General features: G+C 47.3%; 2 protein-coding genes across 2 annotated transcripts in view; one reads left to right on the top strand and one right to left on the bottom strand.

The window, feature by feature from the left end:
• The window catches only part of LOC142471234 (uncharacterized), a 17,045-nt gene extending 10,396 nt beyond the window's left edge, over positions 1-6,649 (top strand). The window contains exons 6-7 of the mRNA XM_075578039.1: positions 2,876-2,983; positions 4,086-6,649. Of these exons, the coding sequence (XP_075434154.1) occupies positions 2,876-2,983; positions 4,086-5,110 (1,133 nt within the window). The 3' untranslated portion in view covers positions 5,111-6,649. The remainder of the gene's footprint in view (positions 1-2,875; positions 2,984-4,085) is intronic.
• Positions 6,650-23,333: 16,684 nt separating this feature from the next.
• On the bottom strand, positions 23,334-54,284 carry LOC142471204 (uncharacterized). Its single transcript, XM_075577997.1, has 7 exons — positions 54,175-54,284; positions 53,469-53,585; positions 48,308-48,367; positions 43,497-43,644; positions 42,299-42,406; positions 28,093-28,200; positions 23,334-26,084 (listed from the first exon to the last, which is right to left on the bottom strand). Exons 1-7 carry the CDS (start codon positions 54,271-54,273, stop codon positions 24,559-24,561), a joined length of 2,166 nt encoding a protein of 721 aa, XP_075434112.1. The 5' UTR covers positions 54,274-54,284; the 3' UTR covers positions 23,334-24,558.
• Positions 54,285-72,089: the final 17,805 nt, after the last annotated feature.

Raw genomic sequence — 72,089 nt, 5'->3', positions numbered from 1 at the left:
TGTCTGCTCTTCAACCTGTGTATTGTGCCTGCAATGAATGTAGTTGTATGACAATAAAGATTTTATGTGTGTTTTACCTTTCCAGGAGTGCTAACCAGTGGAGATTCTCAGGCTACGAGTTTCAGGGGGAACTTTGCGGTAAAAGTGTTGTCAGAATGTGTCTAGGTAGCAGGGGGCCAGAGTTGCTGGTTACCCCAATAAATGTATCTGGGAATCAGGTCAGAGTCCTGGGGACATATGTTGAAAACAGTTACGCGACTCCACGCCAGGTCTCCCTGCTTCAGTACAGACCAGAAAGGTAAATGACGGCATAGGGATTTATGTATCCTGGGTACTGTCAAGGTTCCCTAAGTTAGTGAGGGTTCCCCAGTATATGCCCAGGTACCCCAGAATCAGTATAGAGGTTCTGGGGGCTTTCTCCAACTGTATATTAAGTTGCGAGGGGTTTTATGAAACCTAAGTCCTAGTTTCAGTAAAGGAAAGAGATACAGCCCTGCGAGTGTACCTAAGCGTTTTTTGATTCTAAAGAAAATTCTTCTTTTTTTTTTGTTAAAGGGAAGGAGCCACAGCTCTGAGATTGAAGCTAAGCATCTTTTCATTTCACTGTGGGACGTATGAGAAATATTTCCCATTTTTCTTCTGTTTCATAAAATGTTTAATAGCCAATGTGGCTATAAGGTTTTACAGTCTGTCAGGTTTACAGTGTTTGGGGGATATGGCTAGTGGATATAAAAGTATATAGTCCCCTTCTACCCCTCAAAGCCCAAAAGACATAGCCAAGGTAAAAGTGTAAAAGTATATTTTTATTAAACTGTGATGTTTGTAAATGTATTATACTTATAAGCTGGGACTTTTAAAGACGGTACTCTGAGGGGTGCTAGTGGGCTACCAATTTGTGGGGCCACTGAGTCTGCCTGTCTGTACTTGAAAGCTACAGATGCTGCCAGAGGTGTTACAGCAATTTGGGCAGGATGGTTGAGTGGAGTACCCACGTCCGGGAAGCAATGCAAGCCATCGCGGCTAGCATTAGCCTTCCCAGGCTTGGAGGCACCTAACCCAGCGGGTGGCTTCTGAATAACAAGTGGCTAAGGTGGCAAACTCGCCCATGCCATTGTTACAGTCAGAAGAACCGCTTGCCCGGCTTTAGAAGACTGGCAGCCCTCTGATTGGATGGTTGTAATGTTTCCAGGCTCGGATTGGTTGTAGTATTTCATGAATGAATATGAAATACTATAAGAAGTCCAGCAGCCAATCCGGACCGCAGATTCTAAGCGCCAAAACAGCAGCGGCAAGTTTGAACTCACCAAAAGATGCTCTTGGAGAAATAGCAGTGACCGGCTTCAGAGATTTTCGAGCCAAGAAATTTTCTAAGTCCCACTTTCGGGGCCAAATTCTGAGAAGAGAACGTAGCGGTCGCGGCTGGAACTACACGCCGAAAAGAGTACCAAGACATTTTCTACTATCTCATGGTCAAGGGATTTTGGCATCTCCGGAAGAGATACAGCGGTGGCGTCTGGAAACTCATGCCGATTTGAGTTCCAGGACTTTTCGAGCTGAGTCCCGGTCAACCTAAAGACTTTGTTTTATGGACTATTTCAACTAGGAAAGTTTAGTTTTGTAGCCCAGACCCCCAGTAAGTGTGTTTTCTCCTGTATATTGTAATCCATTGTGTGTATGTCTGTTTCTAAGGAATAAATCGCAATTTGTTTTACTACTTGGTTTTGCTCAGTGATATGATAAAGGTGTAAATCCCTGGTCTCCCGTGACACTAGTGAGGACGAATTCCCACGCTCTAGTCGCTACTCCTTTCTCCATGCTGAAGATAGCTTAGCGGAGGGTATGTAGGAGAAGCACCAGTCAGAGAATCAGACGATTTTGTGGCGTGAGTCGATGAAGCTAGGGTGGGCTTTTCAAAGTTGCTCTGTTAAAAATAGCAGAGCAACCGGTTTCATTTTGAAGCTAGGAAAGTCTGTCCTGCAGAGAATAAGTCAGATGCGAGGACCAAGTTCTCATTTTAGAAAGTAGCGGTCGCTGCCAAGGTTTTTAGCCGAAAAGAGGACCAGGAGAGCTGGGTTGATTTCCTGGTCAGGGTAAGTCTACCAAAGAAGGGGCCCTGCACCTAGTTTAGCCCAGATTTCAACCCCAGCACCCAGTAAATGTGTATATTTCCTGTATCTTTGTATTTCACTGTGTGTACGCGGGTTTACCTGAATCAACCTCATTTTATTCCTTGACTGTGTTTTGCCTAGTGAATGATCCCGGTATAAATTTGTTAAAAGTCCTGGTCTCCCGTGATAATGACTGTGTCCTTTTGGGAGACTTCTTGCTTGCATGCTCAAATTGCACTTTATTTCCCTGACTTTCTAAGTGCCTCCGCATACCACAAGCATAATAGAGGCATTCCGTCGCTGTCGCGACTATGACGTCATCGCACATGCCGCTTAAAGACATGGTGACCACTTCCGATCCTCAGCAATCACGTGGGAAGCCATTACCAGCCCTATAAGGCCTACCCTGGCCTTGTGTTTCACTGATTGTGTTCAAGAACACAGACACCGGCAGGTGCTTCAGGGGGGAGAGGCTGATGACTCCTGAATTGAACTGCACGGTGAGTCCTATTTCAAAATAACAAAACCTACTGCTACGCTGTAGGAAATAGAAAATACTGTTCTTGCATGTAAGGTGAGGGCCTTATATACAGTACTAGTACCTACAGAAGAGTCTTCTGTCCAACAGCGGCTACAGGTGAGGAGCTATCCAATTTGGTACCCACTGCCATGTGGAAAACAGTAAAACACATTAAGTAGAATATGTATTAAATATGAGAAAGTCAATGATATAAGAAAATCTAATTGGTATTGAATGATTTGAGCAGGTGAAGTTAAAGATGAAATTGTACCACGGGCTGAGCAAATAGAGGATCCGAGTGTGAAGAGTCACCTGGAAGCTCAGGAGATGGAAAGCCTTGAAGGTACCAGCACAGGTGAGTAGAACATGTGTGAAGAAAGTAGATCAGGGCCCATATTTCCCCCATGTGCAGAGAAAAATGATTACAATTCAAATTTATGTGTAGGTATGTTCTCAAGGAAATTATGTCGTGCATCAGTATTAAAAGTAATTAGAAAAAAATCCTTAGGATTCCTTATTTTAACCTTTAGAATACTCTAATAATATATCTGCTACGGCATACCTGTTATGCCATACTTTTGGTCCTCGTGTCATTCCAGGTAAATTATCCTTAAAATGCTAGTTTTCTCTGGGTTGATCAGAGCCCCTCTGCTTCTGTTTGTCACTCTGGTCTGAGATCCCCGGACATGTGATTGCTACCAATGGGGAACGTGACACCGGGACGTCCTGTGGCCCATCTTAGGAGCATCACCTTTCCCTTACAGGGTGGTGACATTATACAGCAGCATGGAGATGAGCCTTTTTTTCTATTTATTTTGTTTCCATATTTAAGTTCTGAATTGTCTTTGTAATGATTACATATAGAGAGAGGACAGCCAATACATAGAGTGGCATAGAACATATAACCAAACTCGAAAGTGTTGCAACCATAAAGCCAACACCCCTCATTGTCAATTGATGCTCATAGTGAATGAAATGTTAGATTTTACGGGCAGTCCTTGGTTATCCGACACAATTCGTTACTCAAAATGGCGTTGGATAGCGAAAAGTTGTAAAGCGAAACACGTTTTCCCATAGGAACACTGTTTAAATGAAAGGTTCCGTTCCTGAAGGCATTTTTAATGCTAAAATACACAAAATATTTTTTGCAGACAATAAGATATGCAGCATACACATAAATTATATAGTGTATATACTGTATTATATATATATATATAATATAACCTAATATAAAAATATAATATATTATATAATATAAATATATATATATATATTATATACACATAAACAACTTTGCAAAGCGTCGTAAGAGCGTTGGATAAGCCGTTTTGGCGTTGTAAAAATGAACATAGGTATACATTGCAAAACGTTGGATAAGCCATTCGTAAAGTGAAGCGGTGTAAAACGAGGACTGCCTGTACTGTTATGATACACTCACTGTGCATTTCCTTCCACAGATGGATCCACGAGCTGGATCCACACTGCAGCGTGTTCAACAGATAGGACAATGGAACATATCAATTTCCCCTCAGAGGGGAAGTGTCGTAAATGCAATGAATGTGGGAGACACTTTGCTAACAAATCTCATCTTATTGTACATCAGAAAACACACACAGGAGAGAAGCCTCATAAATACAATGAATGTGGGAAACAGTTTACTTTAAAATCTAATCTTCTTCATCATCAGAAATCACACACAGGAGAGAAGCCTCATAAATGCAATGAATGTGAGAAACAATTCAATCTCAAAACTAATCTTGTTAGACATCAGACAACACACACAGGAGAGAATGCTCACAATTGCAATGAATGTGGGAAACAGTTTACTTTCAAATCTGATCTTATATTACATCAGAAAACACACACAGGAAAGAAGCCTCATAAATGCAATGAATGTGGGAAAAACTTCAATCTCAAATGTAATCTTGTTGCGCATCAGAAAACACACACAGGAGAGAAGCCTCATAAATGCAATGAATGTGGGAAACAGTTTACTTTAAAATCTAATCTTGTTCATCATCAGAAAATGCACACAGGAGAGAAGCCTCATAAATGCAATGAATGTGAGAAACAGTTCAATCTCAAATCTAATCTTGTTAGACATCAGACAACACACACAGGAGAGAATGCTCACAATTGCAATGAATGTGGGAAACAGTTTACTTTCAAATCTGATCTTATTGTACATCAGAAAACACACACAGGAGAGAAGCCTCATAAATGCAATGAATGTGGGAAACTGTTTGCTTACAAATCCAATCTTCTTGTACATCAGAAAACACACACAGGAGAGAAGCCTCATAAATGCAATGAATGTGGGAAAAACTACAATCTCAAATATAATCTTGTTGCGCATCAGAAAACACACACAGGAGAGAAGCCTCATAAATGCAATGAATGTGGGAAACACTTCACTCGCAAATCTCATCTTATTGTACATCAGAAAACACACACAGGAGAGAAGCCTCACAAATGCAATTAATGTGGTAAAGACTTCGCTTTCAAATGTAGTCTTATTGTGCATCAGAAAATACACACAAGAGAGAGTGTGTACTGACTGAAGCAAACGGTTTACTCACAAATATACAATTGTGTGAAAAAGAAAGTACACCCTCTTTGAATTCTATGGTTTTACATATCAGGACATAACAATCATCTGTTACTTAGCAGGTCTTAAAATTAGGTAAATATAACCTCAGATGAACAACAGCACATGACATATTACACCGTGTCATGATTTATTTAACCAAAATAAAGCCAAAATGGAGAAGCCATGTGTGAAAAACTAAGTACACCCTTACTGCTTCCATAGAAATTAAGATGCTAAGTAGCAGGCAGGTGCTGCTAATCAAATGTCCTTGAATAATTGACAAAAATGCCCAAAGCTACTTCCAATGTGACAAAAATACACAGTGCAATAACTATATATTCCCTTGAAAAAGGGCAATTTAGTTTAACCCTTTGGCCAAAGCATTGTAAGCCTGCGAGCCACATCAAGGCAGACCCTGTTCGCAGGTCCTAACACTCCCTGGGTTAAAATTCTTGTAAACCTGTATAATTACAGTAAGAATGATCTACATTGGATCTGTCATAACCTGGCAAAATGAAACTGACCTGCCAACTTGGAAAATGGGGAGGGGCAAGCTTAAATATTGGGGGGGGGGGGCATCACCCTCCCAAAAGCAGCTGAGACCAGCTGCACATAGTTAATATACACACAAATACCCAACAAGCTCGGAGAAGCCCCCAACCATTACTACATAATATATATATGCAGTGTTCGACAAACCTATTCATTTGCAGGCCCTGGGCGAGTGGATTTAACATCGTGGCAAGCTCCTATTGGCCCAAGCTGCACACATGTGGTACTAGGTGGTGAGTAGATTTTTTTGTTCGGCGAGTAGATTTTTTTGGTGATTTGTCGACCACTGTATATATATATATATACAAGTGTCAAAAGGAGTGCTAGTGGGCGTGGCAAAATGAATACAAAAACAAAAATGCCCAAAGCTACTTCCGATGTGACAACAATACACAGTGCAATTCCTATATATTCTCTTGTATACATTTAGCCACGCCCACTAGCACTCCTTTTGACACACACACACACACACACACATAAAGGCGGGCAGTGACTGGGGGGGTGGGGTTGGGGGCGCGGGAAGGAGCCAGCATCACAATCTCCCACTGGCGCCCTGATCCCGAGGAGGCATACTCCCCAGCTCGCCCATATATCCCTCTCTCCCCCTGCGGTTCCTCACCTCGCACCCGTCCGCGCTCCTCCTCGGGCTGCCCCCGGGTCTCTCCTCCCTCCTGGCCTCCGCCGGCTACCAGGCTGATACAGAGGAGCTAGGACGCGGCCCAACCTCTCCCCTCCGGGTACCGGCTGCACTCCACATCGGCGGTGTGTGGCCCCCCCCCCGCGAGGCAGAGCTGTACGCGCACGCTTCTCACTTCCCTCTGGCTGCAGATAGGAGCCGGTGAAGGGAGAGGCGGAGAGAGCCTGGTGGCATGCTCTGGGGGGGGGGGGGGGCGGGCTCAGGGGTGGGGGGGGGGAGGGAGAGCGCCGAGGAGCGGGCTCAAAGGCGTGGTGTATGAGGCTGGCGGGCATGTGGTGTGTGAGTGTGGGAAGGGCGTATGCGTTGGCAAGTGCGGAGGGGTGTTAGAGGGGGGGGGTCAAGGCCGGAGGGGTTAGAGGGGGGAGTGTTGTACTTACTTTGTTCTGTGTTGTGGTCAGCATCTCCAGGGGTGAGTGGTTGAGGCTGTGTCCTTGTGGTGTGTGCTACGAATGGAATCCGCAGGGTAGGCTCACACAGTATGAGGAAGCTCGGGGGGTGAGAGTCTGAAGCTGTATGAGTGGTGTGTGAGTGGAACAGTGGGTTATAGCACACCGGCCAATGAGAGCCGTTGGGGGGGGGGGGCGGGACACAGGGGGGGCAGAAACACCGGCCAATGAGAGCCGTGGGAGTGCGGGCGAACCGACAGACCAAGCAAATGGTCTCCAGACACTCACAAACAAGATTTTGAGAAATATATATATAGATATAACACAACACGAGAAAAAAAGAAACCCGTTGAGAGCACTCGGGTGTACCAAAAATGAAAATAACAATTTATTAGCTGACACATGAACATAAAACCAAAACAATGCAGAATAATCAAAATATGGCATGGACCCCTGACACGGGCACTGCAGAAAACACTGATGTAGTGGGAGGGTAAACTAACACCGTAGTCACCAATCCTATATAGTAACATGCACAAAGTCACCTGGATCCACAGGATAATAAATAACTGGCCAGTAGGTCATAATAAGCACAGGTATATCATGTGTTGTTGTTCATCTGAGGTTTTATTTACCTAATTTTAAGACCTGCTAAGGAACAGATGATTGTTATTATGTCCTGATATGTAAAACCATAGAATTCAAAGAGGCTGTACTTTCTTTTTCACACGACTGTAGTCATATTATACATCAGAGCTTACACACAGGAGAGAAGAAACCCTCATTAATAAAGTGAATGTGGAAAACATTTTGCTACCAAATCTTGTTATACATCAAAGAAACCACACAGGGTAAAAACGTCATACGTTCACTGACTGTGGGAAACACTTCTAGTAAGTCCGCTCTTAGGCTGCGCTTATAGTGCGTGCGACGGCGATGCGACGGGTGACGTCACCATTGATTGGTTCAGAGGCTATCACATGTGGCGACAGCCTCTGAAAAAGCAAATTTTAGCGGCTTCCAAATTTTTGGTCGCTGCCGTCACACTGTCCTTACTATAAGCACTTGCGACGGCGACAATGCTTTTGTTTACAGGCGATGTCGCGTCGCCGTCACTATAAGCGCAGCCTTAATCGACAGCAGATAATTCATACAAGAGAAGAGCCTTATGCTTAAACTTAGTGTGGGAATTGCTTTACTCACAGGTCAAATCTTCTTCAACACCAGACAACTCATACAGAAGAGAAATAATGTGTGCCATAAATGTGGGAAATACTTTGCTTCCAAATCTAATTTTACAGTATATCAGAGAATACACAAAGGAGAGAAACATATGTTCAATATTTTTAGGAAAGCCGTTTTTTATTGCATCAAAATGCACAATATATTTTTTCCCTAAATGTGGGAAATGCTTTTCTGAAAACTCAAGTCTTACACACCAGACAAACTCATACAAGAGAGAAATGGAACTTCCCATGGCATATTATTTTTTCCCTCACCTTGAAAGTCTTGTCACACACCAGCGAACACATGGAGTAGAATCTGTGTGATTGTCCCACATGGGAAATACGTTATTGATTAAATATTTCTATGCATCAAAAAAGCCACATAAAATGAAAGACTTGCTATAAACCCACACATGAATCACAGAAAACCTGTTCATGATAGGAAACCCTGTATTTAGTTTTTTTTTCCCCCTAATGTTCAATTTGCACTTATTATCTGCAAAAATGTCATGATTAACAAGAAATAAAGAAAATGTTTTGGAATTGTTCCATTTTGTTTTGATCTCAAAGTTGTAGATGCTGAATTAGTCCTAGAGAAATGTCAATATTAGATTGGGAAAGCAATGTAAACTAAAATGTTATCTACATTTTATGTAGAACTGTCACAGTTAATTATCATTCATTTTCTTTTTTACACGGTAACAATTAGGGACACTTCTACTCTGATAAAAAATAAAGTGTTACCCTATCAGTTATTTGTTTCAAGTCCCAGAGATTTTCCTACATCAGGAAATGTTTGGGGAGTTATTGTATTGATCAAACAAGAAAAATGTTGAGTGTTCCATGTTTTACTTTAATCTATAATAAACATTTGTTTTCCTTATGCTTTTATTTTCTGAACTTTTTTTCCTCTATGGAAATGGGAAAGGTTTTTTTTACAACAGGACTGTGTATTTTAATCAATCGTTTCCTCCCTTAACCCTTGAAAACCTAACCAACACTCACCACTAGGGTACCACGCTTCAGCACAGCCCGGGAAGGAAAGTGAGTGTCACGATAGACCAGGTCTTATCTACACATTAATACCGGGATTCTGCCCTGAGCACAAGTTGGGTAAAATAAATTGTAATTTATTTTCAGACAGACACACAAATCTTCACAATATACACTCAATAAAACACTTACTGGGATGGGGAAACTGGAACAAAGTCTCTGGGCACCTCTGCACGCATGCAAGTGGGTGCGCAAAGGATCCGTGTAGCAGTTCCTGGCTAGGGCGCAACTTGCAAGCCCTATATCTCAGCCAACAAGAAAAAGTTTGTTCAGTCCTTACAGGGTTCATTTGGGAACCCTTAGCTCTAACGAATTCCAGAAGAGGGGGATGATCATTGGTTACGATATTATTAACCCTCACACTCCGGAACCGCAGACGCGGGAACTTGGTCAAATCGTTGTTACATCAGGTGAATCTGACTGGGACACAGGCATTTTTGTAGGGTTCAGCGTCCTATACTTAACATATGCACCCTATCCCCGACTTTCCAGTACTTCGCAGAAAGGGCAAGAGCTGCATCTCGGTTTGCACGGAGCATGTGTCAACTTCACACCTGAGCTCCTTAGCATACCGGGGTCAGCCCCTTACCTGGCGACACTGATTCTGGGGTTTGGCCACCAAGTGTGAATTACCCATACTTTACACCGGTATCTGGCACTCACAATATCCCGGCCATCCTAACACCTAGGATTGCTGATGTTTTTCAACTCGGGACTTCTCATAGACATTGAGGCACCCTCTCTGCAGGGTGTCTTTGAAGCACGGGGTTGAGAAATCCCTCGGTTCATTCACCCGTAGCATATTTCCATGCTAAAGGATTTTTCCCGGTCTCACAGAAAAAAGTTTTCCTGTCTTCACATTTAAAACCAACAGTATAACACAGTTTATTAATACAGTATGTTCTGCTTGTGCCACTACTATAAACTTTATATGTGTGTGTATGGTTTCTTTATTCCTCACTGCACTCCAAAAATTAGAGTGCTAGCTTATTCTGATCGCGAGTTAGCTTATTTAATTGAACGGGCTATGATGTGGTTTAGTGGTTTAACCGAATTCTCACGTCAATTGACTTTCCCTCTTTCAAGTAATGAAGCTAACAAGGTAGCGGATACATTTTGACAGAAACCACTTCAGCTAGACCACAAACCACTTACTCAATTAACCTTGTGGTTGTGAGGTCGAAAGCATAGAAAGTGATCCCTATACTTTCAACGCGGCCACCCATACATAGCCACGTGTCTTCAATCAGCGCTTGGTTTAGCGCTCACAGCTCCCTCTTGTGTCTCAAAACCAATTGGCACAGTTTGTATACATTCCTATTACTGCAGCTAGAGAATGAGCTGCAAAATGGGGACAATAAAGATGTTGTAGGGGAAAACATGTCAGTGTGGTGCACATACAGTTAACCCCTTCAGTCCCAATGCGATTTAGGGTTAATCACCTGGGTATAATGCCTTTATTAGTGGCCTGATTAATCCCCTATCGCCACAATGACTGGACATTGTATGAGCTCTGAGGAAACTGCAGCCCTATTTGTATGATCATGGTCCACAACCCACTATGTTGGCTACAAAGGGTGTCGGGGAAGAATGGCAAGTTGTTGTGCTGGAGTTTTGCATTGCAGGAATTTGACTTTACTATTCAACACAAGAAAGGCAGCAGCATGGAAATGCTGATGGACCTGCCCGACAGGACATTCCTTGCGAGCCAAAGTCCTCAAGAAGTGCCAGGCTGGTGGAGCTGCCACTGTGTGACTGCCACTGAGCCTTCATCTTGAGGGGGGATTTGTGATGGTGAGGGGTTAACCAGGCTCACAATAAAGGTCAAACCCACTTGGTTACACTGATCCATGTATTGGGTTTCTGGAGTGTCAGCTCTTGAGCCCAGTGTTTGTAAATGCATTGTGTATAATTGTGTCAATGTAGTATTTTCTGTGTTTTACCTTTCCAGGTGTGCCAGCAAGCAGAGATTGCTACTGTAGGCTATGAGTTTCAGGGTGGGTTTTGCGGAAAAGGCCTTATCAGATTGTGCCTAGTTAGTCGGGGTCTGGAGTTGCTTGATACCCCAAAAATATACCCAGGAATCAGGTCACAATCCCAGATAAATATAGGCACAATGCTCCGGTCAAAATCCTACCTTGAAAACGCTTGTGTGACTCACCCCTAGGATTCCCTGCTTCAGCACAGACCAGAAAGGTAAATGGGGCATAGGGGTGCAAGGTATCCCCAGAGTGGTAAAGGGCTCCACAGTATAAGAAGGGATGCCCAGTTAATACCCTAATCAATCAGATCCTGGTATAGGGGTTCTCGGGTTGCTCCAGCTATGTGATGATTTGAAAAGTCTAAGTCAGGTTTGCAGTGTGTGGGGGATATGGCTAGTGGGAATAAAAGTACCGATTCTCATTCTATCCCTCATAACCAAAAGACTTAGACAGTATAACAGTGTAAAGCATATTTTATTAAAAAGGTATGTTTAAAGTATATAATGTTCATGCACGGTATATGAGCTGGGGAATTCCAGGTCCACGGTTCTGATAGACCATGTGGCTACCAAGCCTGGTGCCATCAAGTCTGCTCGGGTACTGGACATGAAAGCCTCAGAGGTTGCCAAGGTGTGAAAGCCATTTAGGAACCGGGGTTAGGCTCAAGTACTCACGTCCTCCGATGTATGGAAGCCATCGGACCACCATTTGCCCCAGACCAGACTTTGAGGCGCATAACTCAGCAGGTGGCTTCTGCCTGACAAGTGGCAGAGGGGCCAGGTTGGCGCATGCCCTTGTCAGAATCTGAATCCACGCATGCCTGGCTTAAATAGACTGGCAGCGCTCCGTTAGGCTGGTAGGATTCTTCCCACGCTCGGATTGGCTGTAGTATTTCATGAATGAACTCTGAAATACTATAAGAAACCCTCAGCCAATCCGGACGAGAGATTCTAAGTGTAAGAACAGGAGCTGTACATTTGAAACGACCAAAAGATGCTCTCTGAGAAATAGCAGCGAGCCGGGTTCAGAAATTTCAAGGCAAAGTCCAACTTTTCGTGGCCATGTTCTGAGAATAGAACGTAGCGGACGCAGTTTGGATTGCAAGTCGAAAACTGTTCCAGGACATTTGGTACTAACTCCCGGTCAAGGGATTTCGTAACCTCCAGATTTAAGACAGCCATGGCGTCAGGAACTTCATGCTGATTTGAGTTCCAGGACATTTTGGGCCAAGTCCCGGTCAACTTAAAGACTTTGTTTTCTGTTCTATTTTACCTAGGAATGTCTGGTTTTGTAGCCCAGACCCCCAGTATGTGTGTTTTCTTCTGTATTTTGGAATCCACTATGTACGTCTGTTTCAACGGAATAAATGACAATTTGTTTTACTATCTTGTTTTGCTCAGTGAATGATCCAGGTAAAAAGGTGTAAATACCTGGTCTTCCGTGACACAGCACCACAGTGGATACCCTGGGGGGCGCAACACCGGTCACCTTCTTGGGGACCGTGAGGCATGGCACAGGGATGGCACCATCCTCAGCCTGCACAGGGGCTATCAGGGAGGTAGGATCCCCAGCATCAGCTTGGATGATCTCTCCCTCTGCCACCTTGGTGCTCAGCTTTCTCTCCAGGAGGAGAGTGTCAGCTCTTGGGAGTGCCTGAGTCACCGGCACTCCAGCGGGGTTTGGGACCTGCTTCTGAATGTGCCCATGTGGGCACACAGTCTGTCACCAACTCCATGAAGCTGGGTACCTGCACCTCACTCCAGGGTATCAGGAACCCCTCACTCGGGGAGAGGAGGGGCAGTGTGTACAGCAACATCCAGTGCTATTTGAGCAAACAGTATTCTCCGCTCTAACGTCGTGGTTGGAAGCAGCTTGACAAAGTGGGCTATCATCTCACCCACCGTGGTAAGAACGGTCCCAGGGGCAACCACGGGTGGGTTGAGGTCCCCCTCCGAGAATCTCTCGAGGGGCTTGCTCTCCAGGTGCACGGTCCCACCGGTAGCAGCCACAACCACTACCTCAGGAGTACGTTCAGTCATGCTGGCATCGAGCCACTCAAAATTCTTAATAACCTGTACATTACCAGGAAGAATGAATTATAATAAATCTGTCAAATTAGTTGCATAGTTCTAAGTCTGATTGAAGCTCTTGTTAACCTGTACATTACCAGGAAAAGCACTCTGTATTAGATTTGTCACAATCAAACTACTGCACCGACACACTTTATTCGAGCAAATACCCAGTATGTACCTGGCAGATACCTGGAATGCGTCGCTCCTCACCTCTGACAAGCCCCGTTGCGTTTGCCTTCCCAGCCTGGGTTCATGCCTGGCTGACGGGCGGTTGATCTGTTAAATGATAATGATTAGGATTTAATAGGCTGCAATGCTTCGCGTGTCTACCAGATGGCACAAATTCATGAATTGTAATGCAGTATATATATATATACTGTGCAGTATTGCAGCCAGCGGGAATAAAATGCTTCAATCCCTGCCTGAAAATACCTCAATGCACTCGGGCAGAAAACAGTCACAAACCTCAATACACCCGGGTATACCCGAATTCGTGGGACTAGCCGAGCTCGAATAAAGTGTGTCGCCAGTGTACAAGCAAGCAAGTTCCCCTGAGAGTGGGAGATGCAGTGGAATGAGCTTTTAAACATTTAAAGGTGGGAGGGGGTGAGCTTCAAACTAGGCAGGAGGAGCCACCCTCCAATCAGCTAAGATCAGCTGAACAAGAATTGTAACCCCCAATTTATATATATATATATATATATATATATATATATATATATATAATAAAAAAATTAATAGATGATACCGTTCTGTGGCTAACGAAATGCTTTTATGTGTGCGAGCTTTCGAGATACACTGATCTCTTCTTCCGGCGATGTTACAATGAATGAAGCAAGCAAAAGCTATACTATAAACACTGTTTATAGTATAGCTTTTGCTTGCTTCATTCATTGTAACATCGCCGGAAGAAGAGATCAGTGTATCTCGAAACACTGTTTATAGTATAGCTTTTGCTTGCTTCATTCATTGTAACATCGCCGGAAGAAGAGATCAGTGTATCTCGAAAGCTCGCACAAATAAAAGCATTTCGTTAGCCACAGAACAGTATCATCTATTTATTTTTTGATTATTGAAGCTCGGCTAACACGGTACTGATACCTCTACACATATATATATAGATACCTCTACACATATATATATTTAGGCACTGTACCGTGTATGGGTGTCATTTGAGGTGCACTGAGATCTGTCTGTATTTCATGTTCTGTCTCATGTTCTTTTAAATATATTGCCATGCTCAGTAGCACTCCTCTGTGACGCTTACACGCTTATATATATGTTGTGGTTATATTGGGGGTTCAATATGAGCTTGTAGGTGTCCTGTATGTTTTACAATTCTTGTTCAGCTGATCTTAGCTGGTTGGAGGGTGGCTCCTCCTGCCTAGTTTGAAGCTCACCCCCTCCCACCTTTAAATGGTTAAAAGCTCACTCCACTGCATCTCCCACTCTCAGGGGAACTTGCTTGCTTGCAGTTTGATTGTGACAAATCTAATACAGAGTGCTTTTCCTGGTAATGTACAGGTTAATAAGAGCTTCAATCCGACTTGGAACTATGCAACTAATTTGACAGATTTATTATAAATCATTCTTCCTGGTAATGTACAGGTTATTAAGAATTTATATTAGTATTAGGTACCCTTGAGATGTGGTCTGCCGTGTAGGGGCTCAAGGGCTAACAACACTTTGGCCAAAGAGTTAAACTAAAAGACCATTTTATTAAAAAGATATCTATATATATATATATATATATATATTTAGGCACTGTACAGTGTATGGGTGTCTGAGCTCTGTCTGTGTTTCATGTTCTGTCTCTTTTTTTGTATAGCATGTGCACCACACCACTTGTTTTGAGAGCATGCAATCCGCAGCTCACTTTGTACTATAATTCTCCGCAGGAAATTATAGCCCAAAGCCCAATGATCCATACCCCTGCCACCAGAAAAAAAGCCTGTCACGGGAGACAAGGACTTTTAACACATTTATATTGGGAGCTTTCACTAGGCAAAACAAGACGGTGGAATAAAATGAGGGTTATTCAGGTAAACTTGCATACAAAATACAGACAGAATATACACTGTTACTGGGGTATGGGGGCTGAAAAATAGACTTTCCTAGTTGCAGGGCGTGTGCTTCAGCAAAACGCTTACCATGTCCCCTCCACATCACTGGAGTATGTCTGGAACAAGTAACCTTATTCCTCAGAACTGGTCCTCAGCTAGACTAGGCCTCCCTGGCACCTCAATGCCCCTGGGAAACCCTAGCTGACCGTCCCCCCCCAGCGCAACCATAGCCACCTGCTGGGCAGGCTCCAGTGTCTCAGAAAACAAAGATGGCTTTTGTGCCTGTTCCTCTGCCCCTCCCTGCTAAACCAAATGGCCCGACACCTCCGGACATCCTGGTTCTCCTTTGAGCTCAGATGGCAGATGGCACCTATGCAAATGCTCAGGCTGACTGCATAGATATTTTTAGTATAACTGTCACGATTACATCAACTTTTATTAACACATTTATATTTCTGGGTACTTGATTGAACAGAACAAGTTGCAAAATAAATTGTGATTTATTTCCTTAAAAGACAAACACACGACATCTGCAGAATACATTTGAAAACAACACTTACGGGAATCAGAGAATGAAAGAAATTGTCTTTTGAAACAAAAGAAATTGTCCTCTGCTTGCAAGCGCAAGAAATGCAGCCTTGGTTTTAAAAGTCCTGTGGTTATGTGGTTATTAACCCCTTCACTCCTGGACTGGTTGCTGCTGTACTGGAACAAAGTCTTGCATCTTTACATCATGGATTAAAATTCAGGAAACACACCAGGAATAACTGGGAAGCCACATTTATAGACTGCTCAAAGCTATCTTTCACATGTGGATCCAATGGTTCCGTGGGAACAAAAAAACCCCACAAATAGCCAAGTAACCCACAATTCATAAGACCGGTCAAAAGGGCTGTCCGGTGGGCAGGGCGCATGGGTCAGGTTGACGCCCATGCCACTTCGCATACCTGGGCTACACCCATTTCTTGGGGCCACTGTGTCTGGTCTCTGCCTTAAAGGTGTCACTAGCCGGACATCTGCTGTGCATCAGTATGCCAGTATTGTATACATTATGGGTCTCTGGGTCTTGTCATAATTGACACTCTTTTAGACAGGGGGACTCTAAATCTGTGGGAGCCTTTTGAGGCTCCATCATAAAAATAATTACAACCCTTTGAGGCTTGGTCATAAAAATACCGAAGCTCATTCACCCATCACAGCTGGAGGTCCACGTAATTCCTGCTTGGACTTACAAAAAAATACATCCTACCTTACATTTAAGATCTGCTATCATGTGTTGTTAGAGGGTATGGCAAGCAATGCATCTTGTCTTTTACCCTCGCAGACAGGGAATGGCCTGCACATGGGGAATAAAAATGGCGGGGATAGGGCAACAACAGTAATGCATGGCAAATCAGGTATTAACCCTTTCCTTCCCGTCACACCTTCCCCACTCAAGATGCAGGAACTGCCCTGACCACCCCGTCCAGTGGCTGGGCTGACCTGCTAGCTCTTGAAGTTAGTAAGTCCTGAGGGCTGTCCTGGCGGGAAAGGCCGTCAGCATTACCATGCTCACTTCCCTTCTTGTGCTGGATGGTGAAGTTCCACTCCTGTAAGGCAAGACTCCAGCGCAAAAGTTTAGTATTTTCCCCTGACACCCTCTGTAACCAACTCAAAGGATTGTGGTCAGTTACTACTGTGAAATGTCTGCCATACAAATACTGTAAGGCTGTAACTTCTTTAGAGCCCACACTATGGCCAGACACTTCTTCTCAATGGTGGCATAGGCCACCTTTCTGGGCAGCTGTTTGCGGCTTAGATATACTACCGGGTGCTCATCACCCTCCTCCCCCACTTGGCTGAGTACAGCACCAATGCCAAAGTCTGAGGCATCCGTCTGCACCAGGAACTTTTTTGCATAGTCTGGAGCAGCATGTATAGGACTGCTGGCTAGTGCAGTCTTTAATGCCTGAAACGGGATCTCACAGGCAGGAGACCAGGCTTCCAGCACAGACTGTCGCTTCTGGGTCAAGTCAGTCAGGGCTTTGGCAATGGCGCTATACTGAGGGACAAACTTTCTGTAGTAGCCTGCGGTGCCTAGGAAAGCCATGACTTGCTTCTTGGTTTTGGGAACGGGCCACTGCACTATAGCTTCCACCTTAGCTGGTTTTGGCTTAAGATGCCCGCCACCCACTCTGTGCCCTAGGTACAATACCTCTGCCATCCCTACTAAGCACTTGGTGGGTTTCAACGTGAGTCCCGCTTCCCTAATCCTGGCTAGCACCGCAGCTACATGCACTAAGTGTGAGTCCCACGAATTACTAAAGACAGCAATGTCGTCCAGGTATGCCCTTGCAAACCCTTGCATACCTCCAGCAAGCGATTGACCAGACGTTGAAAGGTGGCCGGTGCATTTTTCATCCCGAATGGCATCACTAGAAATTCACAGAGGCCACTTGGAGTAATAAATGCAGACTTCTCTCTAGCCTCCTGGGTCAAAGGGATCTGCCAGTACCCTTTACCGAGATCGATAGTCGTCAGATACCTTGCCCCTGCGAGTTCATCTAACAACTCATCCATGCGGGGCATGGGGCAGGCACCTGACACCATGCCCGCATTGAGCTGCCGGTAGTCCACACAGAACCGGGTGGTTCCATCCTTCTTAGGCACCAGGACTACCGGACAAGCCCAAGGGCTCTGGGACGGTACAATTACCCCTAGGGCCAGCATCTCTTCTACCTCCCTTTCTATACTGCCCTTCACCTCTGCTAACACTCTATAAGCATGCTTATGCAGAGGTCTCAGATCCCCTGTCAGCACTGGGTGTTCTGCAATGTGTGTCTTCCCTGGTTTGTCTGAAAACAGAGCCCTATACTTCTCTAGCATAACCCTGGCTTCTCCTCTCTGCCTGACACTCAGCTGAGCCCCTATCTCCACCTGCTCTATGGTACCTCCCTGCCTAGCCTCCCCCAGGAGATCAGGCAGAGCATTGCTTGCCAGATCCCCCATCGGTGGGCTGCAAATGGCCAGCACTAACGCCACACTCGGTGCTATGTACGCCTTCAGCATGTTGATGTGATAAGTCTTATTTCTCCCTGTCTCAGCATCTACCTGTCCAGTTGTAATCCAGGGGGAGCATGGAGGGAAAAAAGAACATAAAACAAAAAAACAATCTAAGTGCAGACAATAAAAACTCAGCATCTACCTGTACAACATAGTTGCACTCGTTCATCTTTCGCAGTACCGGATACGGTACCGACCAGGCAGCCATTAATTTGTTCTCCCGAATGGGCTTGAGAACAAGTACCTGCTGTCCTGGGATGAACACTCTGCTACGGGCATTCTGATCATACCAAGTCTTCTGCTTGGTCTGAGCAGCCCTAAGATTGTCCTGTGCCAATCTCATGAGCATCTCTAATCGGTCTCTGAGATCTATCACATACTGAAGCACAGAAGCATCAGTAGTGGTAGTCTCCCCTTCCCATCCTTCACGGAATAGGTCCAGAGGTCCCCGTACCCTGCGACCATATAGCAGCTCAAAGGGAGAGAAGCCAGTGGATTCTTGCGGTACATCTCGGTACGCAAACAGCAAATGCTGCAGATGAATCTCCCAGTCTTTTCCCTCTGCCTCTATAAATGTTCGCAGCATCTGCTTCAGGGTACCATTGAACCTCTCACATAGTCCGTTGGTTTGGGGGTGGTAAGGGGTCGTGCGCTGGTGCTTCACCCCGCACGCCTCCCAGAGACACTGGAGCAATTAATGAACTGCGACCCCTGATCGGTTAGGATCTCACTAGGGAAACCTACCCTAGAAAAAATGGCTAACAGAGCTTTAGCTACTGCCCTAGCATCAATACTGGCAAGCGCTACCGCCTCAGGGTACCGGGTGGCAAAATCCACCACCGTGAGAATGTAGCGCTTTCCTGACCAACTGGGAACCATGAGGGGTCCCACGAGGTCCATAGCTACCCGCTGAAAGGGTTCCCCTATTACTGGTAATGGGTTATGGGGTGCCTTCACACGGTCACCCGCCTTACCTACTCACTGGCAGGCATCACAGGATCGGCAGAACTCTGCCGCCTCACTGGATGCCCCCGGTCAGTAGTAATGCTGCAACAGCCGGGCTCACATCCTAGCGACCCCCTGATGCCCTGCTAGTGGAATGGAGTGGGCTACCCGCAACAACTGCTGCCTATATTCCCGGGATACCACTAGCTGTCTCTTCCCCGTCCATACCTCATCTAACCCGGTGGTCCCTTGCTCTCTATATAGGAGCCCGTGCTGCCACAAGAAGTAATCAGACCCCTTGCTTGGCTTAGACTCGGACACCCGCAGTCTCATGCCCTCCAAGCTGGGATCAGATCGCACCGCATCCCTAAACTGGGCACCTAACTCTGGCCACCCCCCGGTCACATCTGAGTCAGGGGGATAGGGAACAGGTACAGGGAACAGTAAGTCAGTGTCAGAAAGCGACTGAGTCTGGCTTACCTGTCTGGTCTCTGCAGAGACTACTGGAACTGTAGGTCCCAAATGGGACAGGGGCTGGTTCTGCTGCGATCCTTCCTGACTGGCTCCTGGTGATCGCTGCAACAGGTGCTAGCTCAGTGTTAAAAACACAGGTAACGTGTCCTAGGTCGTTACCCAGCAAGACCTCAGCATCTAACCCAGGCAAAATCCCCACCTCTCTCATGCCACGTCCGGCACCCCAGTCCAAAAAGACCCGGGCAACCTGGAGTGACTGCGGTACTCCGTCTGGCATGTTCACTTGCATCCCGGTGCCTGGGAGCAAATCCTCTGGCCGCACCATATCAGGGCGGAACAGAGTCACGGTGGCACCGGAGTCTAGCAAGCCGTCCGCCTGCCGGTCTCCGATGGTCACCTTCCGCAGATGCTTCAGCCGGACATCGTTGGGCTGCATCCTGACTGGGGCAACCTGATGTCCCCCGCTCTCCGCTGCTGGTCCTGAGGTGGCAAGTGCAGTCTCTCCGCTGGGCATCCCTCTGTGAGCTGGTTCCATGGCTGTACTTGGCTCCTCTGTGTGTGCCAGTCGCACACGGCGACCGGCCTCGCAGCTGATGAGCGTTGCCCCTGATGGGGTCCCTTGGACCGGTCCCGGTCCGGACAATCTGGCCTGAGATGTCCAACTTTATTGCATGAATAACACCGGCTCTCATGCTTGAACTCTGCAGCCTTGGGTGCGCTATTTGCTGCTGCAGGCTGGTGTGTCCATGGAGCGGTAGTCTTAGGACCCTGGGCCGCACGGCCCGCTCCTTTGGGTGCTACAGGGTCCTTCATTGCAACTCGGCTGGCCACATACTCATCTGCCATTCTCGCTGCATCCTCATAGGTCTGAGGTTTATGGTCATAGACCCATCCCCTCACATCTGTGGGAAGCTGCTGCAGCAGCTGCTCTTGAAAGAATAAGTCCAGCAGGGTATGGAATGTTGTAACCCCATTCCTCTCCACCCACTGAGTCCCGTGCAAAGCCATCCTACTGGCATAGGTGCTGTATGACTCTCCGGGGAGTACTACCCTCGTCCGGAACTTGCCCCTGTAAGATTCTGGGGTCAGAGCATACTGGGTTAGCAGCTTGCTTTTCACATGACCGTAGTCATCGGCATCCACGCGTGGAATACTCATCATAGTCCGTTTGGCTTTGCCAGATAACAGTGGTCGCAGTCTAACCACCCAGTCCCTTCTTGGAATTTGGAACCGGGAACACTGTGTCTCGAAGTCATTCAGGAACGCATCGAGGTCATCTGTGCCATCCACGAACTTGCTGAAGCTGTGATGATCCGCCCGGGAAAGACCTTGTTCCCCGTTTGCAAGGTAGAAGTTGTGGGTTCTTCCGAGCACTGCTGTCAGGAGCTGTACCCGCTCCACAGTGCTAACACCCGTTCCCCATATAGCCAGAAGTGCAGTGAGCCCAGGGACGGCACGCTCGGCAGCCGCAGCTGCTACCTCATCCGCAACCCCTGGCACCAAGCCACCCACGACCGGGGGGTCACTAGCACTCTCCTCATGTCCTTGCAGCCCTGGAGCTGGAGGGACCTCCTGCACTCCGGGCTGAATAGCGTCAGCCAACACAGCAGCTACGGGGACTTGCCCCTCTGGTAGGACCCTGCGGTACTCATGATGCTCCAAATCCTCCTCCAGTTGTGCCTTTGAACGCCCATCTGTCGGTAAGCCATACCTCGCACATCTCTCCATGACTTTCTCTCTGGTCCATGACCTGAATCTTCCTGAGCGATCGCTCATGGTGCCTTCGGAGTATGGGTGAAGGGAACAGTGAAGTCTCTCATGCTCTTTAGAAGTGTGTGTCAGTTGCTACTTGTCTGAGGAGCTTGCAAGCTACTCACTATATTACAGAGCCCGCATGGAAATTGCAATATAGGTTCAATTAGTATCCCGCCAGCTGCCACCAGTTTTTTAAAAACTTGTCACGATGACATCAACTTTTATCAACACATTTATATTTCTGGGTACTTGATTGAACAGAACAAGTTGCAAAATAAATTGTGATTTATTTCCTTAATAGACAAACACACGACATCTGCAGAATACACTTGAAAACAACACTTACGGTAATCAGAGAATGAAAGAAATTGTCCTTTGAAACAAAAGAAATTGTCCTCTGCTTGCAAGCGCAAGAAATGCAGCCTTGGTTTTAAAAGTCCTGTGGTTATGTGGTTATTAACCCCTTCACTCCTGGACTGGTTGCTGCTGTTCTGGAACAAAGTCTTGCATCTTTACATCATGGATTAAAATTCAGGAAACACACCAGGAATAACTGGGAAGCCACATTTATAGACTGCTCAAAGCTATCTTTAACATGTGGATCCAATCCCCTCGTGGGAACAAAAAACCCCACATATAGCCAAGTGACCCACAATCCATAAGACCGGTCAAAAAGGCTGTCCGTTGGGCAGGGCGCATGGGTCAGGTTGACACCCATGTCACTTAGCAGACCCGGGCTACACCCATTTCTTGGGGCCACTGTGTCTGGTCTCTGCCTTAAAGGTGTCACTAGCCGGACATCTGCTGTGCATCAGTATGCCAGCATTGTATACATTATGGGTCTCTGGGTCTTGTCATAATTGACACTCTTTTAGACAGGGGGACTCTAAATCTGTGGGAGCCTTTTGAGGCTCCATCATAAAAATAATTACAACCCTTTGGAGGCTTGGTCATAAAAATACTGAAGCTCATTCACCCATATCACAGCTGGAGGTCCACGTAATTCCTGCTTGGACTTACAAAAAAATACACCCTGCCTTACATTTAAGATCTGCTATCATGTGTTGGTTAGAGGGTATGGCAAGCAATGCATCTTGTCTTTTACCCTCGCAGACAGGGAATGGCCTGCACATGGGGAATAAAAATGGCAGGGACAGGGCAACAACAGTAATGCATGGCAAATCAGGTATTAACCCTTTCCTCCGCGTCACAATAACACACTATAAACATTAGTTTAATAAAGTATAAATCTTGGGGAACCTTATATATGTGTGGGGAAATGGTTTGGGATACCTGGGCTCGAAAACCAGGAGTCTGGGAGATTCTGGGCAGCCCCAATGTAATTCACCCTGCGTAACCACAAATAGTGCCTGCACGCCGGGGCGAATCAGGAAACTACCAGTAACTCGGCCCCCCAAACTCCTGCAAACAAAACGAATACATTTTCACCCAAATATCCCACATTAAACTTACACTCCCAAAATCTCGTCTGTACGACACAGGGAACCCCAAAAACAGGTCAGGTTTTTGCTATACTTTACATGGGACTTCCAATAGCCCACCCCGTCCTTATGTAATGATGGGCACCCACAAATCCTACACTGTTTGCAGGGCGCCATACCTGTACCTGGGGTAACCCCTAAACCAGGGACCCCCTATTCTAAGTATACAATAACACATTTCACCATGGCTCACTTTCCTTCCTGGGCTTTGCTGAAGCAGGGTACCCTAGTGGTGAGTGGCGGTTACATTTTCAAGGGCTAAAGGAGGAAACGACTGATTCACCTACACTGTCCTGTTGTAAAGAAAACCTGTCCCATTTCCATAGAGGGAAAAAAGTTCAGAAAACCAAAGCATAAGGAAAACAAATGTTTATTATAGATTGAAAGCAAAACATGGAACACTCAACATTATTCTTTTTTGATCAATACAATAACTCCCCGAACATTTCCTGATGTAGGAAAATCTCTGGGACTTGAAACAAATAACTGATAGGATAACACTTTATTTTTATCAGAGTAGAAGTGCCCCTAATTGTTACTGTGTAAAAAAGTAAATGAATAATAATTAACTATGACAGTTCTACATAGATAACATTTTAGATTACATTGCTTTCACAATCTAATTTTGACATTTCTCTAGGACTAATCCAGCATATACAACTTTGAGATCAAGACAAAATCGAACAATTCCCAAACATTTTCTTTATTTCTTGTTAATCAGGACATTTTTGCAGAAAATAAGTGCAAATTGAACATTCTAGAAAAAAATAAAATAAATCCAGGGTTTCCTATCATGAACAGCTTTTCTATGATTCATGTGTGGGTTCACTCGCAAGTCTTTCATTTTGTGTGGCTTTTTTGATGCATAGAAATATTTTATCAATAAAGTTTTTCCCACGTGGGACAATCACACAGATTCTACTCCATGTGTTTGCTGGTGTGTGACAAGACTTTCAAGGTGAGGGAAAAAATAATATGCCATGGGAAGTTCCATTTCTCTCTTGTATGAGTTTGTCTGGTGTGTAAGACTTGAGTTTTCAGAAAAGCATTTCCCACATTTAGGGAAAAAATGCATTGTGAATTTTGATGCAATAAAAAGCGGCTTTCCTAAAAATATTGAACGTAAGTCTCTCTCCTTTGTGTATTCTCTGATATGCTGTAAAATTAGATTTGGAAGCAAAGTATTTCCCACATTTATGGCAAATATTATTTCTCTTCTGTATGAGTTGTCTGGTGTTGAAGAAGATTTGACCAGAGTAAAGAAATTCCCACACTAAGTTCAAGCATAAGACTTTTCTCTTGTACGAATTATCTGATGTTGATTAAGAGTGGACTTACAAAAGTGTTTCCCACAGTCATTGAACGTATGACGTTTCTACCCTGTGTGGTTTCTTTGATGTATAACAGGATTTTCCACCTTCACTTCATAAATTAGGGCTTCTTCTCTCCTGTGTTTAATCTCTGATGTATAATATGACTATATTTGTGAGTAAACCGTTTCCCACAGTCATTACACTTATGTGTCTTCTCTCTTGTATGTGTTTCTGATGCACAATAAGACTACATTTGAAAGCAAAGTTTTTTCCCACATTCATTGCATTTCTAAGGCTTCTCTCCTGTGTGTTCTGAGATGTTCAACAAGATTATATTTGCGGGTGAAATGTTTCCCACATTCATAGCATTTGTGAGGTTTCTCTCCTGTGTGTGTTTTCTGATGTACAATAAGACTAGATTTGTAAATAAACTGTTTCCCACATTCTTTGCATTTATGAAGCGTCTCTCCTGTGTGTGTTTTCTGATGCGCAACAAGATTACATTTGCGAGTGAAGTGTTTCCCACATTCATTGCATTTATGAAGCTTCTCTCCTGTGTGTATTCTCTGATGTTCAAGAAGACTGGATTTGTAAGCAAACGGTTTCCCACATTCATTGCATTTATGAAGTTTCTCTCCTGTGTGCATACTCTGATGTTCAAGAAGATTAGATTTATACATAAACTGTTTCTCACATGCAATGCATTTATGAGGCTTCTCTCCTGTGTGTGTTTTCTGATGATAAACAAGATTAGATTTGAAAGTAAACTGTTTCCCACATTCATTGCATTTATGAGGCTTTTCTCCTGTGTGTGTTCTTTGATGCGCAACAAGATTAGATTTGCGGTTGAATGGTTTCCCACATTCATTGCATTTGTGACACTTCTCTCCTGTGTGCGTTTTCTGATGTACAATAAGATAAGATTTGAAAGTAAACTGTTTCCCACATTCATTACATTTGTGAGACTTCTCTCCTGTGTGTGTTTTCTGATGCGCAACCAGATTAGATTTGATAGTAAACTGTTTCCCACATTCATTGCATTTATGAGGCTTTTCTCCTCTGTGCACACTCTGATGTACAATAAGATTAGATTTGAAAGTAAACTGTTTCCCACATTCATTGGATCTATGAGGCTTCTCTCCTGTGTGTGTTTTCTGATGCACAACAAGATGAGATTTGCGGTTGAACTGTTTCCCACATTCATTGCATTTATGAGGCTTCTCTCCTGTGTGTATTCTCTGATGTACAATAAGATCAGATTTGAAAGTAAACTGTTTCCCACACTCATTGCATTTAAAAGGCTTCTCTCCTGTGTGTGTTTTCTGATGATCAACAAGATTAGATTTGTAAGTAAACCGTTTCTCACATTCATTGCATTTATGAGGCTTCTCTCCGGTGTGTATTTTCTGATGTTTAACAAGATTTGATTTGCGACTGAAGTGTTTCCCACATTCCTTGCATTTATGAGGGTTCTCTCCTGTGTGTGTTTTCTGATGATCAACAAGATGAGATTTGTTAGCAAAGTGTCTCCCACATTCATTGCATTTATGAGGCTTCTCACCTGTGTGTGTTTTTTGATGTTTAACAAGATTAGATTTGCGAGTGAAGTGTTTCCCACATTCCTTGCATTTATGAGGCTTCTCTCCTGTGTGTGTTTTCTGATGTACAATAAGATGAGATTTGTTAGCAAAGTGTCTCCCACATTCATAGCATTCATGACACTTCCCCTCTGAGGGGAAATTGATATGTTCCATTGTCCTATCTGTTGAACATGCTGCAGTGTGGATCCAGCTCGTGGATCCATCTGTTGGAAGGAAATGCATAGTGAGTGTATCATAACAGTATAATCTAACATTTCATTCACTATGAGCATCATTTGACAATGAGGGGTGTTGGCTTTTTGGTGGTAACACTTTTGAGTTTGGTTACATGTTCTATGCCACTTTATGTATTGGCTGTCCTCTCTCTATATGTAATCATTACAAAGACAATTCAGAACTTGAATATGGTAACAAAACAAATAGAAATAAAGACTCCTCTCCATGCTTCTAAATAATATCACCACCCTGTAAGGTAAAGGTGATGCTCCTAAAGATGGGCCACAGGACTTCACGGTGTTATGATCCCCATTGGTAGCAACCACATGTTCGGGGATCTCCCCTAGAGCGACAAACAGAAGCAGAGGGGGCTCTGATCAACCCATAGAAAACTAGCATTTTAAGGATGATTTACCTGGAATGACACGAGAACCTAAAGTATAGCATAATAGGTCCTGGGTCATAGCAGGTACATTATTAGAGTAATCTAAAGGTTAAAATAACAAAAGACAAAAATGCCCAATGCTGTATCCAATGTGACAAAATACATACTGCAATACGTCAGTGCTGATATTCTCATGAGCAAGGGTCACTTAGTTAAACCTTTTGGCTAAAGCATTATAAGCCTGCAGCCACGTCACGGCATACCCAAATTGCAGGTCCTTACACTACCTGATAAAATTCTCATGTACCTCTGTTGGAGGGAGAATAACCAAAATGGGTCTGTCACAACAGGAACATGAAAAAAACTGCTACTTGGAAAGTGGGGTGGGGTGAGCTTAAGGGGTTCTTGAGCTTTCTGGGATATTGTGTGTTTATTGATTTTAAAGGTTAAAATAAGGAATGTACAAAAAGAAAGAAACGACAACCGCTCAACTATTAATACTCATAAAATAGTATTGGAAAGAGTGGGGTGCATGGGGAATATATTGTAAACACACAAAAACTGAACAAGACTGATCAGCAAAAAAGAACCCCCTATTGTAGCACTCAACCACAGATGAATGATATAAAGGATATAATATCCTAAACGAAAATCATCACAAAATATAATTATATATCACATAGAGTGGTAATCACAGTTAAAATAATACAATTTTATTATATATCAACTCTTCCAAGTGCTCAAAAATAATAGAAACAGTGAAAGAGTAGTAAATCTAAAATCCCCGATGGAGGGACTGATAATTTCAAGATAGGGGTTAATGACAATATAAATGCAAGTTGATTATACTATTGTATTTTAAATCCCCTAATGATCTTGACCGGACACCAAACAGTTAAACACTACCTAGAATCCACATTGATCTTAGGCTGTAACAGACCTGCTTAATAGCATAATAGTGTTGAATCAGTGGTTCCTGGAGTATGCCAGCCGTGTGTGTAGTGTAACACAAATGTATCCAGGCTTGTAGTGTTTAGTAGCAGCTGTCACATTGTTACGTATTCACTTAGATACAGTTGGCTGTTAGTAAAAGAATCTCAACGAGTATCTCATTGTACCACAGCAAGCCTAATGTCGTAGTAACACAGATTATTAAAGTCACACGTGAATCATCATGTGTCAGCAGCTACCCACATAGCAAGTTTGCCCAAGTCAGAAAACATGCACCTAAACAAGCCACGCTAAACATCTAATGATGTATACAATGATACAACCGTTTCACAGCAGACTGGCAGTGTTCACAGCTGGTGTCAGTAGCCGTCTCAACCAGATGACGTCATCATCCCAACATCATCCTACCCAATTCATTCATCTGTGGTTCAGTGCAACAATAGGGGTTCTTTTTTGCTGATCAGACTTGTTCAGTTTTTGTGTGTATAAAATAAAGAATGAAAAGGAATTTTTCCTAATTACTTTTAGTACTGATGCACGACATCATTTCCTTGAGTACATACCTACACATAAATTTGAATTTTAAATCATTTTTCTCTGCACATACTGTAGGGGAAATATGGGCCCTGACCTACTTTCTTCACACCTGTTCTACTCACCTGTGCTGGTACCTTCAAGGCTTTCCATCTCCTGAGCTTCCAGGTGACTCTTCACACTCGGATCCTCTGTTTGCTCAGCCCTTGGTACAATTTCATCTTTAACTTCACCTGCTCAAATCATTCAATACCAATTACATTTTCTTATTTCATTGACTTTCTCATATTTAATACATATTCTACTTAATGTGTTTTACTGTTTTACACATGGCAGTGGGTACCAAATTGGATAGCTCCTCACCTGTAGCCACTTTAGGACAGAAAACTCTTCTGTAGGTACTAGTACTGTATATAAGGCCCTCACCTTACATGCAAGAACAGTATTTTCTCATTCCTACAGCGTAGCAGTAGGTTTTGTTATTTTGAAATAGGACTCACCGCGCAGTTCAATTCAGGAGTCGTCACCATCTCCCCCCTGAAGCACCTGCCGGTGTCTGTGTTCTGGAACACAATCAGTGAAACACAAGGCCAGGGTAGGCCTTATAGGGCTGGTAATGGCATCCCACGCGAGTGCTGAGGATCGGTAATGGTCACCATGTCTATAAGCGGCATGTGCGATGACGTCACAGTCGCGACAGTGACAGAATGCCTCTATTATGCTTGTGGTATAGGGAGGCACTTAGAAAGTCAGGGAAAATAGAGTGCAATTTTAGCATGAAAACAAAAAGTCTCCCAAAAGGTCCCAGTCACTGTCATGGGAGACCAGGACTTTTAACAAATTTATACCGGGATCATTCACTAGGCAAAACACAGTCGTGGAATAAAATTAGGTTGATGCGGGTAAACCCGCGTTCACACAGTGAAATACAACGATACAGGAAATATACACATTTACTGGGTGCTGGGGTTGAAATCTGGGGTAAACTAGGTGCAGGGCGCCTTCTTCGGTAGTCTTACCCTGACCGGGAAAGCCACCTGGCTCTCCTGGTCCTCTTTTCGGCGAAAAACCTTAGCCACGACTGCTACGTTCTAAAATGAGAACTTGGTCTTCGTGTCTGACTTATTCTCTGCAGGGCAGACTTTCCTAGCTTCAAAATGAAGCCGGTTGCTCTGCTATTTTGAACAGAGCAACTTTGAAAAGTCCACCCTAGCTTCATCGACTCAAGCCACAAAATCGTCTGGTTCTCTGACTGGTGCTTCTCCTACATACCCTCCGCTAAGCTATCTACAGCATGGAGAAAGGAGTAGCAACTAGAGCGTGGGAATTCGTCCCCACTAGTGTCACGGGAGACCAGGGATTTACACCTTTATACCGGGATCATATCACTGAGCAAAACCAAGTACCAGGGTAATGCAGTTGATGTGGTCTACTTAGATTTTGCAAAGGCTTTTGATACGGTTTCACACAAGAGGTTGGTGTACAAAATAAAGAAAATTGGACTCAGTAATAATATATGCACCTGGATTGAAAACTGGTTAAAGGACAGACAACAGAGGGTTGTCATAAATTGAACTTTTTCAGGTTGGGCTAAAGTCGTGAGTGGAGTACCTCAAGGATCGGTACTGGGACCCCTGCTTTTTAACTTGTTTATTAATGACCTTGAGGTTGGGATCGAGAGCAAAGTCTCCATCTTTGCTGATGATACTAAATTGTGTAAGGTAATAGAATCAGAGCAGGATGTAATTTCTCTTCAGAAGGACTTGGAGAGACTGGAAACGTGGGCAGGTAAATGGCAAATGAGGTTTAATACAGATAAATGTAAGGTTATGCATTTGGGATGCAAGAATAAAAAGGCGACTTACAATTTAAATGGAGATATATTGGGGGAATCCTTGATGGAGAAGGATTTAGGAGTGCTTGTAGACAGCAGGCTTAGCAATAGTGCCCAATGTCATGCAGTAGCTGCAAAGGCAAACAAGATCTTATCTTGCATCAAACGGGCAATGGATGGAAGGGAAGTAAACATAATTATGCCCCTTTACAAAGCATTAGTAAGACCACACCTTGAATATGGAGTACAATTTTGGGCATAAAAAGGTTTGACATCTTTTTAGATGGGAAAGGTATACAGGGATATACCAAATAAGTATACATGGGAAGGATATTGATCCAGGGATTAATCCGATTGCCAATTCTTGGAGTCAGGAAGGAATTAATTTTTCCCCTTAATGGGGTTTTTTGTTTGCCTTCCTCTGGATCAATAAGTAAGTATAGATATAGAATAAAGTATCTGTTGTCTAAATTTAGCATAGGTTGAACTTGATAGACGTACGTCTTTTTTCAACCTCATCTACTATGTAACTATGTAATTATGTAACTATGCAACTATGTAAGTAGTAAAACAAATTGCGATTTATTCCTTAGAAACAGACAGACACATCCTGGATTACAATATACAGGAGAAAACACCTGGGGGTTTGGGCGACAAAACTAACCTTTCCTAGTTGAAATAGTCCATAAAACAAAGTCTTTAGGTTGACCGGGACTCAGCCGGAAAAGTCCTGGAACTCAAATCGGCATGAGTATCCAGACACCACCGCTGTATCTCTTCCGGAGATGCCAAAATCCCTTGACCGGGAGATAGTACCAAACGTCCTGGTACTCTTTTTGGCGTGTAGTTCCAGCCGCTACGTTTTCTTCTCAGAATTTGGCCCCAAAAATTTCTTGACTCGAAAATCTCTGAAGCCGGTCACTGCTATTTCTCCAAGAGCATCTTTTGGTGAATTCAAATTTGCTGCTGCTGTTTTGGCGCTTAGAATCTGCGGTCCTGTCACGCCTGTATTCCCGCAGACCAAGCTAGACCCCAGTACTGAGGTGGGAACGGTATGATAACACACCCACAGCAGTGGGAGCGAGACCGGAGTGTGGTATAGCGTTGCTGGGCCTGTTGGAAGATTTGTTAGAATATACTTGCAACACTTGGGGATGTCCGTAAGAATATTCGTTTTCGTTTGCCAATGTTCAGGAGTACAGAGGGTAGAGTCATCAGAGGGTAAGCCAGGTCCTAGGAAGCCAGAGGTAAGCGAGGTAGTAGGCGTAGCAGGGTTAACAGGGATACCAGAGAGCAGAGTAGTCCAGGACAAGCAGGGGTCAGAGCTAGGGAAATCCAAGATAGCACAGGAGCAGGAAACAACAGGAACACAGAGGGAGCACAGCATAGGTCAGGTACACACAGGAAAACAGGAACTATGCAGAGTGAGGAAGAAGTTGACAGACAGGGATTATAAAGGAAGGTGCACCAATGACAGAGAGGGGAGGAGTAGAGAGAGAAGTGGGAGAAGGTAGAGATAGGTCAGGGAGAGAAGAGGAGGAGATAGAAGGGGCAGTCAGAGGAATGGCCTGTAAGGCTTGGGAGGCGGAGACAGGGGAATGGAAACAAAAGAAAACAGCACACAACGCCAAATAGTGAAGCAAATTCAACAATATATTATAGAATTAAAAAGGGGGTAATATATCTGCGTACATGAAAAAAGTTGGTAAAAGGCATGTAGTGTGTATCACACTGTTTACCACTCGGCAGCTGTTAGCTGTAGATTCAGGTGCTTGCTTCCCTCTGCTGCTGCAGCTCAGTTGATTCTGGGGCAGGACGTCAGTCTTTTCACTCCCAAGGGGATTTCCCTTCATGCAGCCAGGTTCAGCAGCTGGTACTGGGGCTCGGTGAAATCGCTCCTGCTTCCTGGCCGATATGAAGCTGCTCCTGTACCTCGGCAGGTGTATCCTCTGCAAAGAGGTTAAAACGCAGCTTGCTGGGGTGCCCTCAGCGTGCCACGATGCAGCAGTGGTGGATTCAATAGGGAAGTTTGAACAGTCTTACAAAGTCTCTCACAAGTGTCCAAAACAGCACACAGGATGAAATAAAAACAGGACAGGCCAATACATAGACAAAGGCCAATGTAAGCAGATATAAGGCAAAAGAATGTTACATCCAACTAGTTTCGTAGAATTAACTACTTCTTCAGGGAGAGCCTGATAAGAGGAGTCTGTGCGCACGCCCCCTGTAAGCTGGGGAGGCCCGCGCACTGGCTGCAACACAGGAGCGGCCCACACGGAGCAAGGGAAGACCGCAGGAGGGGGAGGACGCCAAGAGGAGGGGAACGTGCGCACGGCCTGCGCCTGTGCGATGGCGAGCAAAGGTAGAGCGGAGGGATCAGGTGAGTCAGCAGAGGGGCATGTGGGCGCGCCCCCCGTGGGCTGCGGGAGCGAACGAGTTGGGCACGTCATCAGGCGCGCGGAACGCCGCGTCGCAGGTACCACGCAGGGAGGCAACGGGACAGATGCCACCACAGGGGAAGGTGATGCGGGCACTGCAGGAGAGAGGGAACGGGGAGTATCATAGCAGGGACTCATGGACTGCGTGGATATGCGAGACCTGCGGGGTACGCGCTGCGGCAAAGGGAGAGAGGTGGAGGGTAAAGGAGAGGCTTGGGAAGGAGTAGTAAGGGCAACAGGAGACAGGGGAGAGGGACCAGGAAGGGAAGGAATCTCCTGAGTCGTCACAGTATTCCCCCCTTGAGGATCAATCTCCGAGTGATCCAACCACGGCTTGAGGGGAAACTTCTGGTGAAAAAGGGAAAGAAGTCTTGGGGCGTGGATGTGATGTGCAGGTACCCAGGAACGTTCCTCAGGCCCGTAGCACTTCCAGTGTACCAAAAACTGTAGTTTGTTTTTAGAAAAACGAGAGTCGATGAGGGACTGTATCTCGTACTCTTGTTGGCCCAGGGTGGACACTGGATTGGGTCTCCGCGAGGGATCCGGGAAATGAGAACTGGGAATAATTTTTTTAAGGAGGGAAACATGAAACACGGACGGAACCTTCATAGTGGGGGGAAGATCGAGACGATAGGCTACCGGATTAACCCTCTCCAAAATGTTGAATGGTCCCAAGAATCTAGGGGACAGCTTGGGTGAAGGGGTTTTGAGCCTAATATTTTTGGAAGACAGCCAGACCAGGTCCCCAGGATTGAAGGAAGGACTCCTTTGACGGTGTCGATCAGCCTTGGTTTTTTGTTTGGCCACCGCAGACTGTAGGGACCTGAGGATTTTTTTCCAGTATTCTTGTAAGTTGGTGATATGAGAGTCGGCTGCAGGAACACCAGGAGACGGTGAGAGAGGGAGACTACTGGGATGGAAACCATACAGTAATTGATAAAGAAGGGAGACTCCTGAGTAGACTCGTTCTTCAAAGAATTTATCGCAAATTCGGCCCATGGTAGAAGATCCACCCAGTTATCTTGTGAGTCTGAAATGAAGCACCTAAGATACTGTTCAAGAGTTTGGTTCATCCTTTCAGTTTGACCGTTGGTTTGTAGATGGTATCCGGAGGAAAACAAGAGAGAGATACCCAATCTTTGGGAGAAGGCCCACCAGAATTTTGAGATGAACTGAGATCCACGATCCGAGGCGATAGAGATGGGAACGCCATGCAACCTGAAGATCTCTTTGGAGAATACGTCCGCCAAGGTGGCAGAGTTGGGAAGTCCCTTGAGGGGAATAAAATGTGCCTGCTTTGAAAACCTGTCCACCACGACCAAAATAGTGTTCATCCCCTTGGAAATAGGCAGTTCAACAATAAAGTCCATCGAAATGTGTTTCCAGGGTTGTTCAGGGATGGGTAGTGGTAAAAGAAGTCCAGAAGGTTTATGATGGAGAGTTTTACTCTGGGCACATACAGGGCAGGCGGAGGTAAATTCAAGAATGTCCTGATTCATTTTAGGCCACCAAAAAGTCAGTTTAATGAGATCTGCCGTCCTTTTGAAGCCTGGATGACCAACTGCTTTAGAGGAATGTCCCCAAAGTAACACTTTATGGCGAAAACGTGAGGGCTGCATAGAGACGTCCTTCTGGTACCCTGAACCTGCTGGGAATATGTGCTTGTGCCTTGTTGATCTCATCCAACACATCGAAGTTGTTAGCAGAAATTATGTGTTTGGCCGGAAGAATAGGTTCCGGAATTTCTTTAGCTTCAGTCTAAGAGGCGAACTGACGAGAAAGGGCGTCCGCTTTAACATTTTTAGTCCCAGGAATATAAGAGATGGTGTAGTTGAAGCGGGAGAAAAAGAGTGACCAGCGAGCTTGGCGGGAGCCCAGGCGACGAGCCCCCTCAATATATAACAATTTTTTGTGGTCAGTGAGAATAGCGATTGGTTCTTTGGAACCCTCCAAAAGATGTCTCCATTCCTGGAGAGCCAACTTGATGGCCAAAAGTTCACGATTACCGACATCATAATTCCTTTCTGCTGTAGAGAATTTCCGTGAAAAAAAACCACAAGGATGGAGTTTCTCCTGGGGGGAAGTTCTCTGGGAAAGAACTGCGCCTGCTCCTACGTCTGAGGCGTCAACCTCCAAAGTAAAGGGGAGGGATGTATCTGATGACGAAGGATGGGGGCAGAAACGAACGCCTTCTTGAGAATCTCAAAGGCTGAAATGGCCTCAGGTGACCAGGATGAGACATCGGCGCCCTTTTTGGTCAAGGCGGTGATGGGAAGAGCAATAGAAGAATTTTTTTTTATAAACTTCCTGTAGTAATTGGCAAAGCCAAGAAAACGTTGCACAGCCTTGAGCGAATTAGGGAGTGGCCAGTTGAGGAACGCCTTCAGCTTCTCTGGGTCCATGGAAAAACCTTGACTGGAGATGATGTAGCCAAGGAAAGCTGTGGACGCCTGGTGAAACAAGACACTTCTCCATCTTGGTGTACATCTTGGCGTACAGACGATTAGAACGAAGCCTGGAGTGCACAAGTTTGGTATGTTGAATGTGTTCCTCCAGATTTTTAGAAAAAATACGAATGTCGTCTAGATAGACAATGACAAAAGTTCCCAATACATCACGGAAGATGTCGTTCATAAATTCCTGAAACACAGCCGGGGCGTTACACAGCCCAAAAGGCATAACAAGATATTCATAATGTCCAGAACGTGTGTTAAACGCTGTTTTCCACTCGTCTCCTTCTCTTATGCGAATGAGATTATAGGCACCCCTTAAGTCAAGTTTTGAGAAAATGGAGGCCCCTTGGAGACGGTCGAACAGTTCAGAAATGAGCGGAAGGGGGTACCGGTTTTTCACCGTGATCTTATTGAGTCCGCGGAAGTCAATGCATGGCCTCAGTGATCCATCCTTCTTCTTCACAAAGAAGAAGCCAGCCCCGGCAGGAGAGGTACAGTTGCGGATGAATCCTTTTTCCAGATTTTCCTGAATATAAGTAGTCATGGCCTCGGTCTCCGGGATGGAGAGTGGATAAGACTTAGACTTCGGCAGGACAGTCCCCGGGATGAGGTCGACAGGGCAATCGTACGGACGGTGAGGGGGGAGAACCTCTACTTGTACCTTGTTGAAAACGTCCAAGTATTCGTGGTACACTGCAGGCAAGGACGACCGATCGGCAGGTACAGAGTCCAGACCAGCAAGCACAACCAAGGGGGACTCCGTAGGAACAACCTCTGCGGACGAGGGCCACTGGATGGGTAAGGTACCAGTCCAGTCAATGCGCGGATTGTGGAGTTGAAGCCAAGGCAATCCTAAAATAATTTGTACGGAAGGGGATTGGAAAACGTCAAAGACAATTACCTCCTTGTGACCATCAGCCAGGGTCAAGGTAAGAGGTACCGACTCCCAAATGATGAAGGCCGGCTGGAGTGGTCATCCGTCGATGGCCTCAAGGCCAACAGGGCTCTTCCTTCTGACCATGGGAATCTGATTATCCACTGCGAACTGCTGGTCCAGGAAATTACCGCCCGATCCGGAATCGATGAACGCTTCAACCTTTACGAGAAGGTTGGGACCCTCCAACGTGGCTGGTAGCATAAACTTCTTTGGGGGAGCTTCAGGAGGAGAGGGGTTAGGAGAGACAGTACCCAGCAGAAGCCCCTCTACCTTTACTGGGTGTGCCCGATTCCCGGCTTCAAGGGACAATTCTGGAGACGATGTTCCGAGGAAGCACAGTAGAAACACAGCCTATTCTGGCGTCGCCGCACTCTCTCGGTTGCCTGGAGTTGTTGACTGCCAACCTGCATAGGTTCCGGTGCCTCCAGGGCCAGGAGAGGAGTAGTCGGCGACCTGTGAGAAAGAACAGAGGGAGAAGAACGGGAATAGTGTCTCTCGTGTCGTCGCTCCTGCGTACGCTGATCCATGCATACGCTCAGGGCGATTAGTTCCTCCAGGGACATAGGCCGGGCATGAGTAGCCAGATCGTCCTTCAGTGTATCAGACAGCACGTGCCAATACGCAGCGGTGAGGGCCTCATCATTCCATTGAACTTCGGCCGCCAGCGTACGGAACATGATGGCGTATTTGGCAGCAGATCTTCGGCCCTGAGAAATGTGAAAGAGGGAGAAGGCGGCTGTCTCGCGCCGTGCGGGGGTATCAAACACAAGTTGAAATTCACGTCTGAATAAAGGGTAATTTTGCGTTATTTCGCATTTACGCTCCCATAGGGGAGATGCCCAGGCAAGAGCGTCCCCGGTCAGCAGAGCATATATGTAAGCAATTTTAGCACGACTAGTAGGAAACAGGGAGGGAGACATTTCAAACTGCAAGTTTGGTATGTTGAATGTGTTCCTCCAGATTTTTAGAAAAAATACGAATGTCGTCTAGATAGACAATGACAAAAGTTCCCAATACATCACGGAAGATGTCGTTCATAAATTCCTGAAACACAGCCGGGGCGTTACACAGCCCAAAAGGCATAACAAGATATTCATAATGTCCAGAACGTGTGTTAAACGCTGTTTTCCACTCGTCTCCTTCTCTTATGCGAATGAGATTATAGGCACCCCTTAAGTCAAGTTTTGAGAAAATGGAGGCCCCTTGGAGACGGTCGAACAGTTCAGAAATGAGCGGAAGGGGGTACCGGTTTTTCACCGTGATCTTATTGAGTCCGCGGAAGTCAATGCATGGCCTCAGTGATCCATCCTTCTTCTTCACAAAGAAGAAGCCAGCCCCGGCAGGAGAGGTACAGTTGCGGATGAATCCTTTTTCCAGATTTTCCTGAATATAAGTAGTCATGGCCTCGGTCTCCGGGATGGAGAGTGGATAAGACTTAGACTTTGGCAGGACAGTCCCCGGGATGAGGTCGACAGGGCAATCGTACGGACGGTGAGGGGGGAGAACCTCTACTTGTACCTTGTTGAAAACGTCCAAGTATTCGTGGTACACTGCAGGCAAGGACGACCGATCGGCAGGTACAGAGTCCAGACCAGCAAGCACAACCAAGGGGGACTCCGTAGGAACAACCTCTGCGGACGAGGGCCACTGGATGGGTAAGGTACCAGTCCAGTCAATGCGCGGATTGTGGAGTTGAAGCCAAGGCAATCCTAAAATAATTTGTACGGAAGGGGATTGGAAAACGTCAAAGACAATTACCTCCTTGTGACCATCAGCCAGGGTCAAGGTAAGAGGTACCGACTCCCAAATGATGAAGGCCGGCTGGAGTGGTCATCCGTCGATGGCCTCAAGGCCAACAGGGCTCTTCCTTCTGACCATGGGAATCTGATTATCCACTGCGAACTGCTGGTCCAGGAAATTACCGCCCGATCCGGAATCGATGAACGCTTCAACCTTTACGAGAAGGTTGGGACCCTCCAACGTGGCTGGTAGCATAAACTTCTTTGGGGGAGCTTCAGGAGGAGAGGGGTTAGGAGAGACAGTACCCAGCAGAAGCCCCTCTACCTTTACTGGGTGTGCCCGATTCCCGGCTTCAAGGGACAATTCTGGAGACGATGTTCCGAGGAAGCACAGTAGAAACACAGCCTATTCTGGCGTCGCCGCACTCTCTCGGTTGCCTGGAGTTGTTGACTGCCAACCTGCATAGGTTCCGGTGCCTCCAGGGCCAGGAGAGGAGTAGTCGGCGACCTGTGAGAAAGAACAGAGGGAGAAGAACGGGAATAGTGTCTCTCGTGTCGTCGCTCCTGCGTACGCTGATCCATGCATACGCTCAGGGCGATTAGTTCCTCCAGGGACATAGGCCGGGCATGAGTAGCCAGATCGTCCTTCAGTGTATCAGACAGCACGTGCCAATACGCAGCGGTGAGGGCCTCATCATTCCATTGAACTTCGGCCGCCAGCGTACGGAACATGATGGCGTATTTGGCAGCAGATCTTCGGCCCTGAGAAATGTGAAAGAGGGAGAAGGCGGCTGTCTCGCGCCGTGCGGGGGTATCAAACACAAGTTGAAATTCACGTCTGAATAAAGGGTAATTTTGCGTTATTTCGCATTTACGCTCCCATAGGGGAGATGCCCAGGCAAGAGCGTCCCCGGTCAGCAGAGCATATATGTAAGCAATTTTAGCACGACTAGTAGGAAACAGGGAGGGAGACATTTCAAACTGCACCTCACATTGGTTTAAGAAACCGCGGCAGTTGAGGGGGTTACCATCATAACGATTCGGAGAGGGAATCCGTGGAGCAGGGCTGGCGTAGGTAGTCGCCATTGTTGGCGCAGAAGCCGTGGAACCTTCCTGACAGGTCAAGGTGTCCAATTGCTGGGAGACAGTGGACAGCTGATCGCTAACAAAGTGTAAGGCCTCTAGGGTAATACTTGTACCCACCTCAGGGGGGTCTGCATTTGTTGGGCTCTGCATAATGTCATGCCTGTATGCCCGCAGACCAAGCTAGACCCCAGTACTGAGGTGGGAACGGTATGATACCACACACCCACAGCAGTGGGAGCGAGCCCGGAGTGTGGTATAGCGTTGCTGGGCCTGTTGGAAGATTTGTTAGAGTATACTTGCAATGCTTGGGGATGTCCGTAAGAATATTTGTGTCCGTTTGCCAATGTTCAGGAGTACAGAGGGTAGAGTCGTCAGAGGGTAAGCCAGGTCCTAGGAAGCCAGAGGTAAGCGAGGTCGTAGGCGTAGCAGGGTTAACAGGGATACCAGAGAGCAGAGTAGTCCAGGACAAGCAGGGGTCAAAGCCAGGGAAATCCAAGATAGCACATGAGCAGGAAACAACAGGAACACAGAGGGAGCACAGCATAGGTCAGGTACACACAGGGAAACAGGAACTATGCAGAGCGAGGAAGAAGTTGACAGACAGGGATTATAAAGGAAGGTGCACCAATGACAGAGAGGGGAGGAGTAGAGAGAGAAGTGGGAGAAGGTAGAGATAGGTCAGGGAGAGAAGAGGAGGAGACAGAAGGGGCAGTCAGAGGAATGGCCTGTAAGGCTTGGGAGGCGGAGACAGGGGAAGCCTGATAAGAGGAGTCTGTGCGCGTGCTCCCTGTAAGCTGGGAACGCCGCGCCGCAGGTACCATGCAGGGAGGAGGCAACGGGACGGATGCCACCACAGGGGAAGGTGATGCGGGCACTGCAGGAGAGAGGGAACTGGGAGGATCATAGCAGGGACTCAGGGACCGCGTGGGTATGCGAGACCTGCGGGGTACGCGCTGCGGCAAAGGGAGAGAGGTGGAGGGTAAAGGAAAGGCTTGGGAAGGAGTAGCAAGGGCAACAGGAGACGGGGGAGAGGGACCCGGAAGGGAAGGAATCTCAGTCCGAATTGGCTGCTGGGCTTCTTATAGTATTTCAGATTCATTCATGAAATACTACAACCAAACCGAGCCTGGAAACATTACAACCATCCAATCAGAGGGCTGACAGTCTTCTAGAGCCGAGCAATTTGTTCTTCTGACTGTAACAAGTGCATGGGCGAGTTTGCCATCTTAGCCACTTGTTATTCAGAAGCCACCCGATGGGTTCGGTGCCTCCAAGTCTGGGAAGGCTAATGCTAGCCGCGATGGCTTACATTGTTTCCCGGACGTGGGTACTCCACTCAACCATCCTGCCCAAATTGCTGTAACACCTCTGGCAGCATCTGTGGCTTTCAAGTGCGGACAGGCAGACTCAGTGGCACCACAAATTGGTAGCCCACAAGCCCCCCGCAGAGTACTGTCTATAAAAGTCCCAGCTTCTAAGTATAATAGATTTACAAACATCACAGTTTAATAAAAATATACTTTTACACTTTTATCTTTGCTATGTCTATTGGGCTTTGAGGGGTAGAAGAGGACTATATACTTTTATATCCACTAGCCATATCCCCCAAACACTGTAAACCTGACAGGCTGTAAAAACCTTATAGCCACATTGGCTATTAAACATTTTATGAAACAGAAGAAAAATGGGAAATATTTCTCACTAGCTGATATACCCGGCGCTGCCCGCGTTAACATTTTCCCGCTCCCCCTCGCTCTACGCTCACCCCCCTCCTTTCACATCTCCATTCCCCCCCCCCCCCCTTCACAGGTCCGATTCCCCCCCCCCCCCCCCGCCTTCAAAGCTCGGCGGCGGCGGGTCACTGGGGGGTGGCCGGGAGGGTTGTGATTCCCCCCCCCCTTCACAGCTAGGCTGCGTCTCCCTGGGTGGGCGGGTTAGAATCCCCCCCCCCTTCAGAGATTAGCGGCGGTTGCTCACCTTTGGTTAGTGATTTTCTCCCCCCCCCTTCAGAGCTCGGCAGCAGTGGGTCGCTTTTGATTCTCCCCCCCCCCCCCCCCTTCACAGCTAGGCGGCGTCTCCCTGGGTGGGCGGGTTGGAATCACCTTTGATTAGTGATTTTCTCCCCCCCCCCATTCAGAGCTCGGCAGCAGTGGGTCGCTGGGGGGGCGGGAGGGTTGATTCTCACCCCCCGCCCAGTCGCAGGCGGGAGGGTTGTGTGGCTCACTGCAGGTGGGTTAGTGACAGGGGGCGGCGGCACCCTGCGGGTATCTCTGCGACGGCTGACTTTGGGTGCGGTGTGTATTGTATGTCTTTATTTATATAGCGCCATTAATGTACAGAGCGCTTCAAGGGGAGTGATAGGGGGGTGGCGGCAGTGGACTTACTGTGGGGCGGGGTGTCCACTGCAGTGGCGGGCAAGAGCAGGGTCGTCAACAGAAAGCATGCGGCCCAGGACAAATGAAAGGAGCAGGGCACCCCAGCCCATAGCGCACCTATCAGGGAAAAATATTTTTTTAGCGCACAACTTGAACGTAACTGTTTTCTTATTGTCATACCGAAAAAAAGATTACAATGCAACATGTTTCTTTTTAGATTTTCCACAAAAGACAGGTGACTGAGTGGGTGCGTGGGTGGGTGACTGAGTGGGTGCGCGGGTGGGTGACTGAGTGGGTGCGCGGGTGGGAGAGCGGGTGGGTGACTGAGTGGGTGTGCAGGTGGGTGACTGAGTGGGTGCGTGGGTGGGTGACTGAGTGGGTGCGCGGGTGGGTGACTGAGTGACTGGAAGGCAGGAGCAGGGGGTGAAGGCAAGAGTGGGGGGGGTGAAAGGCAAGAGATGGGGGGTGAAGGCAAGAGTGGGGGGGTGAAGGCAAGAGTGGGGGGGGTGAAGGCAAGAGTGGGGGGGTGAAGGCAAGAGTGGGAGGGGGTGAAGGCAAGAGTGGGGGGGGTGAAGGCAAGAGTGGGGGGGTGAAGGCAAGAGTGGGGAGTGCACCGAGTAGCAATGATACTTATTAAGTTAAAACCCACAGGGGGTTAACAACAACAGTAAAACCAACATCCATGGAAAAAATAAATACAAATCACACAATGGAAATTACAAATAGTACAATTAGTAAAATGACGTAAACTTACAATTGTCCTAAGTGGAGAGTGGTGCCGGAGAGCTCCGGTTGTCAGCTGGGTGCAATAGATGACGTGGGTCCGGACCCGAAATTCTCGCTCACGCTGAAAAAAAACCTTCACTCTCCCGTGCACCTCTCTCACCAACTGGAAATTCACGTAGCAGCCTCATGTGACCTCTATGCGTGGGTGGGTGATCTCCAGGCTCTGATGTTTCACCAGGATAAAGCAGTTTTATGACCAGTTTTCTATTTCCTTCCAAAAAGTATTTCCCATTTCATTTACATGAAGTAATCATCCTTCCTTCATATTCCTATCCTCTCTATATTAAGGTATCTCAGATGTATTTTTACATCCATGGGAGAAACCGAAGTCTGTCCTGCAGGTAAGGTGAGGGACTTATATAATAGGACCTGCAGAAGAGTTTCCTGTCCTACTACGGCTGAAGGGGAGGAACTATCCCATTTAGTACCCACTGCAGTGAGTGGAGACACGGAAAATAAAATAACGGTAAACTAAATACATTTTCTCTTTCTTTCCCTAAAACATTTTTTTTTATTAAAATGGCCTTACTAGAAATTAACATTGGAATATAAATACCAACTATTTTAAAGGGATTTAAACAGTCAAACATAGTCACAGGAACTAAACATTTAGGATCTCGGGGAGACTATTTACTAATTCTGACTCGTGTTCCAGGGAGATTATTATCCTGTATGTTACTCACCTGCACTGGTGTCTGGGTGGGTTTGCCCCGGTTGAATGTCCTGTTCCCCTCTCTCATCCTCTCCCTGCTCTTTAATTGATACAATATCTAGATTTTCATAGTGGGGGCCTGTTAATTCCAAAAGAGGATTACACAGATGTGTATACATGTACCCCATACATTATAGCAGTTTAAAGACATTGTAACAATGTATATTCATTCTTAACATTTGAATTGAGAGTTTTTTAACCCACAAGGGTTACGTCGCCATTTTAATACACTTGGGACGGTGTTCTGCTAACACAGAGGAGAGAGAGACTGCAAACTTGTGTCTCTGCTGATAATATCTTTTACGTAATTGGCATCAACCTTGAGTGGGATATTTTGGTTCAAATCCATAACAAACAAAACATAGTTCTATATATAACTATTCAAAAAGCGCTACTCAATTAAATACTAAATTATTAACAAGTGCATTAATATTTTAAAAAGTATATATGATATAAATATATTATGCTGGTGAATGTATGTATTGTGAAAAACATCTATAAAAACTCTAAGAAAACACAGCTAAATAAAACAACAATTGTTAGCTTTTAAGCAATAAATCAGCTGATGTAGCAACTCAATATCCATCCTCCACTGGGTGGTAAGCAAATAAGTCAAAAAAAGTTCATAAGAGCTCATAGCTTCCAGCTGGATTTAGTAGTAGTACTGCAACCCTGTGGCTTCCCTGATGAAGCCGAGTACCCCGGCGAAATGCGTAGGATGGAGATAGCCGAGTAAACAGAGGACATTTCCCAGCCCCCATTGACTTTCCTGCACGAGAAGGACTGAGTGCGCTTGTGCAACCACACGCCGACGGAGCATCTCGGCAGGTAGGTTTAAGGATGGAATCCGAACTACACTATAGGGCAGCTGCGTCTTCAGCCCGAGCGACCCTAGAGGATTTGTGCAGGAGAGTGATCGAGGGGAGAGCTAAATGAGAGACTCCTCAAAGGCTAAATGCGTAAAAGAACTTCCCAAAGTTGTGTGCAACCATTGGATGTTAGTTAATACACTGATTAACTTTTGGAAACAAATTGCACTATTGTTTCTTTTTTGTTCTCGTCCTTTTTTTATTTTCATCTCTACCATTTCTGTTACACGTGAGTTTGTCTGTATGTCACTTCTATTGAATCTAGCAGGAAGCTATGAACTTTTTAAAACATAGTTCTACCTGAACTCCTGTTTAATGGGATTCCTAAAGATTTGAGGGACTTGTAATTCTCCATCATTACGTTCTTGTAAAGTCCCTTGTGTCCTTCTATATAGTCCCACTCCTCCATAGAGAAATAGACTGCAACATCCTCACACCTTATAGGTACCTGAGACAGAGAGAATGCCATTCAGCGTTCACATAGAGCAATTTATTATGTAATTACACATAAAGAGACAGAAATACAACAACATGCAGAGAATCACAGAGAGAAGATAGAATAAAACACACAGGTCCAGACAGAGCGTGGTCAGTAAAGGGTCATTATTCTGTCCTGCTTGTGTTTCTCCCTGTTATGTGACTGCTGTCTCTCCCTGGTGTTTATTGTTACTGATGTAACTACTTTCCCTTGCTGTCTGCCTGTTGCCTAGCAACTACTGCACTGGCTCTAATTTGGTATGTTCCAAGACTCCTGGCTGTTGGTTTCTTCTTGCCATATTTCCTTATTGAACAGGCAAGCATACTGTCTCTTTCAGCCAGCAGCCACCTTGAGAAGTCACCTCACCTATCTCCTCTGGTAAAGTTAATATAATTGACCTCTCCCTTATATTTGTTACCTGCCCAGTCCCCTCCCCTTTTTGTTACTGTTGTTCTACAATAAAGATTACAGAAGAAAAGAAGGACTCTGTGTGCATCAACAGGGAGTGAGTTAAGCTGCCTGCCTCTACTCACTCAGGGAGAAACAAGTCGCCTTCCCTACCTTTTCATACTTCAAGCTTTATTCGTGGATCAGCCAAAACAAGAAATGATCCCAGCTTCGTCATAGGTACACCAACTGCAATGTAAGCTACCTCGAGAATGAAGGACCGGTAACACCAGATCACCTATCACGGTTCACATGACAGACGTGTCTTCTACAACATATATATGTCCCAACAATTCTATCACTACAAGCGGGAAGACAGGACCCAAACAAGGAATATCCCATACACAAGATACTACGTCCACTTAACAGGTGTGTTTGGTTTAGAATTAAGCCCATAGAGCAAGGGTCTCCAAACTCAGTCCTCAAGAGCCGCACACAGGCCAGCTTTTATGGATATCCCTGTTTCCGCACAGGTGGCTCAATCAGTGGCCCAGTCAAGCACTGAGCTACTGATTGAGCCACCTTTGCTGAAACAGGAATATCCATAAAAGCTGGCATGTGTGCTTCTCTTGAGGACTGAGTTTGGAGACCCCTGCCATAGAGGAATGCAAGAGCCTACTCCAGGAACTTGGAGGTTTGTGGAGAAGGATGTGATAAGAGGTCCTGCTCCAAAATATGCCATGTCGCAGTATATCCCAAGGAAAGACCTGAGAGGGCTACAAGGATGTACGCGATCATCGATGTTCAAAGCAACTGATCATTACTCAGGTCAGAATTCTTCAACGTATTCAACAAACGAGACAATGTCTCCTCCTACCCACTCAGAACATGCGCAGGACTGATGGAAACATCAGGTAGGATAGCAAATGGCTACACCATGTGTTCTATAGATGGTAGAATGAAAATACCACTCCCTACGCTTACAGAATGTAGTCAGATTGCAGCAAACAGGAGCGAGATTACCACACCAGATGTGGCACGTCATCACTCGCGCCTTAGGGGAATAGCTGACCACATCCCCCCGTTAGAACAGGATGACCAGATTTTGCTACTGCTCAGCAGGGACATCCTGAGATTGCACAAAATCTGCAAACAGTGCAACAGACGACATAACGCCACATTTGCCCAAAGACCTGACCTACCATGGGTGATAGTGGGCACCATATGCATTGTCAAAGGGACAAACCAGATTATTTTGATGCCTGAAGAACAAACATAATGGAATGTGGACTTCAAACCATGTTCTAGACATATCCAAGTTAAGGAAAGGCTTGGCAACAGAGAGAAACAAGGTCATACCCCTGAAAACCACAGAGACATCTTTATATCAGAGGAATGTGAAATTGGCCTAAGATGTACAGTAGTCCAGATGACAAAAGACAACGTACCACCTTCACTATAGGAAAAAACCTGGCGCTTACCTTAAGCTTAATATATGAGGTGTGCTTACAATGTGGCAGTAAGTTAGACCACGGCTCTATGACAGATGCTTTGAGCCAGCATGGAGTTCCCCTCTGCTGCAACCCCAGGGAAGGGTTAATCCGGAACCCTTTTAAAGATATAGAGACATACAAGCAATGGGGGAGCGTGGGATTAAAAAAACATTTGACAATAAAAAACAATAAAATACAATAAAATTAATGTGGTTACAACAATATTGCTGGGGGTTGGTGAAAATATTAAATACACTTACACGGCCATGTGCAAGCGGACACGGTAATGTGGTTTCTTTAAGCAATTCCAGTCACTCCCAACAACAGGTAATGGTGGTTTAGAGGGTTTTGAAATAAATATATAAATATATCTGTACTCACACGGCCATGTGTGAGTCCTTGCAGGAAATTGGTAACTTTGGGGTTAAATTAACCCATCTGCATCTCCCCCCAGTGTAGACTCTTCTTTGTTTGCAACCAACGTGGGATTCTAACTCCAGTCTTGGGCATCAGATGGGGACTCTCCCCAGTGGTGGTAGTAGGGGGGGGAGTAGGTAGAGAAAGTGAGGCACGTTGTCAGTGGGGTTTAAAACACATTTATTAGTTTTAAAAGCAATTGGTACAACAAGACTCACATACATACATAGTGGTTGGACCCCTGGCCTCCTCGTGAAGTCCAGGATACAGTTTAAGCAGCCGTTATTGCCAATCACGCGTCCGTGATGCAGGAGGAAAAAAAACAAAACTTTTTCTCCTTATCTGCAATGGCTGCCTGGTTGATCCGGCTACGGGAGCCACGTTGGGCCAAATTCAGCAGGAACTTTAGAGCTACGCGTTTCGTCGAATCATCGACTTCCTCAGGCTCATATGGGTTAATTTAACCCCAAAGTTACCAATTTCCTGCAAGGACTCACACATGGCCGTGTGAGTACAGATATATTTATATATTTATTTCAAAACCCTCTAAACCACCATTACCTGTTGTTGGGAGTGACTGGAATTGCTTAAAGAAACCACATTACCGTGTCCGCTTGCACATGGCCGTGTAAGTGTATTTAATATTTTCACCAACCCCCAGCAATATTGTTGTAACCACATTAATTTTATTGTATTTTATTGTTTTTTATTGTCAAATGTTTTTTTAATCCCACGCTCCCCCATTGCTTGTATGTCTCTGTACCACCTTCACTAAAGGAAGAGAAAGAACTCCTGAACATGATTGACAAGGAAATCTTCAAAGACAACACAAACAGTTGAACGGCTCCACCTCCATTCCATTCATCCAGTGAACATCTCCTAATCAAAGTAGAGGGAATCGAGAAATCCACACAAAAAGAACAGTGGCACAATTTTCTTACAGACAAGAACCCTGCAGACCATGCAACTGGGTTAGCGTCTACAGCTCACCTGCAGAGAACATCATCGCCAACAGAACGAAAGTCTCTGACACAACCTGATGAGATCCCATCGGTACCAGCAGACACACTTGAATTAAGAATTCCAGAAGTAAACACAGAGATCCGCCCTCAAGTCGGTGCTCTGCTCACAAACGTGATATCTGAGGATATGCAAGGATCTCGTCGTTTATCTAAATGAACAATGCTCCAGCGAGCATTTCATGTCTCAAGCATGTACCCACTGCTTTCGGCCACACACCTGGTGGTAAAGTAGACAAGCCATCGTGGTTGGCACACTGCAAGAGATTAAGCACCGTCAGCGCAATAACAGAGGCAAAGAAGATTGTCTACAGTGCCGTTCAGAAGGAAATGTATCCAAACGAGATCAACTGTATCAGCAGAAAAAGGGACATCTCTAAAGAGAGTTCCTTCTGGAAGTTAAATCCTACAATCAACAAAGGCAACCTTATGAGAATACTGTAGGTGATCGCCTTACCAATCCCCAAGTATGCCGGGAACACACAATTGAAATTATTCAACAGACAAGACTCCATGATTCTGGAGGCAAGTTCGATTTGGCTCTCCCATGAACCTAGACAACGTTTATGGTGGCAGTATCAACATTGTAAGAGCCAGAACTTTTACTAGGACTATAAAGACTTGGGATATCATCACCTGGGTGTCCCTGTTACCATTTGGTGGGTCCCGCCAATTCCATGGCTCCAAAAAGAGGCATTGAGGAGAACCAAGTCAGCCTGGATTGGTGCACAAACTTGGCACCCTTATTGCCAAAACAATTTTGGAGGCCCAGTGGTACATTGTTATGTACCACATATGTTGGTTTTATAGAGTGAGATCTACTGATACCCGATGGGGAGTGTTCTGGTCCGTTTGTGTTTCTCCCTGTTATGTGACTGCTGTCTCTCCCCAGTGTTTATTGTTACTGATGTAACTACTTTCTCTCCCTGTCTGCCTGTTGCCTAGCAACTACTGCACTGGCTCTAATTTGGTATGTTCCAAGACCCCTGGCTGTTGGTTTCTCCTTGACATATTTCCTTAATGAACAGGCAAGCATACTGTCTCTTTCAGCCAGCAGCTGTCTTGAGAAGTCACCTCACCTATCTCCTCTGGTAAAGTTAATATAATAGACCTCTCCCTTATATTTGTTACCTGCCCAGCCCATCCCCCCTTTTTGTTACTGTTGTTCTACAATAGAGATTACAGAAGAAAATAAGGACTCTGTGTGCATCAAAAGGGAGTGAGTTAAGCTGCCTGCCTCTACTCACTTGCCACAGTGAGCTTGGGACAGAACAGTCATGAATCTGGTATAATGTAACATTCACCAGCAGTGCTCACCTCTCCAGTTAGCAGGTGGATGCTGCTGTGGGGGGAATTCTTCCTCACATTTATGTATTCCTACAGAATGAAAGAGAGCTATGTGTGAGATGAGAGATGAGGAGAGGGGATATGAGACGGGGAGAGGGGATATGAGATGAGAGGAAATGAAGAGATTATTTCTTTTTAAAACCCATATAAAATTTCACGTTTTGCTGTTTTTAAAATGTTGAATTATGCAAGTATTTTTACGTATTTGTATTCACATTTATATTGTATAACGATTGAATAAAGTTTTTTTTCCCATGTGGATTTGGATTAAATCAAGCAGGGTGGGCCAGACCTATATCACAGATGAAGAGGGAGGCTCAACTTAAAAAGTTTGCTCACCCCTGTAAGCTATTAACACAGTAGTCTGCGCATGTGTGAGCTCTCTGGAGTGCGCTGACGGCTACTGTGTTAATAGCTTCTCACAAAAAGATTGATTGAGGACCACAGAATCTCCACTTTTTTCGCAAAAAGAAAGCAATATATATATATATATATATATATATATATATATATATATGTATTTGTTCTGTTGCCGGCTTACTGACGCTTAATAAATTGAGACAGGCAGATAACGATTCCTTCTTTAATACAAAATGGAGTCTTTAAATTTCTGATGTTTTATTGTAGGAACATGAACAAAAATGAGGCAATGGAGTATGTCAGTCCTGGGTATCACACAGACAGCTCTCTAAGGAGAGACTTTTCTCGTATCGTGAATGGGGCTACGAATTCGAGCGGGTCATAGAAACCGTTGACCAAAGACAGGACTCTACGTTGAGTGTATGTTTTTTCTTCGATGTATGCCTGGAACGTGAATGTGTCCGCTTTAAGATTCCAGCTCAAACCTAGAATCCACTGTATAGGTGGCACACGGACCCAAGATCTAAATCTTTCAGATCACTAGTGTGATCATCCAAATCAAATGCCAGCCTCCTTGACAAAGCACCTATGCTGTGCAAAATATGTTAGAGTACTTGCAAGCACCACGTTTTTGGATTTTAATCAATAAACATTGTTCTTGGTCACCACGTCCAGCGTTACCTTTTTTGTCTGTGCTCAGTCTTTTTCCTGTTTGAATCCTTCCCCCTCCTTCCTAAAGCAGATTAACACTCTTAGAAGACTATTCGTTAAGTCTGGTCCAGTAATGAGAACATAGTTTAAGGAGACTCCTTGGAATTGAACACTTGAATCAAATACCACCCGGATTTGACCAGGTTTATGGGGGTGGTAAACGCCAAATAATGGTGGTACCAGCATTCTTCGCCTTCCTTCAGTGGAGGAGTGAGTTCTGCTAACCGCTGTCGAATATCTTCTGCTTGAAGGCCACAAAGTGACGCTTTGTCTCTGGCTTCCTTTCCAAGTTTAGAGGAAAGAAGAGAAACCTCGCTCTAACCCCTAGGCTGGGGGCAGGTGCTCTGTGCTGCCAGGGAATGCATAATAGAACAAGGTAGAGTGATGGATTGTGTCAAGGGCACAATCCACTCGAAGTATCCCTTTAATGGTGCACTACAGTACAGAATGGTTATATATACTTATTCTGTGTGATCAGTGCGAACCTGAGCTTAAGTATACAGCTAAAAAGCAACTTTATTAACATATAACTAAACATAAAATAGGTTTAAAAGTAGAACTGTAACCCCTGTTGTACTGTGAGATAAGTGATTGGTTTGCGAGAGTAGTCCGTAATATGTAATTTTGCTCGTATACTAGAACAGTGTAAGTGTATATATGTAATATATACAGTGATAGTCCCCCGTGGTGGGGTATGTGGTAGTAACACTGTTCCTATTCTATACAAAGCTCCAGAACTGGAACAAATGAGAATGAAGCAAAATTGCCTAGTATGAATCAGTTCTGAGAAGCTAGGTACGTAGCAGTGTGGGGATTCTTAGCTCTTTAGTTATGGAACGCTTGGGAGCCATCAAGTGGTCAGGTCTCCTCATATACATCTGATAACTCTTGACAGTGTGAAAACGCTATTCCACAGACGGGAGAGAGAAATTCAGAGCCGTCCGCTCTGCTATGGTGAGTGTTTAAAACAGGTCAGGTCTTATGCACCCCTATGGCAGTTAACAGAGCGTTCCGTAACTAAAGAGCTAAGAATCCCCACACTGCTACGTACCTAGCTTCTCAGAACTGATTCCTGCTAGGCAATTTTGCTTCATTCTCATTTGTTCCAGTTCAGGAGCTCTGTATAGAATATGAACAGTGTTACTACCACATACCCCACCACGGGGGACTATCACTGTATATATTACATATACATATGAGTTCCAGGTCAGGGTAACCCTCCCAAAGAGTTTCCAGCACCTAGGAAAGTCTAGTTTTCAACCCCAGCCCCAAAGTAAGTGTGTCTTTTCGTCTGTATTTTGTGTTTTATTGTGTGTAAGCGAATTTATGCCGAATAAATTACAATTTATTTCTCTACCTTGTTTTGCTGGTAAAAAAAGTGTAAATAACCTGGTCTCCCGTGACATCCATCTCCGACAAAAGCCAATCAATGGGACAATCCGCTCACTAGCAAAATCCTCTATTGTGTCCAAACTAATGGCTGTCATGAGAGAGAGGATTTGGCCCGGGATTAAAGGGGTTACACCCCATTTGTCCACCCTCTACTCTCACTTGGGAAGCAAGGGGTTAACTGGACTGAGGTCCAGCAATGTGTTTTTTACCTTGCTTCAGTATCCAAATGTTTATTCCCCTGTATAAATGTAATGTGTTATCCTGGTGTTTGCACTCACACATACACTAGGGTTGATGCGGGAGGGAAGGGGTTAATGTTAATTTAGTGATTATAGCCCTTTGTTCCCTTTTCCTGCCTTTTCAGGCTCCATTTTGCAGCCTTCCATAGGTCGCCATTGAGCCTCCATGCATTCTAATGGCAGAAGTAGCGGTTTTCGACCTGTTTTCCAGCGACGACCAGCAGGTGGCGTCCGAGAGGAGGAGCGGCGGTTTCCCATTGTAAGTCAATGGGCTCATTGACATCAATGGAGATTCCTCAACGCCGGCCTCGAGGAACAGGTTGGCAGCCATCCAAACCGCAGACCGCAAAAGCGGATACAATGTCTTTGAAAAGAGTTTAATCACTTCGGTCAAGTTCAAAGACAATTGGCGTGGGAATCTTGGGTTCTAGGGCCCCTGGGAATAAAGTTCTTTTTGTCCCTAGCTCCTAGGAACCCCCACACACGATCCACACCGGGTCCAGGAATGAGAGGATACAAAAAAGTGAAAGTGCGCAGCTAATGCACGGTGAAACACACACAGTGATTACAGTGTCAAATAAACAATATTGTGGACCTTATAGGTATGAGTATCACTAGTGATGTGTCTGCAGCCTTTCTTGGGGGGTGGCTCGACACCCCTAGAACTGGAGAAAAAACAAGAGAACAAGGCACACAACGCACATAGTGAAGTACAATTTAAAAAGTGAATTTTACTAAAGGGTAATAAGTTCTGCGTACATCAAAATATATATAATCAAGCAGTGGGTTAGTGGGTTTACCACACAGAGGGATGGCTGGAAACGTCACTCTTCACCCGATGCAGGGGAGAAAGCTGGGGGCCAGCGGTCATCTGTCCCAACGGGAGGGTCCTCTATGTCTGTGGATTCCAATCACTCCGTCTCAGGGTGGTAAGGTGGTATATCCGCAGTGTAAAGTCCCACAAACAAGTCCCAAACCAGTGTGTAGTAGCCTCCGTCAGTGCTAACAAAGCCAGACGCCAAACGCACGCTGCTACACCTCGTGGGGCGCCCGCCGATGACATCACAGACCTCTCCTCCACTGCAGTCCACAGGGAAGAGTCCACTGTAGCGCACAACACACGAGGCGGCACAGAATGTACACAACGGAGGGGGCTGTGACAGGGGACAGGGGTAAAAGAACCGAGGGTGATCTCAGCAACAAATGGGTATAGGAAATGAGCAATGACACATTCCAATGCGTTTCGTAACACACGGTTACTTCTTCGAGGAATACCCGGCTTTAATGCATGGCCAATCCCAGCCACCTCTGATCAACCAGACGGAGTGTGGGCGAAGGTAAAGTTTGTTGTTTTTTCCCCATAGACTTCAATGGCGGCGTTTCTCCATTGAAAGCCTATGGCGGGAAACCCCATTGACGGCAACGGCGGAGCCCGCCATTCAACGCTATGGCGGCGAACCCCGTTGATTTCAATGGGGAAAGAGTGAAAAGCAGAGATTCATTTTTAAAGTCACGAATCCTGTATTTTAAAAAATGTATTAAAGTGCATTTCTGTATCTCCGGTTCTGGAGGTCGCAGAGAGTTGAAATTTGGTCAATATGTAGGGTCACTGTAGGCTTTAATAACTGGCAGTTTTCGACCCACTGGACCCACCAAAACGGAACTTATTAATATGTGAAAATATTAAAGTGTGTATGGGATTTTGGATCTGCCTTGAAAATGCAGACTCCATCTGCTATGCTAAAAGGGCAGGAAGAGCATCCTGAAGATTTAGCATAGCCCGGTGATCAAAAGTTAACTGCCCTGATTGTTTATACTAGGGGCAGGAACAAAGGAACTGAGTGTTTTTAAGTGTGGTACTTCACACTTACAGGGGAAGCCAAAATCTACTTCAAAGAGATTTTTCTAGCCAACTCGGCGCCTAGGGTTAAGAGTAAAGGGTTGAACTGGTATATAAGTCAGAGTCCCCCCTTACTCAATTGTCTTCATGGTCTTCATGTATTGTCGTGATGTCCACATCTGAACCTGAATTATGGAAGAAATGGCCCATCCTGTATCCTGATGGCTTTCTTGTCCTAACCTTTAAGTAAGTGTCATATTTTGTCTGTTATTTGTACGATCTTGTTGTGTTCACCTTTTTCAAGGAATAAATTATATTTTATCATATCTAAGCCTCGTTCAGTTCAACCCAGTTATATTTTTGGTGTGTATTATTAATAGCCTGTCACAAAGTTACCGTCACAATGGCTGATTGACTTTATCTGTTCTCTCCTTCTACCTAGTCATGTCCCTTTATTATCTTGTGCTCTCCCTATGCTCAGTCGTCTTGTCTGTCCCAGGCTCATTCATTGTATGACTGCATCTGTCCCTGGACATCGGTTCTCAAAGTAACACACAGATGCATTATGACATTCTCCAGCATCTCTCACCTCTCCAGTCACCAGGTAGATGATCTCCTGGGTGTGATTCAAGATCCTCTCAGTCATCTTCTCATTATTAATTTTGTTCATCATCAGAGAGTCAGTCAGATGCTCCAATAATGGTATCTGAGACAAAAGATAACATGGGAGATGTCAGAAGTACAGATATAGGGAATAAGGGCATTTTCTGCCTGTGTCACTGTGTATTTTGAAGTACAAAGAAGAAAGACCATGGGGCATATCTATCTGTGTCTCTTTGCAGTGGGAGGGACAGATATGAGGGAGTCATCAGCTCCTTGTACTTTTTCATCATCACTGAGTTACTTAGAAAGTCCAAGAATGAGCTCTGGTCCCTGTGGGAGTGTTTCTCCACTTGGTGACCTCTGCAGTTAGAAATAGTGACTGTACTTGTCCTATCACATCAGTAATAGGAGAGAGATCAACCTGAAATACTATGTGGAAAGTTACCATATTTCAGGAAGCCTCAAACAGGACAGTATTATGCACTAAAATGTAATCTGTGCTACTTTATTTAGAAGATAATACTGTTGTGGTTCACAGTTATTGCGGATATGTTTGTGCTTTTCAACAAACATGGGGAATCAGTGGGAGGTACAGATGTAATCTCAAAGAAACACACAGATGCACTGCAGGTCCCCTATATATGGAAGGAGATACGAGGGGTGCCATTATGACCTTCTGTAGAAGCCCTCACCTCTCCAGTCAGCAGGTAGATGATGTTTAGGGTGTGATTCAAGATTCCCTCAGCTATCTGCTTCTTGTCCATCATCATCGAGTTAGTCAAATGCTCCATGGTGGTCTCTGGAAGCAAACAGAATGGGTAAGATCTACAGATCTCAAGTAATAAGGGCTTTTCCTGTTTGTGTCACTGTGAGGTACAGAAGAGAAAGACTATGGGTCCTCTCTATCTGTGACACTTTACAGTGGGAGGGACAGATGTGAGGAAGTGATCTGCTTCTTGTCATTGTTCATTACCAATGAGTTATTCAGATACTCTAACAATGCTTCTGGTTCCTGTGGAAGTGTTTCAGCACACGGTGGTGACCTCTGCAGTTAGGGATATGACTTTACTTGTCCTTACAGCAATATCAAGAAGTGAGAGATAGGCAGAGACAGTGACCAACTTGGGAGACCATGGAGAAAGCTAGAAATCTCAAACAGGACAGGATCATGCACTAGCACAGGGGAGCGGAAACTTTTCTCCCTGCACCCCCCTGCCTGCTCCCCCCCCCCCCTCACATGTCATTTGATGCCTGGTTGCCGTAGCGATGTGTCGCTGGAAGGCAAGATAAGTGAAGTTACAGCGGCCGCACGCGATCCCCGGCATTTAATTTAAATGTCTTCGTGAGGGGGGGGCAGTCTGCGTGAGGGGGGGGGCAGTCTGCGTGAGGGGGGGGCAGTCTGCGTGAGGGGAGGACAGTCTGCGTGAGGGGAGGACAGTCTGCGTGAGGGGAGGGCAGTCTGCGTGAGGGGAGGGCAGTCTGTGTGAGGGGGGGCAGTCTGCGTGAGGGGAGGGCAGTCTGTGTGAGGGGGGGCAGTCTGCGTGAGGGGAGGGCAGTCTGTGTGAGGGGGGGGCAGTCTGCGTGAGGGGGGGCAGTCTGCGTGAGGGGAGGACAGTCTGCGTGAGGGGGGGCAGTCTGCGTGAGGGGGGGCAGTCTGTGTGAGGGGGGCCGCGTGTGTGAGGGGAGGACAGTCTGCGTGAGGGGGGGACAGTCTGCGTGAGGGGGGGCAGTCTGCGTGAGGGGGGGCAGTCTGCGTGAGGGGGGGGCAGTCTGCGTGAGGGGGGGCAGTCTGCGTGAGGGGGGGGGCAGTCTGCGTGAGGGGGGGCAGTCTGCGTGAGGGGGGGGCAGTCTGCGTGAGGGGGGGCAGTCTGCGTGAGGGGGGGCAGTCTGCGTGAGGGGGGGCAGTCTGCGTGAGGGGGGGGCAGTCTGCGTGAGGGGGGGGCAGTCTGCGTGAGGGGGGGCAGTCTGCGTGAGGGGGGGCAGTCTGCTTGAGGGGGGGCAGTCTGTGTGAGGGGGGGCAGTCTGTGTGAGGGGATGGCAGCCTGTGTGAGGGGAGGGCAGCCTGTGTGAGAGTGGGGGCAGTCTGCGTGAGGGGGGGGGCAGTCTGCGCGAGGGGGGGCAGTCTGCGCGAGGGGGGGCAGTCTGCGCGAGGGGGGGCAGTCTGCGTGAGGGGGGGCAGTCTGCGTGAGGGGGGGCAGTCTGCGTGAGGGGGGGCAGTCTGCGTGAGGGGGGGCAGTCTGCGTGAGGGGGGGGCAGTCTGCGTGAGGGGGGGCAGTCTGCGTGAGGGGGGGCAGTCTGCGTGAGGGGGGCAGCCTGTGTGAGGGGGGCAGTCTGTGTGAGGGGGGGCAGTCTGTGTGAGGGGGGGCAGTCTGTGTGAGGGGGGGCAGTCTGTGTGAGGGGGGGCAGTCTGTGTGAGGGGGGGCAGTCTGTGTGAGGGGGGGCAGTCTGTGTGAGGGGGGGCAGTCTGTGTGAGGGGGGGCAATCTGTGTGAGGGGGGAGCAGTCTGTGTTAGGGGGAAGCAGTCTGTGTTAGGGGGAGGGCAGTCTGTGTGAGGGGGGGCAGTCTGTGTGAGGGGGGGCAGTCTGTGTGAGGGGGGGCAGTCTGTGTGAGGGGGGAGCAGTCTGTGTGAGGGGGAGGGAGTCTGTGTGAGGGGGGGGCAGTCTGTGTGAGGGGGGGCAGTCTGTGTGAGGGGGGGCAGTCTGCGTGAGGGGGGGCAGTCTGCGTGAGGGGGGGCAGTCTGCGTGAGGGGGGGCAGTCTGTGTGAGGGGGGGCAGTCTGTGTGAGGGGGGGCAGTCTGTGTGAGGGGGGAGCAGTCTGTGTTAGGGGGAAGCAGTCTGTGTTAGGGGGAGGGCAGTCTGTGTGAGGGGGGGCAGTCTGCGTGAGGGGGGGCAGTCTGTGTTAGGGGGAGGGCAGTCTGTGTGAGGGGGGGCAGTCTGCGTGAGGGGGGGCAGTCTGTGTGAGGGGGGGCAGTTTGTGTGAGGGGGGGCAGTCTGTGTGAGGGCCAACATCCATTGCAATCAGATATCACAACTCTGTATATAATATTCTCTGTTTCTGTATTTCTTATAAACCTTTAAAAGCTTGTAACATGTCCCCTGTGTATTGGTGCAATAACAGGTCTCATACCCCCTTCCATGTATGTTACACACACAGCTTCCCCCCTTCTCTGCCCCTCACCCAGTAAGAATATTTAGCAGCAGCCATTCCCATGTGAGGTGGGTGCATGAAGCCCCCATGTAATAGTCAGGTCTCTGCACACAGTGTAACAGGAGATTAATGTCATCAGAGCCTCTGTGTAACTATATTACATACACATAAGAAACACATCACCTCCTACCTGGGGGCAGCTGCAGCATGTGGGGGAGGGGCTCTGTGCTCTGATTGGCTAAAGTCTGGGTGATGTCATTCGCCCCCAAGGGATCCTGGGATTTGTGGTCCTGCTGCCTTCAGAGTTACAAAATAGGATCAGAAGCAGGACTACAATTCCCAGAAGCCCCTGCTGAGAAGGAAAGGAATCAAAAGCCAGATAGCAGCCAATTCGTGCAAAAGCTCAGGGTGTCAGCATTCATTGGCTGCTGTGTGCCATGTGATCTCTTTCCTTGTCCCCAATTGCTTCAGGTCTATACCTCACAGAAGCAAATGAATGCTGACACCCCATATTGTATTGTATGTCTTTATTTATATAGCGCCATCAATGTACATAGCGCTTCACAGTAGTAATACATGTGGTAAGCAAATATACAAGTGTAACGGGTATTCCCTATGAATACAGCCGCTACTACCTGCTGTGCAACCTGTGTGGCTCTCAGGAGCCTAAGCCTCCGCTTGGGGAACCTGGGGTACATGCATGTTATACATCTCTGGGTGCAACGCCTCCACCTGGGAGGGATCCCAACGGAGTGGGAGGAGGCCCTCACTGGAAACAACCACACAAAGCGAGCAATTATAAAACAGGACTGGCTTTACTGCATAGCAAAACATATATTACATAACAACACAACCTTCATGCGCCACGGCGGACGCTAACCACACTGGGCGTCACGGCGGACGCTAACCACACTGGGCGTCACGGCGGACGCTAACCACACTAGGCGTCACGGCGGACGCTACCACCTCTAGGCGTCACGGCGGACGCTAACCTCCCACAGAGTGACCCCACCCTGTGTCCAGTAACCCCCACCCAAATGTCTCGCACTCCCAAATGTCAAACACCAATGTCTGTATATATGTGTGACTGCGCAGCCACTATGTCTGGTGATTAGGCCTTGTTGGTGCACGTGAATGGTAGGTTACCTGCCCGGGGCTCCAGCCACGGGTACCGCGATATCACTGGAGATCCGCCCGATCCGACTTTGTCCTCCACACCGCGTTGGGTGAATTCCAGCGCGGATAATATCACCTTAGTCCCAGGGTTGTAGGTGGTGTTCTGAGCCCAGAACCCACCTCGCAGGGCCGCACGGATTCAGCACTGTGTCCCTGACTAAGCAACCAATTAATGGGGCAGTGTCCCTATCTAGGGCCTGTCCCTAAGCTCCACAAACTACTAGGTGGCTCAGGACCTAACTGGGACCTTGGGGGCTGCTGGCCTAATGCAGAGGGTCACTGACCTCTGCATCCACCTCTTACCCCTAGCTGGTCCGGATCCTGACTGACTGCGTGGCTGCAAAACCCCGCGAAATGTATCTATCTATTCCCAGGCAATTCCCTCAGCCCTATTGGCTCCCTGGCGTCAGGTGTCTCTGCCCCTATGCACCCTGGGGGCTGGCAGTCTATTCTCGCGCATGCACGAGCTATCTGGGGCCTCCCGCGCTGTCCCTTACATCTGCGCATGCGCAACAGCCCTTGGTATGGCGGCGCCCTGCTTCCCGTCCCCGGCAACCGGCCTGCTCGCCGCTCGCGTCCCTAGCTACCAGGGATCTCTCTCCTCGCGCGCCGGCCCCCCCTCACTCCCTCGCACACAGCGTCTGGCGAAAAGGGAGGAGGGGGTCAGCCATGACAGGGGGGACCTGGCTACATCCTCCCCCTGGTGAAAACTCCAACGTCCTCGCTTGGACCACATAACTTCCCAACAATGTACAAAAATTATATAATAAAAAATGCAGTAACTATATAACTTAGCACAGGTAACTCTAAACGAGATTGCATAATTCGTTGAGCATCACAATCACAGACTGTATCTTACTACGAGAACACTGCTGAGCCTCATAATGGTTGGCGGGTACCTAACTCGTTGACTCCGTCGGAGTTGTTCTTCGGCAACTCCCTCGGGGGAGTAATAAGCATAGTCCTGAGGCCTAGCCTCTTCCCTTGAGGGGAGAAATGTCTCTGAGGGTACAAAACACGGGCTCTGTGGATCCAAAGGCTGGCCTGTTGGTGCCACCTTAGTAGGCATTGGCCTACGGGGCCCTTTACCCGTAGCTCCTTCGGGAGATGCCCCTTCTGCGGGATGGTCCCTTTGAGAGGGTCCCTCCATAGGGTCTTCCGGAGTTTCAGAGTGAGTCTCGTTAGTTACAGTCTCTTTATCCACCTCTGATAGATCGAACTCACCGTTGAGCGGTGTGGCCTGTAGTTCCTCTTCTTCGTCTCCCACTTGGGGGATGGGGAGAAGGTGTAGTTCCTCTTCTTCGTCTCCCACTTGGGGGATGGGGAGAAGGTGATTACGATGCCAAACCTTTACCCGGCCATCGGTGTCTCTGATGCGATAAACCGGGAGGCCAGGCATCTGTGACTCCACCTCATATACGCCATCTCTCCACCGGTCCGCCAGTTTATGTTTTCCGGGGATTCCCAAATTACGAAGTAACACTGCATCCCCAGGACGTAACTCTCGATACTTGACTTTATTGTCATATCGTCTCTTGTTACCAGCATTCAGTTTGGCTGTAGACTTCTCAGCCTGTTGGTAAGCTTGTTGCAGACTGTCTTTTAGCCTTTGCACATACTTAAAATGAGTGGTATTGAGTATCCCGTCCGTTGATACTCGAAGACGCACATCTACTGGAAGTCTGGCCTCCCGCCCAAACATGAGGAAGTACGGGGAGAACCCAGTGGACTCATGGCGAGTACAGTTGTACGCGTGTACCAAAGTTTCTACATGACGACTCCATTCTGTTTTCTGCATTCCCTTCAAGGTCCCAAGCATGTCCAACAGGGTCCTGTTGAATCGTTCAGGTAAAGCATCTCCTTCAGGGTGGTACGGAGTCGTCCGGGATTTGGCGATGTTCAGCATTTTAAGTAATTCTCGGATCAGAGTACTCTCAAAATCTCGCCCTTGGTCGGAGTGAAGTCGGTTTGGAAGGCCGTAATGAACGAAGAACTTTTCCCATAGGACTTTCGCGACCGTGATAGCCTTCTGGTCTTTTGTGGGGAAGGCCTGTGCATAGCGGGTGTAATGGTCCGTGATGACCAGCACATTACCGATTCCTCGACTATCGGGTTCGATACACAGGAAGTCCATACACACCAGGTCCATTGGACCAGAACTCTTAAGATGGGCCATGGGAGCCGCTCGGGTAGGTAACGTCTTGCGTTGAACGCACCGGGAACAACGGCGGCAGTGTTGTTCCACCGCTTCCCGCATCTTGGGCCAGAAAAACCGGTCTCGGACTAGCCCAAAAGTCTTCTCTACACCGAGATGCCCGTGTTCATCATGTAGAGACTTCAACACCATATATCTCAAGTTTTGGGGTAGAACTAGTTGTCGCCTATCAGGGTGGTTATGATATTGAACTACCCTATAGAGCAAACAATTATCTTTCTCGAACTTGTCCACCTCACGCATGAGTAACGCGACCAGATCTCGGGGAGCACTCTTCAATAGAGCGGGGTTCTTTCGCTGAACGGCTTGTCGGATGATGCTGATTACTGGATCTCTTAATTGATAGTCCACTAAGTCTTTCCATCTTATGACTTTGTCCTGGGTTATGTTCATCCCTGCGGGGTCGCAGTAGGCAGCAGGGATCGCCTGCGACTGGCACCCTAACGAATCGGCAACTCTTAGTTCAGAGAATGCGACCTGATCATTGATGACGGCCGCTATACTACACATTGCTCGCATCCCAGGTCCGGGGATCTCTTCCCATTCATCATCATCAGGGATAGCACTCAATCCTGGTCGTCGTGATAGAGCATCGGCCCCAATGTTCAGAGGCCCTGGCTTGTACTTCAGGGAGAATCGGTAGTTACATAGTGTCGCCAGCCATCGGTGTCCGGCTGCATCCAATTTGGCGGAAGTATTGATATACGTGAGGGGGTTGTTATCGGTCCTTACCTCAAACGTAACACCATAGAGGTAATCGTGAAGTTTCTCCGTGATCGCCCATTTGAGAGCCAGGAACTCTAACTTGTGTACCGGATATTTCTGCTCACTGGGTGTCAGACTGTGGCTGATGTAGGCTACAGGCCGAAGACCCTCGGGGTGCTTCTGATGCAGGACCGCGCCCAGTCCATTGAGACTGGCATCCACATGCAGGACATACGGTTGTTCTGGGTCAGCATATGCAAGCACTGGGGCTTCAGTCAGGCTTTTCTTCAAGTTCAGGAAGGCCCGTTCACACTCAGGCGTCCACTTATCGCCAAACGGTTGACGGGCCGACGTGGCCTTTCTCCCAGTATCTTCAGGGTATATTTTCAGCAAATTGTTCAGGGGTTTAGCTCGGCTAGAGTACCCTTCCACGAACCGACGGTAATACCCACAGAACCCGAGAAAGGACCGCAGTTCCATGACATTATCGGGACGCGGCCAGTTCACCACCGCTTCTACTTTGGCTGGGTCAGTAGCAATCCCCTGTGCAGACACGATGTGTCCCACGTAGGTCACCGAGGTATGACAAAACCTACACTTGTCGAGTGATAGCTTCAATCCTTCTTGGTCAAGACGATCTATCACCTTCAGCAACCTCTCCTCGTGTTCTTCTAAGGTCTTTCCGAAGACAATGATGTCATCCAGGTAAACCAGACACTCCCGAGGGTTCATGTCTCCTATTGTCTTTTCCATCAGCCTCTGGAAGGTAGCAGGGGCTCCACATATACCTTGGGGCATACGCGTAAACTGGTAGAAGCCCAGAGGACAGACGAAGGCAGTCTTTTCCTGATCCTCTTCACTCATGGGTACCTAGTAGTACCCGGATCGCAAATCGAGCACACTAAACCATTGGCTCCCGTTCAGAGCATTCAGGATCTCTTCAATACGAGGGAGATTGTATTGGTCAGGTACCGTACGATTATTCAGCGTTCGATAGTCGACGCACAATCTTACAGATCCATTCTTCTTCCTTACTACCACTATGGGCGATGCATAAGGACTCCGCGACTCCGTCAATATTCCAGCGGTCTTCATCTCCTCCAGGATATCCCTTACATTGTCCACATCCCTGGGGGCGATACGACGAGAACGTTCACGGAACGGAGTGGCATCACTCAGCCTAATAGTGTGTTGGGCGCTGCGGCCCACATCCATCTCACTGGTAGAAAATACTGTTCTTCTTTCCTTCAGCTTGGCCGTCAGTCGACCCTTCCACTCAGTTGGCAGAGTCGAGTCACCGAAGTTGAAGTTCAGGTTGACTAACTGCTCACCTACTGCAGCGGCGTTCACCTGGGGCGCTGTTTCTACTGGGCTGACGGGGTATATACCGCCCAGACTTTGTCCCACATCGATGTCCATTGGGAATGGAGAGATGTTTTGAATATACACATAGGTTCGGGGAGGAATTCGGGTCACCCACTCTCTTACTTCAGGTTTTACCCTATATCCTCTCTGGATCTCTTCCTCAGGGTCACTCTCCAGAGAGAACAGATGATCGGTCTCCTCCCGATCCGGATAACAGCACCAGATGGCCAGGCGTTTCACTCCCCCTGGTGAAATGGTCGTCAGTCCGCGTTGACGATTGTAGAGGTCCCCGTGACGCTCTAGGGCATATACTCGGTTGCACTCTTCTCTCAGTACAGGATCCAGGCGTGTATTGGCCATTGGCAATTCATTAGTCTCTTTCAAGTAGGCTCTGATTACAGCTCGTACTATATCCGTATTTGTCCCCAGGATGACCGGGTACTGACACTGTCCTTGAGGCTTTGGGCACACCATTGCCTCCACATGCATGGGATGTTTCTTGCCGGTATTCAATTGAAGTATCTCCAGTTGAACGCTCACAATCCCATCGATAGGGTAATCCTCGTTGCTCAACCCCCTCACCTTCATATGTTCCGCCGACCGCAGGGGACAATGCTTCAGGTGCTGGTCGTAGAAGTGCCGGTATATTATGGTCACTTGAGACCCGGTGTCCAATAGAGCAGCAGCATAGACTCCCTCTACTACCACACGTACGATGGCCGAAGGGCCCACCTGACAGTAACCATCTCCCCCTGGAGTTCCTTTGCCTGGGCTCAGGTCAGGAGGGGCTTCGGAAGGCGTGGGGGTGGCCTCGGTGGTTTTGGCTTCTGAGGTCTGCCTCTGACAGATCATAGCCCTGGCCGAGCTTCCTTTACGGGGCGTTTCCTTTTCTTGGGTGGCTTCATTAGGGCACTCTCTAGAGAAATGGCCTTTCTGTCCACAGTTATAGCAGACGACGTCTTTGCGGTCCAGTCGTCTTGGGTAAGTGGGGGAGGATCTCCCCGAAGTCCGCCCTTTCGTTGAGGGCGACTTGGGTGGCGCATCTTCCTCTTTGACAGGTGTCTTGGTCCGGCGAGCGGAGGCTCCCGGGGTGTCACCGGCCGGAGGATCTCTGACCTTGGTGCCTGCATGCAGCTTGGTATAGGCCTCATGCCCTTTTACGATCCCCAGAATGTCCATGAAGGTAGGGGGAGGTCCCTCCTTTAGTGAGCATCTGATCATGATCACAATGTGATGCGTGGGGATGGCCCCTCGGAGGAACTGCTTGCACCGATATTCGTCCATCTCTGAAGATAGGATGAGGCCGCAAGTTCGCAATTTCCACAGGACCAGCTGGATGCATTGCAGGAAGTTGGACAGGTCTTCCTTCTCCTTCTGTCTGAGAGCGTAATATTTGAACCACAGCTCGCTCTCCTCTTCCTCCTTGCCATAGATCTGGACTAACAAGTCTACCATCTGGTGAGCAGAGAGATCAGGGTCTTGGTCACGCTGTTCACTGACCATGGTGGCCGCTGGGGGTTGTAGGCTTTCCAGGATTCTCTGCCGTCTGACCGTTTCAGAGCAGGGCCATTCGTCGATCACCTTGAGGGTGTGCTCCTTCCAAGAATCGATACTTTCTTCGCCTGTGGGGACAGGAACCGTTCCTGAGAACGCCTTCAATTTCCTATAATTTTGGGCTTGAGCGGACGTAGTTATCGCTTCCACAAGCTGCGGGAATGTCACTCCTAGCAGAGAGCCATCATTGTCGGAGCCACTGGCTATCGCTGCTCGCTGCCTGTTAGGGGTTGGGGTAGAACGGTTCACGGACCTGTTAGTAACCGGTGATGTTGGCGGACTACCGGCCCAGCTGGTGGTCCCTTGCCTAGCATCAGAAGAGAAGGTCACTCTGGGTAGGGATATATCTGATCGGATGGGTGTACAGGCGGCCATATCTCTGTCGTCCCAACCCTCATGTCTGGGGAAGGAAGTGACGCGACTGGAAACGGTTCCGGGGTAAATTAGAGGGCACCCTTGCGGTAAAGTCTCTGGTAGATACACTACTCGTGGGCCTCTATCAGGAAGTATAGCTTGTTCAGTGGCTAGCAATAGGGTGTTCTCTTGCCGGTCAATGTTATAGTGCTTGCTGATGAGGCGGGCGCCCGCCAGACCAGGTAATGTCCTCACTGCGCTGCAGACAGTAAACATGGAGACATCAGCAGGCACCTCGTCTACGGCGACCACGTGTCGCAGAAGCTCTCCTAGCTTTTCGGCCCAGTCGGCCACTTGTTTGGGCGTGAGCGCAGACATGCTGACTGACAGGGTAACGGTAACTACAAAGTGGTTCACCCCAGGACTCTCTCAGCAGTGCCTCCAAATGTAACGGGTATTCCCTATGAATACAGCCGCTACTACCTGCTGTGCAACCTGTGTGGCTCTCAGGAGCCTAAGCCTCTGCTTGGGGAACCTGGGGTACATGCATGTTATACATCTCTGGGTGCAACGCCTCCACCTGGGAGGGATCCCAATGGAGTGGGAGGAGGCCCTCACAGGAAACAACCACACAAAGCGAGCAATTATAAAACAGGACTGGCTTTACTGCATAGCAAAACATATATTACATAACAACAGAACCTTCATGCGCCACGGCGGACGCTAACCACACTGGGCGTCACGGCGGACGCTAACCACACTGGGCGTCACGGCGGACGCTAACCACACTAGGCGTCACGGCGGACGCTACCACCTCTAGGCGTCACGGCGGACGCTAACCTCCCACAGAGTGACCCCACCCTGTGTCCAGTAACCCCCACCCAAATGTCTCGCACTCCCAAATGTCAAACACCAATGTCTGTATATATGTGTGACTGCGCAGCCACTATGTCTGGTGATTAGGCCTTGTTGGTGCACGTGAATGGTAGGTTACCTGCCCGGGGCTCCAGCCACGGGTACCGCGATATCACTGGAGATCCGCCCGATCCGACTTTGTCCTCCACACCGCGTTGGGTGAATTCCAGCGCGGATAATATCACCTTAGTCCCAGGGTTGTAGGTGGTGTTCTGAGCCCAGAACCCACCTCGCAGGGCCGCACGGATTCAGCACTGTGTCCCTGACTAAGCAACCAATTAATGGGGCAGTGTCCCTATCTAGGGCCTGTCCCTAAGCTCCACAAACTACTAGGTGGCTCAGGACCTAACTGGGACCTTGGGGGCTGCTGGCCTAATGCAGAGGGTCACTGACCTCTGCATCCACCTCTTACCCCTAGCTGGTCCGGATCCTGACTGACTGCGTGGCTGCAAAACCCCGCGAAATGTATCTATCTATTCCCAGGCAATTCCCTCAGCCCTATTGGCTCCCTGGCATCAGGTGTCTCTGCCCCTATGCACCCTGGGGGCTGGCAGTCTATTCTCGCGCATGCGCGAGCTATCTGGGGCCTCCCGCGCTGTCCCTTACATCTGCGCATGCGCAACAGCCCTAGGTATGGCGGCGCCCTGCTTCCCGAGCCGCCGGGCAGGTGGCAACGCGATCGCGGCCTTAGCGACGGCCCGATCGCGTCCCCGGCAACCGGCCTGCTCACCGCTCGCGTCCCTAGCTACCAGGGATCTCTCTCCTCGCGCGCCGGCCCCCCCTCACTCCCTCGCACACAGCGTCTGGCGAAAAGGGAGGAGGGGGTCAGCCATGACAGGGGGGACCTGGCTACACATGTATAACAGATAATATAAATAAGAGATCATGGGAATAAGTGCTTCAGACATAAACGTAACATTAAGGAAGAGGAGTACCTGCCCCGAGGAGCTTACAGTCTAATTGGTAGGTAGGGAGAACGTACAGAGACAGTAGGAGGGAGTTCTGGTAAGTACGTCTGCAGGGGGCCAAGCTTTATGTATCATCTGTTCAGAATATCCACAGTGCTATTCATATGCTTCTTTAAGCAAGTGTGTCTTAAGGTGGGTCTTAAAGGTGGATAGAGAGGGTGCTAGTTGGGTACTAAGGGGAAGGGCATTCCTGAGGTGTGGGGCAGTCAGTGAAAAAGGTTTAAGGTGGGAGAGGGCTTTAGATACAAAGGGGGTAGAAAGAAGACATCCTTGAACGCAAGAGTCTGGATGGTGCATAGCGAGAAATTAGGGCTGAGATGGAAGGAGGGGCAGAAGAGTGTAAAGCTTTAAAAGTGAGGAGAAGAATGGAGTGTGAGATACGGGATTTGATTGGAAGCCAGGAGAGGGATTTCATGAGGGGAGATGCTGAGACAGATCTAGGAAAGAGTAGAGTGATTCTGGCAGCAGCGTTAAGGATAGATTGTAGGGGAGACAGGTGAGAGGCAGGAAGGCCGGACAGCAGGAGGTTACAGTAATTAAGACGGGAGAGAATGAGGGCCTGAGTCAGAGTTTTAGCAGTCGAGCAACAGAGGAAAGGGCGTATCTTTTTTATATTGCGGAGGAAAAAGCGACAAGTTTTAAAAATGTTTTGAATGTGTGGGGCGAATGTGAGAGAGGAGTTGAGTGTGACCCCTAGGCAGCGTGCTTGGGCTACTGGGTGAATGATTGTAGTTCCAACAGTAATGTGGAAGTAGGTAGTAGGTTTGGGAGGAAGTATGAGGAGCTCTGTTTTAGCCATGTTGAGTTTAAGGTAGTGGAGGGCCATCCAGGATGATATAGCAAAGAGACATTCAGAAACTTTGGTTTGTACAGCAGGTGTAAGGTCGGGTGTTGAAAAGTATATTTGTGTGTCGTCGGCATAGAGGTGATAATTAAACCCAAAAGATGTTATTAGGTCACCTAGAGAGAGTGTGTACAGAGAAAAGAGAAGAGGTCCCAGGACAGAGCCCTGGGGTACCCCCACAGAGAGATCAATAGAGGAGGAGGAGGTGTTAGCAGAAGGTACACTGAAAGTACGATGGGAGAGGTAGGATGAGATCCAGGATAGAGCTTTGTTCCGAATACCAAGAGTATCGAGAATGTGGAGGAGAAGAGGGTGGTCCACTGTGTCAAATGCTGCAGAGAGGTCGAGTAATATGAGCATAGTGTAATGACCTCTGTCTTTGGCAGCATGGAGGTCGTCAGTTATTTTAGTGAGGGCTGTTTCCGTGGAGTGAGCAGTGCGGAAGCCAGATTGTAGAGGGTCTAGGAGAGAATAGGTGTTGAGAAAATGGAGCAAGCGAGAGAATACAAGACGTTCAAGGAGTTTAGCGGCAAAAGGCAGGAGGGAGACAGGTCGATAGTTAGAAAGACAGGTAGGGTCAAGCTTGCTGTTTTTGAGTAATGGTATGACTGTTGCATGTTTGAAGGAGGATGGAAAGGTTCCAGAGCAGAGGGAGGAGTTAAAAATGTGCGTGAGTGTAGGGATTATAGTAGGAGCAAGAGGTTTTAGGAGATGGGAGGGAATTGGGTCAAGAGGGCAAGTGGTAGAGGGAGAAGAGGCGATCAACAGCGACACAACCTCCTCTGAGACAGTGGAAAAAGAGTCAAGGAAGGCAGGAGGAGAGTTAGGAAGAGGTGTAGGATGGGAGGAAGAAACAGAGGGGATGTTCTGCCGTATGGATTCCACCTTTTCCTTAAAATAGTCAGCAAAGTCCTGAGCGGAGATGGAGGAAGGAGAGGCAGCCGAGGGTGGTTTGAGTAGAGTATCAAAGACAGAGAACAGTCGGCGTGGGTTAGACTTGTGCATGTTGATTAGTGAAGAAAAGTAGGCTTGTTTAGCTTGCGGGAGGGCAGAGTTGAAACAGGATAGCATAAATTTGTAGTGAAGGAAGTCTGCGAGAGTGTGAGACTTCCTCCAGAGGCGTTCAGAGGAACGAGTGGAGGAACGCAGCATGCGCGTGTGGGAATTTAGCTAGGGTCTAGGGTTAGAAGGGCGAGGGCGGCAGAGAGAAAGCGGGGCATGTAGATCAAGAAATAAGGACAAGACAGAGTTGTAGTTCTTGACCAGGTTGTCAGGGTCTGTATCAGAGCTGAGAGAGGAGAGGGAGGAGCGTAAAGTGGACTCAAAGTCAGGTAAGTGAATAGAGCGCAGGTTTCTGCAGAACCGGGGGGTAGATGGAGGTAGAGAAGGGGAGAAGCGAGATAGAGAGAATGAGATGAGATGATGGTCAGAGAGAGGGAAATGGAGAAATTGGAGAGAGAGAAGTTTTTAGTGAAAACCAGGTCTAAGTAGTGGCCATCCTTGTGGGTGCTGGCTGCAGTCCACTGTTGAAGGCCAAAAGAAGAGGTTAGAGAAAGAAAGCGGGAAGCCCAAGGGTGAGAGGGGTCATCAATGTGGCAATTGAAGTCCCCAAGGAGAAGAACAGGGGAGTCTGAGGAGAGAAAGAAAGAGAGCCAGGATTCAAAGTGAGAGAGAAAGGAAGAAGGGGGATGAGTAGAGGTAGGTGGGCGATAGATGACCGCCACATGGACAGGGAGAGGAGAGAAGATCTGGATAGTGTGAGTCTCAAAGGAGGGAAAAGCAAGAGATGGAGGAATAGGAAGGGTTCTTAACGGCAGAGGGGGGAAAGCAGGAGCCCCACGCCTCCACCCGTGCCATCAGTGCGCGGAGTGTGGGAGAAGGAAAGGCCACCATAGGAGAGGGCAGCTTCCAGAGCAGTGTCAGACTGAGTGAGCCAGGTCTCAGTTATAGCAAATAGGAGCAGAGAGTGGGAGAGAAAAAGTCATGTACAGCGAGGCACTTGTTAGAAAGGGAGCGAGCATTCCAAAGGGCACAGGAGAAAGGGAGAGAGGAGGGAGGGTGGCAGGGGATGCGTATGAGGTTAGAGGGGTTGACACCAGAAGGAGTAGAGGTTGCAATTGGCAGGCGAGGACGAGCGCATGTAGGAATAAGGCAGGGACCAGGATTGGGAGAGATAGCCCCAGAAGCAAGGAGGAGAAGCATGGATAGAAAGAGGATGTGTGAGGATGATTTGTAGGGGTGTTTTTTAGTGCAGGGGATATAGCTGTGTGGTGTCAGAGGACGCAGGTAAGAAAGAAGTTCATGTGAACAGAGAAGTGGGGAAGGAAGGAGAGATGGAGATATATGAATAGCGTTAGAGACATACTGAGGCTGGTAAAAAGAAGTGCATAATTTGAGAAGAAGAGAAGTCACAGCAAATATACATGGTAAAGGCAGCATCACAGCAGTAATGATGCAGTCTGGTATAGATGATTTCCTCCTTTCCAGCGTAGTTCAAATGCAGGAATCAGGACCAGTTGGGGTGTCTACTTCTTCTGAACTTCCTTTTAAACTTCAGTTATACAGTAGTCCTGCCACTTATGATGTGCCACTTGGATATGTGCTGCAGGCAGACTAGCTGTTCTGACACAGTTTATATGGGCCTAAAAAGTCACCTGACAGTATGGTTCTGTCTGCTTAATTAGCACATCTGAGGCACATTCAAACAGATGGTTTTCTACACAGGGTGTTCCCTGCCTAGGTGTCAAGTCTTAATTCAATTAAGAGTTGAAGCAGACAGGATTCAGATATGGGATATTACCTAAGATTGTTTCAGTGTATGTAATATAGTTACACAGAAGCTCTGATTACATTAATCTCCTGTTACACTGTGTGCAGAGACCTGACTATTACATGGGGGCTTCATGCCCCCAGCTCACATGGGAATAGCTGCTGCTAAATATTCTTACTGGGTGAGGGGCAGAGAAGGGGGGAAGCTGTGTGTGTAACATGCATGGAAGGGGGTATGAGACCTGTTATTGCACAAGTACACAGGGGACATGTTACAAGGATTTAAAGGTTTATAAGAAATACAGAAACAGAATATTATATACAGAGTTGTGATATCTGATTGCAATGGATGTTGGCCTTCACGCAGACTCCCCCACCCCCTCACGCAGATTGCCCCCCCTCAACCAGACTGCCCAACCTCACACACTCCCCCTCTCTCCTAACCCCCCCTTTCCCCACACCCTTTTCCCCCATCACACCACCATCTCTCTCTGCCCCTCCCCTTCCCTCTAGACGCGCTCGGCTCTGACACACGCACTCGCAGACACGCTGTCGGCTCTACTAGTTTTTATCACACCTCTCCCATCACTCATTAGTCTTATATAATGTTGCACAGATTAAATGTTAGTGCAGGGGTGCACAATCATTTCTGTGGGGTGGGGAAGAGGGGTTTACAGAGGCCCAGCCCTTTCAGGCAAGGGGGCGCAGGGAAAAAAGTTTGCGCTCCCTTGTGCTAGTGCATGATCCTGTCCTGTTTGAGATTTCTAGCTTTCTCCATAGTCTCCCAAATTGGTCTCTGTCTCTGCCTCTCTCTCACTTCTTGATATTGCTGTGAAGGACAAGTACAGTCATATTCCTAACTGCAGAGGTCACCACCATGTGTTGAAACGCTTCCACAGGAACCAGAAGCTTTGTTAGAGTATCTGAATAACTCGTTGGTGATGAACAATGACAAGAAGCAGATCACTTCCTCACATCTGTCTCTCACACTGTAAAGTGTCACAGATAGAGCACCCATAGTCTTTCTCTTCTGTCCCTCACAGTGACACAGACAGAAAAAGCCCCTATTGCTTGAGATCTGTAGATCTTACCCATTCTGTTTGCTTCCAGAGCCCACCATGGAGCATCTGACTAACTCGATGATGATGGACAAGAAGCAGATAGCTGAGGGAATCTTGAATCACATCCTAAACATCATCTACCTGCTGACTGGAGAGGTGAGGGCTTCCACAGAAGGTCATAATGGCACCCCTCGTATTATCTTTTAAATAAAGTAGCACAGATTACATTTTAGTGCAGGATACTGTTCTGTTTGAGGATTCCTGAAATGTGGTAACTTTCCTCATAGTATTTCAGGTTGGTCTCTCTCCTATTATTGATATGATAGGACAAGTACAGTCACTATTCCTAACTGCAGAGGTCACCAAGTGGAGAAACACTCCCACAAGGACCAGAGCTCATTCTTGGAGTTCCTACACTACCGACACGTTTAATCCGAGCAGGGCTAGTTCCGCAAGCCGGGGGATGCCCCGGCTTGCTAGCCCCACTCCCTCGGCGTGCCGCGCGTCACCGATGCGCGGTCATGCGTCATCGGGTGTCAGCGCCCCCTGCACGCGCGTCCAGGGCTCCCCGAGGGAGCCCTGGTGTCCCGCGATGTGGGGGATGGCGGCAGGGGGTTCCGGGGGACCAGGCGGACCCGGCAGCGGGAGGGAGAGCGCCCCGATCGGAGGACGCTCTTCCGCTGCTTTGGCGCGCGCCCGGCACCCTCCGGCGCGCGCCAGGTTACTGCTGCGGCCGAGAACGGGCAAATGCTCGAATAAACTCGGCCGCAGCAGTAAGTAACTCAGTGATGTTGAAAAAGTACAAGGAGCTGATGATTCCCTCATATCTGTCCCTCCCACTGCAAAGAGACACAGATAGATATGCCCCACAGTCTTTCTTCTCTGTACTTCAAAATGCACAGTGACACAGACAGAAAATGCCCTTATTCCCTATATCTGTACTTCTGACAACTCCCATGTTATCTTTTGTCCCAGAGCCCATTCTTGGAGCATCTGACTGACTCTCTGATGATAAACAAAATTAATAATGAGAAGATAACTGAGAGGATCTTGAATCACACACAGGAGATCATCTACCTGCTGACTGGAGAGGTGAGAGCTGCTGTACAGATGCAGCGGCCGTTATTCGAACACTTCACGCATTGTATACCTCGGAATACCCATGTCATGGCACGGGATTTCTTCCAACTGTACCGCCCCTTCCCGCCTTAAGACACGAGTGCAGAAAATGGCATTTTAGAGTTAAACAGTGTTAAACAATGAAATTGACACAGTAGCACAATAGAGGCATACCCCGGCAGTTTAAGGACACTCACTTTAAGTACACTTGAGTAAGGACATAGCGCCCAATAGGCAAACGGCAGCTCACGCATGCACCGGTCAGCTCGCCCTGAACAGAAATACCGGCTCCATACCTGTATCGAAGCAGTGCGCAAGCGGGGTGACACTAGAGTCGGTTACAAGTGTATTATTTACATCAGTTATGCACGTATATGACGATTGCAGTACAGTACATGCATCGATAAGTGGGAAA

Source organism: Ascaphus truei, chromosome 20 (assembly GCF_040206685.1).
Source record: "Ascaphus truei isolate aAscTru1 chromosome 20, aAscTru1.hap1, whole genome shotgun sequence".
NCBI classification, from domain to species: Eukaryota; Metazoa; Chordata; class Amphibia; order Anura; family Ascaphidae; genus Ascaphus; species Ascaphus truei.
This window is presented reverse-complemented; position numbering and strand designations above follow the sequence as displayed.

Coding starts and splice junctions, on each gene's coding strand:
- LOC142471204 (XM_075577997.1), bottom strand. CDS start 54,273: ATGGAGCATTTGACTAACTCGATGATGATGGACAAGAAGCAGATAGCT. Junction 53,586..54,174: donor TCTACCTGCTGACTGGAGAG/GTGAGGGCTTCT, acceptor CTTTTGTCTCAG/ATACCATTATTGGAGCATCT. Junction 48,368..53,468: donor TCTACCTGGTGACTGGAGAG/GTGAGAGATGCT, acceptor TTCATTCTGTAG/GAATACATAAATGTGAGGAA.